Consider the following 72,089-nt stretch of genomic DNA (forward strand, 5'->3'; position numbering starts at 1 on the left):
TTGAATTGTCATCTAAATTATTCATCAGTCGTTACGACCAAGTGTTAAGTTAAATAGGTGGGGTGAGGCCCCAGGATACTTTAACATCGCAAAACGCTGCTTCTAAAAGTGAAACTATACGATTTTTTTAGAGCTATTGCTGCTCTCGTGTGCTGAAGGCACCAAGTGATTGCAGCACTATAAATGGATAACGCGAACCTTCATGGTCACCTCTGGAAAAGAAACCCTAACTGAAAACTAATTGTACAGGCAAAAATTATCAAAATAATGAATGAATGGCCGTAACGACACGCTAACTAATTCAGTCCTGAAAAAGAGCGGATTAATAACAGTGTAACGCATAATACCTCATCTTACAGTGAAACTGGCGGCAAAGACGAAGATCTCCCTCGATTCCGTCCGCTCAGTTCAGCCGCTACCCCAAGACTGACTCTTATCATGACGGCTCCCAACGGCCGTTCTCCTTACATGGAGGGGAGGGGGACCTGTTACCAACCCAGAACTACCCCCTGGCTAACAGGTGCATCATCGCTGTTTTTACTTAGGCTTAGGTTGGCACTAAACCGACGTACAGGGTGACCACATCTCTGCCTTGGCACTACCAGCTGACGAATTGACGAACTCTTAATACAAACCCCAAAGTTAATTAACCGAAGGCAACGTAGAGGGATTTAAAAAAGGAAGTGCATTTATATAATTATGAATTAAATAAACAGGTAGTCAACTTCATCACTCGAGTTAACTTAAAAAAAATGTTGAAAGTATATTCAATATAATGCAACAAAGAAACTAATTGCAAAGATATGGAACAAACTGTTCCCTCTTATCACGTCCTCCTCATAGTGAAAAAATGGACTAAATGGGTCCTTTTTCTTATTATGTTTCAGATTGTGTTTAACCCCTTTAACCTCTAGAGTTATTAGATAAACCTACCTTTGGAACAAAAAGAATTGAATATATTCATCTGCTGACAATAGGGTCACATCAAGAAGTTAAAACTATCATCCAAACTCTTATGTCAGTTGCATCTGTCTCGTAGAAATTATAAAAAGAATGTGCATAAAAACAATTGTTGTTGTTGTTGTGGTCTTCAGTCCTGAGACTGGTTTTATGCAGCTCTCCATGCTACTCTATCCTGTGCAAGCTTTTTCATCTCCCAGTACCTACTGCAACCTACATCCTTCTGAATCTGCTTAGTGTATTCATCTCTTGGTCTCCCTCTTTGATTTTTACCCTCCACGCTGCCCTCCAGTACTAAATTGGTGATCCCTTCATGCCTCAGAACATGTCCTACCAACCGATCCCTTCTTCTGGTCAAGTTGTGCCACAAACTTCTCTTCTCCCCAATCCTATTCAATACTTCCTCATTCGTTATGTGATCTACCCATCTAATCTTCAGCATTCTTCTGTAGCACCACATTTCGAAAGCTTCTATTCTCTTCTTGTCCAAACTATTTATCGTCCATGTTTCACTTCCATACATGGCTACACTCCATACGAATACTTTCAGAAATGACTTCCTGACACTTAAATCAATACTGGATGTTAACAAATTTCTCTTCTTCAGAAATGCCTTCCTTGCCATTGCCAGCCTACATTTTATATCCTCTCTACTTCGACCATCATCAGTTATTTTGCTCCCCAAATAGCAAAACTCCTTTACTACTTTAAGTGCCTCATTTCCTAATCTAATTCCCTCAGCATCACCCGACTTAATTAGACTACATTCCATTATCCTTGTTTTGCTTTTGTTGATGTTCATCTTATATCCTCCTTTCAAGACACTGTCCATTCCATTCAACTGCTCTTCCAAGTCCTTTGCTGTCTCTGACAGAATTACAATGTCATCGGCGAACCTCAAAGTTTTTATTTCTTCTCCATGAATTTTAATACCTACTCCGAATTTTTCTTTTGTTTCCTTTACTGCTTGCTCAATATACAGATTGAACAACATCGGGGAGAGGCTACAACCCTGTCTTACTCCCTTCCCAAGAACTGCTTCCCTTTCATGTCCCTCGACTCTTATAACTGCCATCTGGTTTCTGTACAAATTGTAAACAGCCTTTCGCTCCCTGTATTTTACCCCTGCCACCTTTAGAATTTGAAAGAGAGTATTCCAGTCAACATTGTCAAAAGCTTTCTCTGAGTCTACAAATGCTAGAAACGTAGGTTTGCCTTTCCTTAATCTTTCTTCTAAGATAAGTCGTAAGGTCAGTATTGCCTCACGTGTTCCAGTGTTTCTACGGAATCCAAACTGATCTTCCCCGAGGTTGGCTTCTACTAGTTTTTCCATTCGTCTGTAAAGAATTCGTGTTAGTATTTTGCAGCTGTGGCTTATTAAGCTGATAGTTCGGTAATTTTCACATCTGTCAACACCTGCTTTCTTTGGGATTGGAATTATTATATTCTTCTTGAAGTCTGAGGGTATTTCGCCTGTTTCATACATCTTGCTCACCAGATGGTAGAGTTTTGTCAGGACTGGCTCTCCCACGGCCGTCAGTAGTTCCAATGGAATATTGTCTACTCCGGGGGCCTTGTTTCGACTCAGGTCTTTCAGTGCTCTGTCAAACTCTTCACGCAGTATCGTATCTCCCATTTCATCTTCATCTACATCCTCTTCCATTTCCATAATATTGCCCTCAAGTACATCGCCCTTGTATAGACCCTCTATATACTCCTTCCACCTTTCTGCTTACCCTTCTTTGCTTAGAACTGGGTTTCCATCTGAGCTCTTGATATTCATACAAGTGTTTCTCCTTTCTCCAAAGGTCTCTTTAATTTTCCTGTAGGCGGTATCTATCTTACCCCTAGTGAGATAGGCCTCTACATCCTTACATTTGTCCTCTAGCCATCCCTGCTTAGCCATTTTGCACTTCCTGTCGATCTCATTTTTGAGACGTTTGTATTCCTTTTTGCCTGTTTCACTTACTGCATTTTTATATTTTCTCCTTGCATCAATTAAATTCAATATTTCTTCTGTTACCCAAGGATTTCTACTAGCCCTCGTCTTTTTACCTACTTGATCCTCTGCTGCCTTCACTACTTCATCCCTCAAAGCTACCCATTCTTCTTCTACTGTATTTATTTCCCCCATTCCTGTCAATTGCTCCCTTATGCTCTCCCTGAATCTCTGTACAACCTCTGGTTCTTTTAGTTTATCCAGGTCCCATCTCCTTAAATTCCCACCTTTTTGCAGTTTCTTCAGTTTTAATCTACAGGTCATAACCAATAGATTGTGGTCAGAGTCCGCATCTGCCCCTGGAAATGTCTTACAATTTAAAACCTGGTTCCTAAATCTCTGTCTTACCATTATATAATCTATCTGATACCTTTTAGTATCTCCAGGGTTCTTCCATGTATACAACCTTCTTTCATGATTCTTAAACCATTAACCCATTGTATTGAGTATACTTAAACAACAGAAATAAGTCCTATGGTACAATAAAACATCACCAAAGATAAACATAACTACTGTGGACAGTATCTCCATGTTGGTTACTATAATTCGTCCAATACAACCCAACTACTATCTAATAGTATCAAGAATATTTTTTAATCATTTATCTTTCATAATCTCTAGCACTGTTAAGTTACATACAACAGATATCATTGATCATCCTTTAGAGTAAGCAATTAAAAAAACACATAATATAATGTTCAAATAAAAATAATCACAAATGACCTGGTTAATCGTTCATGAAAGTTCACAAGGGACCACTTTGCACTACTGTACTCGCAACGTAACGACATCACGCCATAAAATACATCATTGCTATGCAACACTCATGACTTTACGACCAATCATTCTACTTAACTCTTTCCTTCATCTTGAGCTGTACTATAACTGATAACAAGAAAACTTTCGTATCCATCAAGTTTTACTTGCACACTGCAAATTGACTCCTCATGACATCCGAGGAAAATAAATCTTAAGCAATCACTCTTTTAGTTACAACACGTCCCATGACAATTATTTGTTTCAAAAAACAGACAAAACACAACACTCATAATGCTAGTGCAAACGGTATTTAACCAAGGATGTACAGATCATAAATCACTCCCTTTATAACCTAAACTCTTGCAATTTGACAGAGGAACAACCAAGTTATTACAAAAATTCTAAAATCTATCAATGCACCAACTCATCAACCAGAAGCATTTACTTTGGCACATCATTGACAAAACGCCTTCACTGGCACACAGGGCAAGAGGAGGACGTTCCTCCAAAGATACTTAGAGGATCGACTATTAGGGACCACAGGCATTGCACAATTTCGTTGCAGTGACAAGGAGCTCAGTTATGTACATACACTGAGTTCCCGAACATTAGTCATTAGCCCCTCACTTCTGCCATCAATATCAACTCTCGCCCAAGATTTGATTAACACCTACTTATTGTATCTTATAACATGTCCTTTTATTAATCCCGAGCTGTCCTCTGCTCACTACTACACGAATCCGTTAGCTATTATTTGTAGTAGACACGTTTCTTACCACCTTTAATGTCCCCCTTGATTCACAGCACTACTTATCCAACTGTCTGTTAGGCTCCTCGCCTACTACCATCCTACCCAGAGTTCTCTCCTCATTACTTGCACTCTCTCATTAAACCACGTGTCCTATCCTTGTCACTGTCTCTTAACTCAGTCTATTAATTCTTTAAGTTCTAGAGAAGCACCAGCTTCATGTTGCAGGACATTTGGCCTAGCTATCGAACAATATAAACAGTCACTGTCCTGTTACGAGGTCAGAATCTCCATCACTTCCTCATCTACTAGTCTTATCATACCACAGTTCCAGAAATCATCATTCACCTACTAACCTGAGCAATGTCCCGATTTCTGCAACCCGTGACTAACGTTCAACCATCGTGCCAACCTACTAATAAGCTTCGAGACTGCTGTCGGACGGTCAGTGTCGTGACTTCCGATGTCGGCCACGACGGACAATCTTCCCTGGCGCACTGCTAGGGTGTTGACGTTCGTGACGTGAGCACCACTCCTCCGAGCGCGCTGTCAGATCCTTTGACCTGCACGGCGCATGACATGCCCCCTGGAACGCGGTGTGTCCTAGCGTTTGGCTGGGTCAGGGACACTGACCGTGAGGTACCGCCACCAGTTGGTAGAGGAGGAGCGCTGCACCCCCACTCTGCTCTCCCCACTCAGACAGACGCAGGGCGCAACGCAGCTGGTGACCACGTTCACTCGTCGGCCGCTTTCACAGCGCCGATACTCATACGATCATCGTCTGGCTGGCACCTGACGCAACTCCTCCTTCCTTGCTCCAACACGTGCGCATCTTAACAACAGTTACAAACAGAGAGAACTGGTATAACATCTAGGCAACAGTTCCTTTTTTTTCTTACAAGATTTTCTGGTTAATTTACAAATAAGATACCTGACTTACATGGTCTTTCTAACACTTTTGAGCATTTTTCATCAAGTCATACATATATCCCTAACATTATATTCTCTTAAGAGTGTATGAGGAGGTATTGAATAGGATTGGGGAGAAGAGGAGTTTGTGGCACAACTTGACTAGAAGAAGGGATCGGTTGGTAGGACATGTTTTGAGGCATCAAGGGATCACAAATTTAGCATTGGAGGGCAGCGTGGAGAGTAAAAATCGTAGAGGGAGACCAAGAGATGAATACACTAAGCAGATTCAGAAGGATGTAGGTTGCAGTAGGTACTGGGAGATGAAGAAGCTTGCACAGGATAGAGTAGCATGGAGAGCTGCATCAAACCAGTCTCAGGACTGAAGACCACAACAACAACAAGAGTGTATAATATATTATACATTAAGTGACTGCTGTAATTGTTCCAGGTAAACATTTAAAAGCAACTACCTCGAACATAGTTAGTAAAAATTAAGACTTGCACTAATTACAAATCATAAATTCAGCGGCTCCATGTCTGCTTTTACATCGAGGAGTCGTATTTACAACTGTCACACTAAAACTAACAGACCAATCCACCAAAAACATTTAAACACCCTCCGAATAACACATCCTGAAAATCATACGTAGGAGGTACATGACCCTTCTTGGTGTATTTTCTATCTAATTTCCTATCGATTAAGAACAAATGGGATACATCCACAACAAATTACAAGAGCATATTTACTTCTAATTTCATTAACACATATTCTTATAGCTGCAGAGAGATGATGCACAACACATTGGAAAAGGGAAAAATATGTTGTTGACATCCTCCCACAGGTTACATCATGCATTAGATTCAGGTAAAGGGAAGATTTGGAGTTGGTTCTTTATCGAAAACAAACCCCCTTTAACTCACCGTCATCACATCTCTTTTTTTACAACCCATTAGACATTTTCTCTCGACATGAACTAATCGCCACATACTGGGTTATAACGTCCACTAAGGACTCCCCTTAATCACACATTAAAATGCACACAAACAGAGTAATCTGCAAAATTTAATCTTAACAATGATTAACTTCATTAGAACAATTCGTTACCATAATTTCCCACCTTTACTCACACACTGAGACTACTTACTGCGAATATTCTTCTCGGGATACTGATTATCATTCAAATAGATTACATAACTTTATATTCTGGTCACTTCACTAGCAGTTATTTTCATCCTGTTATATCTGAGTCATCTCCAACTTGCCATCGCGTCCACCACCTGTTATTAAAAATCTACGAGAACCTGACAACAAGGAGTGCACTCATAAATTCGCACACCACATACAAATAATCAAGAACACATTAGCATATCTGACATAAATCTTACTTTCAGGGCATTAGAAATTAATTTTATACGTTACCAGTTCAGGTTACCTGACCACTTTGGCATTACGCTAGGATCTTACCATTCCTTTTATCGTGTTTTATCATCCGTTCAGTATTACTTCTCTCTTGTGATTCCTCTCTCGTCCATGTCTTTACAGCATCTGACACACACTCTTACTTTCTCTGGAACATATTACAAAGCATACTCTATTCCTGGAACTCCCTAACAATCACACAAAACCCTTTCATCTCTTCTCCACTAAGTGCTCTGGGATCGTTGACCCATTAATCCGCCCTCCTATCGAGGCAATCATCATCCTCTCTACCTCTCTGCTACCTGAGCAGTAACCAAGGAAAAAAAACAAAAAAATAACCTTGCCTCGAACTTTCGGCTCTACTAACATAAATCCTTTATTCACATATTTCATATATCCTCAAAATCTGTCCATCTTCCATATCAACAGTACTCAAAATTTAACCACGAACTCTCAATTTCTCTTTCTACACCCACTGAACACTCAAAATTAAGCGTTCGATAATCCTTGACATCATACAAGTCACCAGAAATTGCCCAATAAAAAATGTTCTTTTATTCTCGAAATAACTTTATATTAGAAATATGGTGCAGACCCGCGAATAGTTTCGATTTCGACGGAGTTCTCGTGAGCCGCTCTCCTCTCATGGAAAGGCCCCACATACACATTAAAAAACTTGCTAGCAGGGAACCTGTGTTTCTTAGATAAACGATGACCTTTAATTAATACTTTGTCTCCAGTTTTCAATATTAAACAGCTTATCTTTTCCTTTTGTCTCTTTTGTCGACTTAGATCCTCTTTATGAATCGCTTTAATTGCTAAGTTGACAATTTCACTATGCCTTTGCTTCCCTCTTGGAGGAAAATCCACCAACCCCCTAACTCTGTCAGGTGGTGCTCGATTCTGCAGCACCATGATGGGACATAGGCCAGTACTTCCATGTGGCAAACTCATTAACGACGTTCTGGAAGTCACCCAAACACGCATCCCAGGTTCTGTGATGTCGATTGCAGTAAATTCGACAGAGTTTACCCAATTCCTTAACAACCCTCCCAGTCGGGTTCGAGGCCGGGTCAAATTTGGATATAAAAATCGTCATAATACGTCTCCTCTTCAGTGTGGAATGCCACAGTTTTGACCTGTATTGTGGTCCATTACTCGCAATCACTTTCTATACGTGTCCCACTTCTTTCAGGAATTGTTTAACAAAAGCGGCGGGTACTGTCCTCGCCGTAGCTTCCCTTAAAGGCTCAAAGATCACGTACTTGGACACTAGTTCTACCGTCACAAATACGTATTTATATCCGTTTATTGTTCGCGGCAAAGGCCCAAACAGATTCGTGGCCGCAAATTCCCTTAACCTGTCCGGTACAATCGGAAAGATTGGAGCCTTACACGAGACAGTAGAGGATTTAGCTTTCTGACACACTGCACACGTATGTAGTACCTTTTCTACTCTCCGCTCCATACTAATAAAGTACACCGATTCCCCAAATTTCCTACTGCACTTTCGAACCCCAAAGTGATCATAGCTCAGGTGGTAGTACCAAATCAATTTGTTTACGATTTCATCAGGTATACATACCAACCAGTTTCCTTTATCTCGATGTTTTCTATAGAACAGGATACCATCCTTTATCATATAGTATTTTTGGAGCCTCCTCTCCCCTTAGTCATTTAGCCTTTCTTTAATTATTCGCCAATTGGGATCTTTGTCCTGTTCACCTCCTATCTTAATCAGGGCATTCTCTATGAAAGTTTCGAAGGCCACACCGCGCATATACAGCAGTTCATAAATATTCTCATTGGGTTCAGCATCACCACTCTGTGTGACACCAACAGGACCTCTGGATAGTGCGTCTGCCACCACATTTTGGGGGCAGGCACATAGATAATCTGAAATTTAAATTCCTGAAGGAACATGGCCCACCTCATTAATCTATTGTGGGTCAACTTAGCTGTCATAAGAAATTGCAATGCATTGTAGTCCGTATATATTTTTGTGAATCTTCCAAACAGATAGTACCGGAATTTATCGAAGCCCCATACGATTGCTAATGCTTCCAATTCAGTGACAGTATAATTTTGTTTGGCTTTGTTAAGCACCCTACTTGCAAAAGCGATCGGTCGAGGTATTATTTCACCATTTTCTTCCCATTCTTGGAACAACGCCACTCCCAGACCGCTCCGTGAACTGTCTGAAGTCATGCAAAATGGCTTACTAAGATCTGGGTGCACAAGTAGAGGCGCAGACAATAATTCCTCCTTCAAACTTTCAAACTCTCTTTGTGCAACCTCGTCCCATTTCCACAAACACTCCTTTCCGGTCAGGGCACACAACTGTAGGGTGGAAATCTCCTTAATCTTAATGAACATCTTGTAAAAGTTAGCCGGCCGGAGTGACCGTGCGGCTCTAGGCGCTGCAGTGGAACCGAGCGACTGCTACGGTCGCGGGTTCGAATCCTGCCTCGGGCATGGATGTGTGTGATGTCCTTAGGTTAGTTAGTTTTAATTAGTTCTAAGTTCTAGGTGACTGATGACCTTAGAAGTTAAGTCGCATAGTGCTCACAGCCATTTTTTTGTAAAAGTTAATAAACCCCAAATAGGCTCGCAGCCGTTTCTACGGCTTTGGCACAGGATATTCTCTAATTGCACTTAATTTCTCAGATTCGGGGTGTATACCTTCCGGTGTCACTATATGCTCAAGAAATTTTATCTCTCCTCTGCCGAGTTCGGACTTTTGGAGATTGATTGTAACACCATGTCTACCAAACGCTTGTAGTACCTGATCCAGGAAGAGGATAACACTTTACGTTGCTGGCGAAGTATTATACTTAGTAGGGGATGTGTGATAGAATTGCTTTGAACGGCAGGCCTATAAAGTATGTGTTGGGGTGTAAAGTTACTGTGGTTGGTGTTCCGAGATGTGTAAAGAAAAGGGTTTTGTCCGGTCATAAGCGAGGTACGGATCTGAAGTGGAAAATTGCCATTTCAGCGTATCGGTAGCTGCAGGGGGCTGAAAGATTTTACGTGGAAAATTATGTCTGCTCATAAGAGGGCTGTAGATATTGATATTTCCAGAGCCACAGTCGTCAGGAGGAGGTATTTCTGAACCTTCATTTATTGTCGAATGTCGCCATATTGGCGCTACGATCGTAAGATTTAATTGTAGCTACAATGGCTGGTTTCCTTACACAATTCTGCCTTGCGTGCCGGTGTGTGGATTAGAAAGTCAGTGGCTGGAACGAATTGACGTTTCTGGGTTAAGGTACGAGCCGCCGCTGAGCCGCGCAAAAACGTGCAGGTGACGTAAACCATGTCGTCCACTAGGTGGCTGTATAGCGAGCTCATACTCAGCCTGCGAGTTGTGAGTATTCTCCATGGAAGTTTGACAAGATTCAATATGGGCGAGTGTTTACACTGGACGGTTATTCCCTCCCACGTGAACTGTCCGGTCGACAGCTTGTACTGCCATTCTACATGTTTCCCGCCTATGCGCATGTAGATAGCGAAAAACATGTGGAAGAGTCGTTTGCTGGATCTCTAGACATGAAAAGCAGACACGATTATAAGTTTTAAAACCTTAGTTGACTTTACAAAGTGCAAGGATGATCTGGAATCTGTTATGACTGACATAGGTATTCGTTAAAAAATAATAGTGAAACTGCCAGTTTTGTCTATTTTTTTCGAATTTTCATCTAAAGATCTTCTCGGACGACTTACGTTTCTGGTTAGTCAGTTGTATACAGCCTGTCCCACATAATGACCTTACTAAAGTTTCAGGTTTCTAGAGATATCTGTACCTTCGGTATTATACTGTGCAAGAGAAGAGATCGGTAGCATACTAACATACTGCTAAATGTTAGATATCAAGAATGATCGCCGAAATGGTATGATATTGTGGCAAGCCGTGTGAAAAAATACTTGGAATGCCGGATATGTTCATATGCTACTCGATGACTTCAGCATAAAAGTTTCATAATTACGTCATTCTTTGGCATGCAAAATCGGATATTGCAGCTCATATCGGTTTCGAGATCGGTATATTAATTCACGACTGACGAAGAGTTTCTCATCTACAGTGGTCAGAAAGTAAGTGTTCTTGTAATCCTAGAGTCTAGAGATGATCGCAACTCGTTTCACAAACTATGGCAAGAGGCAGGTGAGATCGGAAATAGTAGTGTTAGCGGATGCGTTTGTGCCAGGGGAACCAACCCAACCTTTGGACACCAATTCGGAGAGTGACCGCCGTCCGCGGTATGCGTGGGCGTTAGCTGTACAGAAGTGATGATTTTGTATGGCGCAGGGTGCCAATTGTGTTTACTACAGCGATATGGTGTGGTGGTACAATCGTTTGTGGTGATATAGCCTGATTGGAGATCGGTTTCACGCCGAAAAATTCAAGCTTTCCTCGATAGTAGCAGAGCAGGGTAACTGAGGAAGTGTCTTTGGCGACAGTTTCCATATTTCATGATCTTAGACCACTTTTGCACGGTTTAATTGTCAGTGCAATGTGACTGCTGTATGTTTTTTTTCCGATATGTACCGCTGAAATTCTCGTAATTTGTTCGTCGGCATAAAGTAATGGACAGTACTTCCGCACCGGTAGTAGTAATTCGGCGTGTAAATTCAGTAAGAACCAATTAGAATGCTCCATTCACAGGATGTTCCACGATGTCAGAGAGTCACAAAACATCCTTTCTTCGGGGTGTAGGAGTCACTACAGACAGGTTCGAGCAAGCTGGGGACAAGGTATCTACAGAAAGTCCTGTGACATCTGAGAGTCACGTAGTGTCTTCTCTGTTCGAGTGGTCAGAGACAAGTCGAAGTAGAGCAGTCTCCTGTGTCTGGGACAGGTGGGATACTGTCGTCCCAACCGCCGTTGTGGCTTTAGATTATCTACAGACCAGCAGTTGTAGGACATCGAAAATTTGCGGGGATTCCAGCCATTTTTCTCGTCTGTAGGACAGTGCTTCGAAGTCTGTTTGTCTGTTTTTTTTTCACGATCTGCTGTTGGTTTCGAAATCGGCCATGAACTATTAGATATATAATTGTTACGATTTTCCTGTCTGTGCTTGGATACCAGTGTACTGCGAAAAAATGAGAAACTAAAAAATAAGATCCTTAACATCCCTGACTCCAGCAGCAAATATAAACTAAGTCCACTCAGCGTTTCAAAAAGTGACGAACACCGCAGCAGCTGTAGGGCTTAGAAATCTCTCTGTCTCTTTGGCAGTGCCTCCAAAGAAGCAATTAAAACTCGAAATGTGGTGGGCGTCCATCTAGAGCTAGAGAGATAATTATTTCGACTTCCTAGTATAGTCGTTTTGGCATGTAAAATCGGATATTGCGTCTGATATCGATTTAGAGATCTATTTCGCACTAAAGCGTACGAAGTGTCTCGGGGAGGGAGCTGGATGAAGACTGGGAGGCTACACAAGTGTGCTAGAAACTGACGTGACCTTGGAGTCTGTGTTCAGTGTGGCAGTACTGCTATGAACTAAAACTGTAATCACATCGCCAACTACTGTGCAGCGATCTTTATGGACAATGTTTCGACACCCGTCGTCGGATTCTCCTCTACGTGATAAAGGACCTCCTCTTCGAAATCGAGAGGGCGGCCCGTCTGTGGAGCACCACAGGGAATCCTCGTAGCTGCGAACTTACCAGTTTATGGCAACCGTTGTTGTATTGCAACGAAATTGGTGTATGATGTCATGATTTGAACATGGACTGACGACGACGCTGTCCAAGATTGCTGTGAACAGCATTTGTCTCTATCGAGGATACCCCATTCACAAAGGAAGCAACAGTATTCACAGTAGTGTCTCACATGTTTTACTCTTCTTAGGATGTTTTTCACATTAGAGTATGTTTTTTTCTACGTACTCCACAGAAATAGAAAGAAACAGCAAACTGCGTCAAAATACTACTTTGAGATCGGAGAGATGTCAGTAACTACCGATCTGTTTCACTGCTGGCATTTTCCAAAATTTCTGAGAAGGTGATGTACTTTAGAATAGTATCTCACCTGAGCAATGATAATATTCTCAGCATATCACAGTTTGGATTTCAGAAGAGTTGCTCAACAGAATGCCACTTACATGATCACTAACCAAATTTTACATCTGCATGGTTACTTGGCAATTCACACTTAAGTGGCTGGCAGAGGATTCATCGAACCATTTTCATACCGCTTGGGAAAAAGGAACACCTAAATCTTTCCGTTCGAGCTCTGATTTATGATGATCATTTCTCTCTACGTAGGTGGGTGTCAACAAAGTATTTACGCATTCGGAAGAGAAAGTTGCTGATTGAAATTTCGTAAATAGATCTCGCCGCAAAGAAAACCGCCTTTGTTTCAGTGACTGCCACCCCAACTCGCGTATCATATCAGTGACACTCTCACCCCTATTGCGCCATAACACGAAACGAACTGCCCTTCTTTGCACTTTTTCGATGTCCTCCGTCAATCCTACCTTGTAATGATCCCATACTGCGCAGCAATATTCCAACAGAGGACGGCCAAGTGTAATGTAGGCTGTCTCTTTAATGGGTTTGTGGCATCTTCTAAGTGTTCTGCCAACAAAGCGCAGTCTTTGTTTCGCCTTCTCCACAATATTATGTATGTGGTCTTTCCAATTTAAGTTGCTCGTAATTGTAATTCCTAGGTATTTAGTCGAATTGACAGCCCTTAAATTTGTGCGATTTAACGTATACCCAAAATTTATCGGATTTCTTTTAGTACCCATGTGGATGACCTCGCACTTTTCTTTGTTTAGTGCTAATTGCCACTTTTCGCACCATACAGAAATTCTCTCTAGATCATTTTGTAATTGGAATTGATCGTCTGATTATTTTACTAGACGGTAAATTACAGCGTCATCTGCAAACAATCTAAGGTATCTGCTCAGATTATCACCTAGATCATTTATATAAATCAGGAACAACAGAGGGCCTATGACACTACCTTGCGGAACGCCAGATATCACTTCCGTTCTACTCGATGGTTTACTGCTTATCACTACGAACTGTGACCTCTCTGAGAGGAAATCACGAATCCAGTCACACAACTGAGACGATACTCCATATGCACGCGATTTGATTAATAGTCGCTTGTGAAGAACGGTATCAAAAGCCTTCTGGAAATCTAGGAATATGGAATCGATCTGAGATCCCTTGTCGACAGCACTCATTACTTCATGGGAATAAAGACACAAGAACGATTTTTCTGAATCCGTGTCTGTTATGTATCAGAAGTCATTTTCTTCAAGGTGATTCATAATGTTCGAGTACAGTATATGGTCCAAAATCCTACTGCAAATTGAGGTCAGTGATATGGGTCTGTAATTCAATGGGTTACTCCTATTTCCCTTCTTGAATATTGGTGTGACCTGTGCTACTTTCCAGTCTTTAGGAACAAACATTTCGTCAAGTGAGCGGTTGTATATGATTGCTAAGTAAGGCGCTATTGTGTCTGCGTAGTCTGAGAGGAACCTGTTTGGTATACCATCTGGACCGGAAGACTTGCCTTTCTTAAGTGATTTGAGATGTTTTGCAACACCTAAGGTATCTACTTTTATGTCACTCATGCTAACAGCTGTCCTGGTTTCAAATTCTGGAATATTTACTTTGTCTTCTTTCGTGAAGGAATTACGGAAAACTATTTAGTAACTCCGCTTTAGTGGCACCATCATCGGTAACATTTCCATCGCTATCGCGCAGTGACGGTATTGACTGTTTTTTGCCACTGGTGTACTTTACATACGACCAGAATCTATTTGGGTTTTCTGCCATATTTTGAGAGAATATTTCATTGTGGAAACTATTAAAAGCATCTCGCATGGATGTCCACACTAAATTTCGAGCTTCCGTGAAACTTAGCCAGTCTTGGGGATTTTGTGTTTTTCTGCATTTGGCATTCTTTTTTCGTTGCTTCTGCAACAGTGTTCTGACGTGTTTTTGTGTACCACGGTGGATCAGTCCCGTCTCTTATTAACTTATGCGGTATGAATCTATCTATTGCTGTCGATACTGTATTTTTGAATTTGAGCAATATCGAGTCTACACTTACATAATTAGGTTGGAAGGAATGGAAGGCATCAGGCATTAAATAATACACTGAGGTGAAGAGCCATGGTATAGCGATATGCAGTAGTATCGCATTCACAACATCGAGCTGTGATTTGTACTCAGCTGGAGACGTCATTATGGCTGCACCACTGGAATTAACTAACTTTGAACGCGGAACGTCAGTTGGGGACCCTCCACTTCGGAAACCATTAGGGAATACAGTATTCAGAGATCCACATTGTCAAGAGTGTGTCGAGAATACTAAATTTCAAACATTACCTCTCACCACGGACAATACATTGGCCGACGGCCTTAATTTAACGACCGACAGCAGCGGCGTTTTTGTAGAGTTGTCAGTGCTAACAGGTGAGCAACACCGCGTGAAATCACCGTGGGATCTAGAGGGAACGTATCCGTTACGACAGTGCTGTAAAATTTGCCGTTAATGAACTGTGGCAACAGACGACCGACACTTCTAGGGCTGTGTTTGAACACGACTCGAACTGTTCGAACCGTTTACGTCACAGTTCGGGAAATTTCGGGTTCTGTTCGAGCTTTTGATCTGCCATCTAGTGACTTTTGTTGGTACTATCACAACAAGTTGTCTTAGGCGTTTTAAAGCTCTACGGATTTTAATAACAAAATAATTGTGAAACACCGGCTAAAATATCTTCTATGGCGCAGGCCATGTGTAACAACTGTAACTAAAAATAAAGAAAAAAGTCCAGTCATGATTCTGCCCAATTCTCGAGGTTTTGTTCGTCCCACGATCTAGTGGCGTCAGATGGTACTATCTCAAAGACGGGTCTTGCAGCTGTAATTCATTCTCGCGATAAAAACTACAGTAACTTTTTTAAGATCTATTTTTTTGTCGGTATTTAACTGCTGATTGTCTTGATTGTTTCATCTGAATCTTGCTGTCTTGTTTCCAAACTGATTAAAATCTAGTAACGTTTACATCTGTTATTGTAATATGTGAACAGGGATTCAACTGCTCATTTGCAACTTACTCGGTAAATCACTACAGTCTCTCAGAAATAATATATTATACTTGGTTCAGTCAAGTAAAATCGTTTTGGAGGGCAATATTTCCGCCTTTGTCTGTTGCCCTTACTTTGAAATCGACATAAATGTTCATATATCTACACATACCTGTACTGTATGAGAAATCGTATTGCAAATTTGTTTGAACACGTTAGGTGTTTATGCAGTGGTCGGATTTAATACTATTTCCTCCAGCGTTTTTCAAAACGTCAAATTTTAAGAAGTGCCGTAGTTTGTTGTTGTGCCTACTTCGTAGTTTCTTAGTGAAATGTCACGTGATTATTCGAACACGCTCGATACCGTGTCGAACGCTGCGGCGTATCGGGAAATCTCAGGCCCGTTCGAAGGAGAGGATCGTTAGCCCAGCCCAGGACACGAGTGCATTTGCTAACAACACTACATCGGCTGCAGCCCCTCTCCTAAGCTTGTGACCATATCGTTTGGATCCTAGGGGGCTGGAAAACTGTGGGCTGGTGAGATGAGTCTCGATTTCAGTTGGTAACAGCTGATGTTACGCAGATCCCACGAAACCGTGGACTCAAGTTGTCAACAAGGCACTGTGCAAGCTGTTGGGGGCTCCATAATGGTGAGGACTGCGCTTCCGTGGAATCGACTGGTCCTCTGGTCCAACTGAGCAGATCAGTGACTGGAAGTGGTTATGTTCGGCATCTTGGAGACCATCTGCAGCCATTCGTGGACATCATGTACTCAAACGACGATGGAATTCTTATGGATGACAATGCACCGTACCACCAGGCCATCATTGATCGCGATTGGTTTGAAGAGCACTCCGGACAATTCGAGCAAATTATTTGGCCACTCAGATCGCTCAATATGAATACCATCGAACATTTATGGAACATAATAGAGAGGTCAGTTGGTGCACAAAATTCTGCATCCGGAAACACTTTCGCAATTATGGACGGTTATAAAAGCAGCGTGGCTCAGTATTTCTGCAGGAGACTTCCAATGAGTTGTTGAGTCTATGACACGTCGAGTTGAACCCACTTTAGTTGAAAAGGAACTGTGTCGTACGTAATTACAATACTAAAAGGAAAGATGACATTCATTATTCCACATTAAGGCTGTCTTTTGCACAAAATGAAGTACACAATGGTACAACTAAAATTCGTGATGAGGTACCCGGTAATACAAAATGTGTGACAGACATCAAAATAAAATTTGAAAACAAACTGAAAAAGTTTCTTTTTGCCAACTCCTTCTATTCTGTAGATGAATTTCTATCATTGTAACGTGTAAAAGTTATGGGCAACATGTAGCCATATCTGCAAATTAATTTGAGATATAAATACGAGTATAAAATGACTCGTTCCACACCATTGCGATTCATCATGCAAATGGTTCATGGAACATGAAACTAACGAACTAACTACGAAGTGTCAAGGAACAATCGTCATTAATCACTACTATACACCACATTCAGTGTATTCGTTAGAGCATTAACATCTTTGCAGTCCTTCCCTTTCCTTTTTCCTTTGTACAATTTTGACATGTTTCAATGTTCTTTCTCCGCGATTTTGCATTCTTCGTCCCACAAGTCTGATAGCTTCTATTAATTCGGAATAAGGAATTTATGTCTGCTTCCTCAGCTTGTGGATTAAGCTTCTGTTTCCCACTTCTGACTCGTTGTGTAAGGGTGCTTTAGCTTTTACATTTCTTTTGCTTCACGTATTTTTCAGAATACCTCTTATGATGACGGGTGAATGGTGTGAACCGAGTATATATTTCATCACCTCCCACATAAGGATTGTAATGACGATGGACACAAAATGCACAGGAGTGCTGTGCTTCTACTTTAGACCTGTCAGCAGATTCGCATCGTTGAGTACTACGTAGCTACGTCTGGTAAAGATGTCTGTACTCACCCTTCTAGTTCAATCATCTTCATCCTGTTCCCATACAGTATGGTTAATTTAAAGTCCTCAAAGATTAATTTGTGGTAAATGGCTGCATAACTGATAGTATGCAAGTGTTATTTCGATATATTATTATTTTACACTCGGTATACAGACGTTATATAAACGTTCCCTGTCTGTGAGAGGATGTAGACCCCTACGCATTGGAATTCTATATTAATAACCGCTAAATCTGAAGCTGTATATGGAACCTCGTGTTTAAATAAAAACACTATTTATAAAAAAAAAAAACAATCTCGGTCGTCGTTGTTATGACCATGAAGTGCAATGCCTGCAAGCTCGACTTCCCTCCAGAAACGGAAGTTAGGGGGCAGCCTAGCTGCCAGGCGGAGCGAGTCCGTCAGCAAATTCGAGCCGCCTACGTCACATTAAATAAATTTGCAATTGGAATATGGACAACCATCAGCTGTAGAATGGAATGACGAAAATGTATGCATGCATGTCCAAAGGAAATTTACATCGTAATCAGCATAATACAGGTACTGCAATATCGTATTTATTTGCCGATACCGGGCAAGTGACATCTGAGTACAACGTATAAAAATTTGTAAATTTGTAGTAAGATCTTAAGGGACCAAACTGCTTAGGTCATCGGTCCCTAAGCTTACACACTACTTAATCTAACTTAAACTAACTTACGTTATGGACAACACACACACCGCTGCCCGAGGGAGGACTCGAACCTCCGACGGGGGGAGCCGCGCAGACCGTGACAAGAACAACGTATGACCTGTATGGGAATATACATAACGGATGCACGAGTACAGGTCGTTGACGCACGGTTGACGACATACGGAAGTTTGGGTCTGGCCGTTAGCCATGCACAGATAGCCAAAGGGTAAGGCGACCGCTCGCGATAAGTGTGAAATACGAGTTCGAGTCCCAGTCCGGCTTAAATTTTCATTGGCTCTCATTCCATTCTACAGATGATGGTTGTCCTTATTCAATTGTGAATTAATTTAATGTATTTCATAACGTCTGTAGTCGCCGTATGTATGCATGTCCAGAGCAACTTTGCATCCGAATCAGAATAGCACAGATTCTGCAAAACCATATCGCCTACTACACAGATCTTCAGCGGAGTGGGAACTATGTTTCTCGCCAAAAGTCAAGTGAAAAAATAGTGCGGAGCTTAGTATCACTGTGCGCGTTCCGTGGCAGTGTTGCAACGAGAATCAGTCGGAGTTCCTGTTCCATTCCCAGATCCTACTGCAGTCACAGTAGCAGTCGCGGTTACGGCTCGTGTTCTTCACTTGTCCGAAGAACGATCCTCCACTCGTCGACGGCGCGTGACACGTCTACAGCAGCGTGAATGCGGAATAGAAGGTAGTGGCGTTGTCAGAGCAGGAGTGGCACAGGCTAGGACTGTTTTACAACGATATCCTAAAGTTGCGTTTTTGTGTTATTGAATAAATGAGTGTTCTGAAATTTGTAGTCACTTCAATAGGTCTGTGTCCCTGATATTGTCAGTTGAGAGCAGCGCCACTGTTTGCTCTCATATGTCGGTGGCACTTAGGAAAAAAGGAAGGAGGAATGTGAGTTTATCGTCCAGTCGACATCGAAGTCATTAGAGACGTAGCGCAAGTTCGGATTGTATCAAAGATTGGGAAGGAAGTCGGCCGTGCCCCTATAACACTACCGGCTACCAGTAAATTAGAAACACACCGGTAACGTCACTCCTGAGAAAGGACTTTAATTTGACCGTGAACGTGCTTATAACGGTTAAGGTATCGGGCCATTCGTTTCTCTAAAGACTTCTATTGAAAGGAAGCAATGGCAGAATATACAGGAATCGACCAAGATTCTGTTAGTAATCAGGTAAAATGTAATTACGTAACAGGAAACTGTCGCCGTCCCAATTAGGCAAAGTTGTAACAAGTACCAGCACGGGTGATAAAGGAAGTTAACTAATGGCACTGCCTTTACTTGATGCAGAAATTATGTTTTACAAATAAGGTACCAAGCAACAGCGCAATTCGTCAAGCAAAGTAACAGTGTTTGGCATGAACAACATAGAAGGAATATTAACTGTTTTTTTCAAGAACTGTCTCTCAGTGACACTTACTATCTGTATATTGATGCAGAAAGCTACTGATCATTATAGGTAAATAATTACTAACAGTGGAGCACTACTAACTTGGACATGGGGTTCTTTTGTCAGTTTAGTTATTGGGAGTTACTACAATTGAAATAGTTTTCAAGTAATTATATGTTTTGTACTGATTATTATTTGTATTCTCAAGGAGCATTCACATACTTATACTATTTGGCTCAACTGGAACATGTGATGCCTAGACCTAGTATAGTCAGAATAGTTGTAGGTAGTTGCTTATTATTGCACAAAAATGTTAGATAGCTGACAAGTGCACTTCATTAATGCTGTAATCGTAACATGAAATTTATATCTGACTCGACAGTTAGCATGGGGACACTGAAACTGATCTATCAGTAATATTTTAGCCACGACACAGTATACGGAAACCTATTAAATATATAGACATGACGTTATAAAAACTGTTACTTCCACACCAGCACAATAATTAATTCTTATGCTGGTCCCCCAAAGTCTGCTAGCCAGAACTGTTCTGGATCATTGCCGTTTTTGCGTGTAACTGTAATACTGTACAGAGGTTTCAATAAGAGCAATCTTTAAGCTGAACTTTGGTGAAACATTAGTTATCTTTTTATGAAAAATACGTGGAGTACCTCAAAACTTACAATCACTGATTAAAAAAGAGATTTACTACTCGTCACAGTTTATTAACTGTAGTGAAAGGTTACTGAAATGACTCTTCAACTAAATAAAATAGGATACTCTTGTGGCCAAGATAGACACAAAGCCCACGCCTACTACAGTAGTACAAGTTTATATGCCAACTAGCTCTGCAGATGACGAAGAAATTAAAGAAATGTATGATGAAATAAAAGAAATTATTCAGATAGTGAAGAGAGACGAAAATTTAATAGTCATGGGTGACTGGAATTCGGTAGCAGGAAAAGAGAGAGAAGGAAACGTAGTAGGTGAATATGGATTGGGGCTAAGAAATGAACGAGGAAGCCGCCTGATAGAATTTTCCACAGAGCACAACTTAATCATAGCTAACACTTGGTACAAGAATCATAAAAGAAGGTTGTATACATGGAAGAAGCCTGGAGATACTGACAGGTTTCAGATAGATTATATAATGGTAAGACAGAGATTTAGGAACCAGGTTTTAAATTGTAAGACATTTCCAGGGGCAGATGTCGACTCTGACCACAACCTGTTGGTTATGAACTGTAGATTAAAACTGAAGAAACTGCAAAAAGGTGGGAATTTAAAGAGATGGGACCTGGATAAACTGACCAAACCAGGGGTTGTACAGAGTTTCAGGGAGAGCATAAGGGAACAATTGACAGGAATGGGGGAAAGAAATACAGTAGAAGAAGAATGGGTAGCTTTGAGAGATGAAGTAGTGTAGGGAGCAGAGGATCAAGTATGTAAAAAGACGAGGGCTAGTGGAAATCTTTGGGTAAGAGAAGAAGTATTGAATTTAATTGATGAAAGGAGAAAATATAAAAATGTAGTAAATGAAGCAGGCAAAAGGACTACAAACGTCTCAAAAATGAGATCGACAGGAAGTGCAAAATGGCTAAGCAGGGATGGCTAGAGGACAACTGTAAAGATGCAGAGGCTTATCTCACTAGGGGTAAGATAGATACTGCCTACAGGAAAATTAAAGAGACCTTTGGAGAAAAGAGAACCACTTGTATGAATATCAAGAGCTCAGATGGAAACCCAGTTCTAAGCAAAGAAGGGAAAGCAGAAAGGTGGAAGGAGTATATAGAGGGTCTATACAAGGGCGACGTACTTGAGGACAATATTATGGAAATGGAAGAGAATGTAGATGAAGATGAAATGGGAGATACGATACTGCGTGAAGAGTTTGACAGAGCACTGAAAGACCTGAGGCGAAACAAGGCCCTGGGAGTAGACAACATTCCATTAGAACTACTGACAGCCTTGGGAGAGCCAGTCCTGACAAAACTCTACCATCTGGTGAGCAAGATGTATGAGACAGGCGAAATACCCTCAGACTTAAAGACGAATATAATAATTCCAATCCCAAAGAAAGCAGGTGTTGACAGATGTGAAAATTACCGAACAATCAGTTTAATAAATCACGGATGCAAAATACTTACGCGAATTTTTTACAGACGAATGGAAAAACTGGTAGAAGCCGACCTTGGGGAAGATCAGTTTGGATTCCGTAGAAATATTGGAACACGTGAGGCAATACTGAACCTACGACTTATCTTAGAAGCTAGATTAAGGAAAGGCAAACCACTGCTATCGCGCAGTGAAAGTACTGATTGCGTCTTGCCACTGGGGTATTTTACATGCGAGCAGAATCTCTTTGAGTTTGATGCCATGTTTAGAGACTGGGTATGGTTGTGGATACTATTAGAAGCATCTCACATTGCCAACTTCATGCCAAATTTCGAGCTTCTCCAAAACTCTGCCAATCTTGGGGGTATGCGGTTCTTTTAAATTTGGCGTGCTTTTTTCGTTGCTTCTGTAACAGAATTCAGACCTATTTTGTGCACCATGGGGAATGAATACCATCTCTTAATAATTTATTGGTATATACAGAATGATATACTGGGTGATCAAAAAGTCAGTATAAATTTGAAAACTTAATAAACCACGGAATAATGCAGATAGAGAGGTAAAAATTGACACACATGCTTCGAATGACATGAGGTTTTATTAGAACCAAAAAAAAACAACCCCATATTGCTAGACGCGTGAAAGATCTCTTACGCGCGTCGTTTGGCGATGATCGCGTGCTCAGCCGCCACTTTTGTCATGCTTGGCCTCCCAGGTCCCCAGACCTCAGTCCGTGCGATTATTGGCTTTGGGGTTACGTAAAGTCGCAAGTGTATTGTGATCGACCGACATCTCTAGGGATGCTGAAAGGCAACATCCGACGCCAATGCCTCACCATAACTCCGGACATGCTTTACAGTGCTGTTCACAACATTATTCCTCGACTACAGCTATTGTTGAAGAATGATGGTGGACATATTGAGTATTTTCTGTAAAGAACATCATCTTTGCTTTGTCTTACTTTGTTATGTTAATTATTGCTATTCTGATCAGATGAAGCGCCATCTGTCGGACATTTTTTGAACGTTTCTATTTTTTTGGTTCTAATAAAACCCCATGTCATTCCAAGCATGTGTGTCAATTTGTACCTCTCTATCTATATTATTCCGTGATTTATTCAGTTTTCAAATTTATACAGACTTTTTGATCACCCGGTATATTGTAAGGTAGGAGACGAAGTACTGGCAGAATAGAAGCTGTGTGGACGGGTCGTGAGTCGTGCTTGGGGAGCTCAGATGGTGCCGGCACGGTAGCTCAGCGTGTTCGGTCAGAGGGTTGGCTGCCCTCTGTAATAAAAAAACTGAGTTAATGGATCAACAACGAACTGAAACGGGTGTCTTGCGACGTCCGTTCCGAACAAATAGAACGATCAATAACTAAGAAAATGAGATAAAAAAAAGATGGTAGAGCACTTGCTCTCGAAAGGCAAAGGTCCCGAGTTCGAGTCCCGGTCCGGCACACAGTTTTAATCTGCCAGGAAGTTTCATGTTTGGTATATATCTCTCAAATGCCGTCGATACTATTTCTTTGAATTTAAACCACATCTGGTCTACGCTTACATATTCAGACTGGAAGGTATAGAGACTGTCTCTTAGGAAGGACTTAAGTGATTTTTATCTGCTTTTCTAAAGAGATGTATTTTGCGTTTATTTTGGGGGGATTTGGATATTACGGTATTCAGTCTCGCTACAACAACCTTGTGATTAACAATTGCTGTACCGTCATGACGCTCCCTGTTTACTCTGAATTATTTGTTATTAAGAGGTCAAGTATGTTTTCGCAACCATTTACACTTACTCAGTCTGTGTCGCCTGGCCACCAAGAGCTGTTTCATAACGATTTGATTCACGGATCTATTTATATGGCTCCTTCTGTGTATAGCGTTTTTACGACTATGACGCGTGGGGGCTGAAGATGGCATCAATGTAATGCCGAAACTGGTAGCTCATAAGCGGTTCATAAAATAAATTTCTACAATACATACGGCTGTTGGTAAATTATTGCATCAAGATTTACACTTCGAGTGGGCTCCTGAACTAATTGTTGAAAATAATTATCTGAGAACGCATTCAGAACGATTTTGGACGACGTTTTATGCTCACCTCCGACTTGAAATATGTATTTCCGCCAACTTACCGGGGGTAGAGTCACCACCAACCATAACTGTAGTACCTTTTTGAAATGAAAGTCGAGTTTTCTTTAAACCGTTCAGCAACTGTATCATCTGAGTCGGGGAGTCGATAAAAGGAACCAATTATTCATTTATTCTGGTTGTCAAGTACACACACTAACGGGTACTACCTACTTCGATTTCACTACAGGTTAAACTACTTCAGAAAGCAGTAAACACTCCACCACCAACTGCATTTAATCTATCCTTTACAAACACGGTTTGGTCCTTTTTAAAAGTTTCGGCTGAGCTTATTTCCGGCTTTAGCCAGCTTTCAGTACGTATAACGATTTGAGCTTCATCTACATCCACATCTACATGACTACTCTGCAATTCACATTTAAGTGCTTGGCAGAGGGTTCATCGAACCACATTCATACTATCTCTCTACCATTCCACTCCCGAACAGCGCGCGGGAAAAATGAACACTTAACCTTTCTGTTCGAGCTCTGATTATCTGAGAACGCATTCAGAACGATTTCGGACGACGTTTTATGCTTACCTCCGACTTGAAATATGTATTTCCACCGCTTTCTATTAGCGCTTCGAGCTCTGGTTCTTTTCCAGCACAGCTAGGACAATTTACATCTACAATACCGATTCAGGTCAAATGAATTCGCAATTGCGAATAAGGACTGCCTTCGGCTGTAGAACGGAAGGCCGACGGTGAAAATTTGTTCCGGACCGGTACTGGAACCCGCTTATCGGGAGCGGCGCCGGCTCTCCGTGTACGACTCAGGGCTAGACCCAAACCTCCATACGTCGTCAACCACGCGTCTACCACCTGTACTCCATGATCCATCCCGTACAGGTCAGACTTTGTTCTTGAAAGTCGCTTAGCCGGTATCGGCAGGTGCAATTCCGATTGTTTCTAGGTGTACTTCCCTATGTTTGTCCTACAACCTTTTCGAATGACGCCTTTTCTGTAGTTTCCGGAGACCCTCCCACCTGAAAAACATTTCTCGAATATTCGAAATGTTCATTATGATTCAATCATTGTTGAATCTATTAACTGTTGGATATTAGTGTAAAATGTTACTGTCATTTGACGTAGAGTTCTCCGTTAATTTATGGCTTTGTCCAGTATATCGTTTCCAGAAAAGTTATGTGTTTCCATCTGTGGACACCAATAATCTAGTAGTGGCAATCTGTCACACACAGTGTGCGATCTAATTCGAAATAACAAGTTATTAACAATTATATTTTAAGCAAAAAATTGACAGATATATACTTTTTATTCTAGAAAGATGTCAGAACTCCAAACTACACTTAAGGTGACATAACTAAAACAAAGGGTAGATCTTTGGAGGTGATGCTATTAATACCCAAAACACCATTTGATCCTGGGTTTATATCCATTCTCATTATACTGATACATGAGTATTTCTCAGTAATATTTCATTACTGCCAAACATGTTTTTGTCGATTTATGGAAACCTCGATACTTTTTGGCTGTGTCACTTTTGTAGCAAGGGTACGATATGAACGAGCGGTTAGTGGGTTGCGTTTCTGTAGTTTCAAGAAATTCAGTAGTTACGAGTCGGAAACTTGTGAAATTCAAGCGTATTGGTGGCCAGCACTTAGTAAATATATGGCAGTATAGTCGAGTGGACCTAAAAAGGTATAGGCGAGTTAACATGTGTGTGGACTCAGAATAACTCACACAAGGTGTAAAGGTTTGAACTCTGAAACATTTTGTGAGTTTGTGTCTGACACTAGAATTTGTCGAGCGTCGCGGCGATTAAATGATGGAACCCACCGCTCTTCATTGAATTTTCCGTACCTCTACTGTCAGTCATATCTGGTAAGGGTCCCGGATTGATGAATAATAATCGAGAATCGGTGGAACACGCTTATAAGCCACTTCCTTTCTGGATGAGTTGCTTTTCCTTAACATTCTTCCACTCAGTCTCAGTCTGGCATCTGCTTTTCCTACTATTTACTTTATGTGGTCATTCCATTTAAGGTCGCCCTGGATAGTTGATTCCTAGGTGCTTTACAATCGATACTCTTTCCAGCAATTTGTTGTCAATAGTGTATTCGTACAGTCGTGGATTTCTTTTCCTGTGTAAATGCAGTATGTTACATTTATTTACTTTCAGGGTCAACCGCCAGAGCCTGCACTATTCATCAAGCCTCCGTAGGTCATTTTGCAAATGGATACTGTGTTATTATTATTTATTATTTACACGTCAAGTTCCGCAGGACCAAATTCAGGAGCACATCTCCAAGGTCATGGAACGTGTCAATACATGAAATTACAACATAAAAGTAATAACAGATAAAAATAAAATGTTTATGAACCCTAAAAAAGTCAAGCCATAAGTTTAAGTAAACACAATCATCAATACAACAAGGATCAGCTTAATTTTTCAAGGAATTTCTCAACAGAATAGAAGGAGTGACCCATGAGGAAACTCTTCAGTTTTGATTTGAAAGTGCGTGGATTACTGCTAAGATTTTTGAATTCTAGTGGTAGCTTATTGAAAATGGATGCAGCAGTATAGTGCACACTTTTCTGCACAAGAGTTAAGGAAGTCTGGTCCAAATGCAGGTTTGATTTCTGCCGAGTATTAACTGAGTGAAAGCTGCTTGTTCTTGGGAATAAGCTAGTATTATGAACAAGAAATGAAAGTAAGGAATATATATATTGAAAGGCCAATGTCAAAATACCCAGACTCGTGAACAGGGGTCGACAGGAAGTTCGTGAACTTACACCACTTATAGCCCGAACCGCCCGTTTCTGAGCCAAAACTATCCTTATAGAATGGGAAGAGTTACCCCAAAATATAATTCCATACGACATAAGCGAATGAAAATAAGCAAAGTAGACTAATTTTCGTGTCGCACGATCACTCACTCCAGATACCGTTCGAATAGTAAAAAATGGCAGCATTAAGTCTTTGAACAAGATCATGAACGTGGGATTTCCACGACGGTTTACTATCTATCTGAACACCTAGAAATTTTAACTGTGCAGTTTCGCTAATCATATGCTCATTCTGTAAAACTGAAACGTCAGGTTTTGTTCAATTGTGTGTTAGAAAATGTAAAACCTGAGTCTTATTGTGATTTAGCATTAGTTTATTTTCTACAAGCCATGAATTTCTACAGGCCATGAACTTATGTCATGAACTGCACTATTCGAAACCGAGCCAATGTTGCACACAACTTCCTTTACTACCAAGCTAGTGTCATCAGCAAACAGAAATACTTTAGAGTTAGCCATAATACCAGAGGACATATCATGTATATAAATAAGGAACAGGAGTGGCCCCAACACTGATCCCTGGGGCACCCCCCACTTGACCATACCCTACTCAGACACCACATCACAGCCATTCTCAACACAATGAATAATGACATTTTGCTGTCTGTTGCTAAAGTAAGAGGTGAACAAATTGTGAGATTGTCCCTGTATTACGTAATGGTCCAACTTCCGGAGGAATAGTTTGCGATCAACACTATCAAACGCGTTAGTTAAATGAAAAAATATGCCTAGCGTTCGAAACCATTTGTTTACCCCGTCCAGCACCATACAGAGAAAAAAGAATATAGCATTTTCAGTTGTTAAACGACTTCTAAAGCCGAATTGTACGTTTGATAGCAAATCGTGTGATATAAAATGACCAATTACCCTTACATACACTGCCTTTTCAATAACTTTAGCAAACACTGATGTCACAGAAAAAGGTCTAAAGTTGTCTACATTATCCCTTTCTCCCTTTTTACCACTGAATACTTTAACCGTTCAGGAAACTGACCACTCCTAAAGGAAAAATTACAAATATTGTTAAATACAGGGCTAACAAGTGCAGCACAGTACTTTAATATTCTGCTAGGCACTCTATCATATCCATGAAAGTCCTTAATTTCAGTGATTTAATTATTGACTTATTGACTCAATCGCCCCCTTGTCTGTATCGCAGAGGAGTATTTCAGACATCAGTCTCGAAAAGGCATTTGCCAAGAAAGTTATACGATTCCCTGTAGAAACTAAATTTAATTCACCTTTTTCTTTCTTTCTTTTTTTTTAGCACATTTCGTTCCTTCTCCTGAGGGGAGAAGGCTTATCTGGCTTATCTGTTTGCCCTTTATCAGCCAGGGGCTACAATTTTTATCTTATTTATTTCCAATTTTTCATATATTTGATTATATGCAATTATTTTATATTGAATATCCTTAGTTTTACGTTACTTTTTAGCGAATTTAATAAAATGAAAAAAGATTGAAATAATGTAACAATATAATTGAACTAATTTAACAAAATAATTGAATTACCATGTGAAATGGTGATAACAAGGCAAGTGAAATGAGTGAATGATATAACAAGATATTTGCGGATGATTTCACAATGTAAATGGAAGTGACACGTTAACCTAATGGGAGATTCTTACAGTGTATACATTTATTTTTCCTATGCTATTACCCCAGGATAGAGGAAAAGAATGGAGGAAGGCGTTGGTGTTGTGGGTGGTATCTCCTAGCTTATAACTAATCTTAGAACTAGTGTACAGGTTCTAATTTCCTACTTCGCAGTACTTGGAGCTGGTTGTTACAATGTTCCTTTTTACCTTATATCTAGTTTTATGTATTCTCCTTTTCTCTTTTGTTCGTACATGGACCTGGGTTTTACAATGGGTCTTGAACTTATCTAAGATTTCCTTAAAGCTATTGTGTTCAGTGTTATGAGGTGTGTTGTGTGTTGAATGCGGGGGGCTGCCGTGGTGCACTAGGTCGTTCGTTTCTGTATTACCGTCTTTCGTCTAGTTGGGGCGGGGTAGTTTCTCTTCCTGTTAGTTGTGTTATCGTGGGTGCTAGGTCGGGGAACTCGTTTGATGTATTTGGCGCTACTGTGCGCGCTGGGTAAGTGTATTTAGTTTTCGAGCGTCTCCTTGTGTGTGGCTTGGTCGTCAGTATGTCATCCATGTTGGGTCCTTTATGAGTGAGCCGTATCTTGCCCTTAGTTTTGCCAGTCTTGTCTGTACGGGGGTTATTCCTGTTGACTCGTATACTTCGTCGCTAGGGGTGCGGTATGGCAGCTTAGCTATGCTGCGCAGTAATCGGCGTTCCGTCGAGTACAGTCTGTTTGCTACTGTCTTTGGCATTCCGCCCAACGGTTCAGCGGCGTATTCGTAGATTGGTCGTATGTACGTCTTGTATCGTCTTGTATGTGTGTATGGCTGTCCGTATGTACGTCTTGTATCGTCTTGTATGTGTGTATGGCTGTCCTAATGGAGCAGCCATACAGTCGCTTTTATACTTGTCGAATTAACTGTTGTCGTTTCCTTGTTTTGTTGAGTAGGTGTTGTAGGTGGGTTTGGTAGTTCAGGTGTTTGTCAAGGTAAACGCCGAGGCATCTCGCGGTGTCAGTCAGTTGTAGGAGCTCGTCCCATAGTCGGAGTGTTCTGCTGTCGTTTCCTCGTCAGGTTGCGGTGTTGGAATAATGCTAGTTATGTTTTTGTCGGGTTGGGTCGTATTCTCCATTTGGTCATCCAGGTCTCTAGTTTGATCAGGTATTTTGCAGCTTTTTTTTGTATTACGTCAGTTTTGAGTCCCGTGCACCAATAGACGGTGTCGTCTGTACATAGGGCGATTTTTTCGTGTTGGTCTGTTGGGGTCGGTATGTCGTGTGTGTATAGCACGTAGAGTAGCGGTGATGATATCGCACCTTGGGGGATTCCCGCCTCTGGGGTGGATGGTTTAATTCACCAGCAATGCTCAGAAAATGGTTGTTAAATACTGTACATTTATCTGATTTATCAGTAACAGAAATATTTTTACTACGAACTAAATTTATATCGTTGATCTTGTGCTGGTGACCAGACACTTCCTTCACAACTGACCATATGGTTTTAATTTTATCCTGTGAATTAGCTATTCTATTTGAATACCACATACTCTTTGCCTTCCTAATAACATTTTTAAGCACCTTACAGTACTATTCGTAATGGGCTACTGTAGCTTGATTGTGACCACTTGGTGTTGCTGCTTTCTTATAGACAACCGCACCATCTGCAACAGTGTTGAAGAGCTCCCGACGCTTTCTACTAGATCCTTTACATATACTGTAAGCAGTAACTGTCCTTTCTTTGGTTACCCCCGATATTACCTTTAGATATAACGATTTTGTTCCCGTTAGAGTGACGCTTTGAGTACTATCTGTAAGGAAGTCTTGACGCCAGTCGCAAAGCTGGTCCGATACTCGGCAATCTCGTATTTTATTTCGCTAAACGACAGTGCGGGACGTTGTCAAGAGCCTTCCTGTAATAAAGCAACACGGCGTCAACGTGGGCGCTATGGATCTCGTGGAGGAACAGCGCGAGCTGAGTTTCGCGAGATCCCTGTTTTCGGATTCTATGTCGATTTTTGTAGAGGAGATTTTAGTTCTCCAAAAACGTCATAAATGTTGAGAATAAAATACTCTCCGTAATTCTACAACATGTAGACGTCAACGACATAGTTCTTTCTTGGAAACGGGAATGATTTGCGCTTTTTTCGTCGGTATGTACGCTTCTTCGCACCAGAACTACGAAAAACTGCTACTAGAACGAGAGGAAGTTCTTTCGCATTATCTTTGTAGATTATTATAGATATCCCATCTGATCCTGATGCCTTTCCACTACTAAGTAATCGTAGTCGCTTTTCTGTTCCATGATCGGTTATCTCAGTATCTGCCGTTTCGACGTTCGTATGACGATTGAAAGGAGGGACCGTGTTACTATCTTCCGCCATGGAACGATTTCGGAAGACCGAATTCAGCATTTCGGCCTTCTCTTTGTCATCTTCCGTTTTGGTACTTGCACGAACGCTGAGCGATTGAATAGATGATTTAGAACCGCTTACTGATGTTACGTAAGACCGAACCCTCTAGGATTTTTAGCCTGATCGGTTGACAATATTTTATTTTCAAAGTCATTGAACGTCTCTCCCATTGCTCTCCGTACTACTCAACTTCTTCCATTATCATTTTTTTTAAATTTTTTTTCCACAGAGTTAAGTCGCGCTGACTCCATAACCGCTGGCGAAGAGGTAAGATGTCCGCCATGACGTGAAGTTCCTCCGATGGGTCATCTCGTGCATAGTGAAGTGCCATATTCTGCATACGTTCAACTCGACGGGTCTCGACCACAGCGAGCGAGGTGGCGCAGTTGTTAGGACACTGGACTCGCGGTCGGGAGGACGGCAGTTCAAACCCGGGTCTCACGGTTCAAAATTGGTTTCCCGCGATTTCTCCAACTCGCCCCAGGAAAATGCCTGATTGGTTCCCCTGAAAGGTCCTGGCCGATTTCCCTCCCACATCCTTAACACTATCCGCTGTCCGAGCTTTTGCTCCGTCTCTAATGACCTTTTTTTTGTGACTAACCACAGCTGAGTTGTCCTACACCACCGCCACGTGTTCAAGCAACGGCTTTATACAGATGAGACCTTGGTGGGCAGACATCTCGAGCACCGGACAGAGCATCCTGAGTCTGTCCCCTTGCAAGTAGTCTGTTTATGTGTTTGTATGTTGTCAGCGCTCTGCATTAATAACTGTGACAGCGCTGTGTGCACTCTGTAGGAGATTCTGTGGCTGGTCGGACTGGCAGATGGAGGTGAACAGCCAGCAGAGACGGAAGATGGGAGTGAGTAGTCAGCAGTGATGGAGGTTAGGGGTTAATAATTAGCAGTGCTAGAGGTTTGCAGTATTAGCGCGAACGGGAGGTCTGGATGTGTATCCGTCATGGACATTTATTATGATGATTATATAATTTTTTTGAACTGGTTGTCACTTGATTAAGGTAAAATCTGCTAAATACATTGCTTGCTCTGCGACAAAATCTTTCCTTTGCTAACCGCATCCCTATTAGTAGTTAGAGGCTTCAGTAGTTAGACTCTTTCTTTTAGCTGGCTTTATTGGTGTTTGTTGCATTGCTGTAGTTGGTGTAATGAAGATTTTCTGTGAGGTAAGTGACTTATGAAATGTATAGGTTATTGTTAGGATTCCTTCTTATTCAGGACCATTCTTTCGTATTAATTATTTAAAGTCAGGTTATCATTTTTGAGCAGTCAAATTGCGTTGCGCTAGGATATTATGGGTCAGTGTTGAAATTATAAGAATAAGTAAAGAGAAAGTAGGCACAGTACGTTCAGTTTCACTCAGCAGTTTCAGAATCAAATAATGTAGAAATTTCACTCTTCCAGTTATTTCAATTTAAATAAAAATTATTTTATTAAGAAGTTTCGCCCTGAAGCCTTCGCTGTGTTGGGGTGACGTTAGACGTCGGGTTACCGTGACGCCGAGGTATTTGATGCTGTCACTCCACGGTAGAGGTCGTCCCCGCATCGAGACAAGTGGAGAAATGTGCCTCTTTGCTACAATTATTGCCCGGCTGTTGTCTGTGTTGTAGGACGGGTGACATGCAGTTAACTCGTCTGCTGCGTCTCCCGTTTGTCATCTGCCAGATCCCACCAGCCGACCTTAAATAACGTCGCTCCAGGACGACCACCGGATCTTTTCATCTACCTCTACATCTGAATCTACATGGTTACTCTGCAAGTCACACTTAGGTGTCTGACAGAGGGCTTATAGAACCACCTTCACACTAATTCTATGTTATTCCACTCTCGAACAGCGCACCGAAGAAACGAACGCATTTATCTTTCCGTGCTATCTCTGATTTCCATTATTTCATTATGACGGTAGTTCCTCCCTACATAGGTCGGCGTGAACAAAATATTTTCGCATTCGGAGGAGAAAGTTTGTGATTGAAATTTCGTAAGAACATCCCGCCGCAAGGAGATACGTCTTTGTTTTAATGCTGTCCACCCGAAATCCCGTATCACGTTCGTGACATCTCTCTCCTATTTCTCGATAATACGAATCGTACTGCCTTTCTTTGAACTTTCTCGATGTACTTCGTTAATCCTATCTGGTAAGGATCCGACATTGCGCAGCAGTACTCCAAAAGAGGACGGACAAACGTATTATAGGCAGTATCTTTAGCAGATCTGTTGCATCTTCTAAGTGTTCTACCAATAAAACGTTGTGTTTGGTTCTCTTCCCTGCAACATTTTCTATGTGTTCCTTCCGATTTAAATTGTTCGTAACTGTAATTCCTAGGTATTTGGTTCAGTTTACTGCCCTTAGATTTGATTGATTTATCATGTAACCGAAGTTCAACCAAGCCCTTTTAGTGCTCATATGAATGAACTTTTCATTATTTAGGGTCAATTTCCAATTTTCACACCATACAGATATCTAAATCGTTTCGCAATTGGATTTTGTCTTCTGATAAATTTACTAAACACTAAACGACGGCATCATCAGCAGATAATCTAAGACGAATACTCAGATTGTCAACTAAATTGTTTACATAGATAAACAGCAGAGGATCTATAACACTACCTTAGGGAACGCCAGAAATCCCTTATGTCTTTCTCAATGACTTTCCTTTAATTACTACCAACAGTGACCTCTCTGGCATGAAATCTCGAATCCAGTCGCATAACTGAGACCATATTCCATAAGCATGCCATTTCATTACAAATCGCTTGTGGGGTACGGTATCAAAAACCTGGAAATCTAGAAATGCGGAATCAGTTTGAAAGTCCTTGTCGATAGCAGTCAACACTTCGTGTGAGTAAAGAATTACTAGTGTTTCACAAGAACAATGTTTTCTAGTTCCGCGTTGAGTACGTGTCAATTGACCAATCTCTTCGACGAAATTCATAACGTTCGAGCACAATATACAGGGCGACAATTATTGAACTGTCTGAAAAAAAGTAAATTAGTTACAAACTACGGCGTGTACACTCTTCATTCAACATGTAAACGTCACTACAGATATTCAGATTCAGGTTATGACATGTTCGACGTGCCTGCCATCATTGGCGATGGTGTGGCGCAGACGAATAGCGAAATTCTGCACGACCCGCTGAAGTGTTGGAACATCGATGTTGTCGATGACCTCCTGAATAGCTGTTTTCAGCTCAGAAATCGTTTTGGGGTTATTGCTGTACACCTTGTCTTTGACATCGCCCCACAAAAAGGAGTCGCATGTGTTCAGATACGGAGAATATGGCCCATGCCTGTGGCCTCTGGGTACCCCACAGCCAGAATGCCGTCCCCAAAGTGCTCCGCCACGGCATAAAACTCTCTCCTGCTTCGATGGGGTCGAACCACATATTGTGGAAATCAGGGTCACTTTGGATAATGGGGATGACATCCTCTTCCAAAACCTTCGGGTACCGTTCGGTAGTCACCGTGCCATCGAGGAAAATCACACAGATTATTCCGTGACTGGACATTGCACACCAAACATTCACCCATTGAGGGTGAGGAGACATCTCGATCGTGAAATGCGGATTCTCCACCAAATGCGCTAATTTTGCTTGTTGACGAACCCATCCAGATGAAAGTGGCCTTCGTCGCTAAATCAAACAACAATGGGCATACTAATTCCCATCATGCCCCGCGACCAACTGTGTAGTTTGAACATCCTAAAGCAAACCATTCACAAGCTATGACGATTTTGTTTCATACATTTCAATAACTGTCAAAATGTATGTTCGAAAATCGTGCTGCATATAGACGTTAATAATTTGGGCTAATAATTTAGTGGATTACTCCTATGCCCTTTCTTGAATACTTGTGTGACCTGTGCAGCTTTCCAGGCCTTGGGTACTGATCTTTCGTCGAGCGAGCGGTTGTATGTGATTCTTAAGTATGGAGCTACTGCATCGGCATACTCTGAAAGGAATCTAATTGGTACACAGTCTAGACCGGAAGACTTGCTTTTATTAAGTGATTTAACTTGCTTCACTGCTTCGACGATATCTACTTCTAAGTTAATCATGTTGGCAGCTACTCTTGATTCGAATTCTGGAATATTTACTTCGTCTTATTTTGTGAAGGAATTTCGGAAGACTTTGTTAAACAACTCTGCTTTAGCAGCATTGTCTTCAATGGTATTTCCATAGCTATCACGCAGAGAAGGCATTGATTGTGTATTACTGCTAGCATACGTTACATACGACCAGAATCTCTTTGGATTTTCTGCCAGGTTTCGAGAAAAATTTTCGTTGTGGAAACTATTGCAAACACCTTGCATCGAAGTCCGTACTAAATTTCGAGCTTCTGTAAAATATCGCCAGCGTTGGGGATTTTGCGTTCGTTTAAATTTGGCATACTTTTTTGTTGTTTATGCAACAGTGTTCTGACCTGTTTTGTGTACCATAGCGGATCAGCTCCGTCGTTTGCAAATTTATTTCCTATAAATGTCTCAATTTCTGTCGATACTGTTCCCTGGAGTTCAAGCCACACCTCGTCTACCCTTAATATGAAATCATCTACAATATTTTTAAAAATCTTCAGTATAGTTTAAAATCTAATTTTTTGTCGTCTGAGAATTTCTGTAAAAATAATAAATATTATCTACCATTGTGTTTTGAAAAAATCGTCACTTATTGTAATCTGTTTTTATGTATTTAAAACCAGCTTTTTAATTTGTGTAACCTTTGGCTGCAGAGTGGTTTTATCCACTGCCAGTCCGACAGCTTTGTGGAAGGAAGGAAGAAAGTTTGGTTTAGCGTCCTGTCGGAATCGAGATCATTAGAGACGGAGCACAAGTTTGGATGCTGGCGATGATGGTGAAGAAAACCGGCCATGCCCTTTCAAGGGAACCATTCCGGCATTTGCCTTGAGAAATTTAGGAAACTCACGGAAAACCTAAATCTAGATGGCCAGACGCGGGTTTGAACGTGTCGTTGTCCCGAAAGCGGCCCCCTTTATGGGGAAATGAAATTAGAATAAAAGGAAAGAAAGACAGCCATCTCTACGAATACAGGTGTTAGTTCGTCGCCACCGGTATCTTATTTACGACTTTGGCAGTGTTTCTTCTGGACACTTTATCGGCCGTCTGTTCGTTTCGCTTTGTACTACGACTTGGCAAAGTATAGTATTAGTTAGCTACGCTGCATAATTTTGTTTGTGTGTTGAGTAATAAAACAATTAATTGCTGAGCGCGGAAACTTCCTCACTCGCCTCTAATGATACGCACTAGTGACGCACATCTTGTTTGCGGCAGTCGACATCGGACGATGGTTTAAATCTTTTTTTTTTCGTTTTAGTGGTACGGCGATCAGCAAGTAACGTAGTGGAAGAGATTAGACAACTTGGAAAAACCAATTTAATTCTGATGTCGCTTCTATTTTCGCACCAGCAAAGGCTGCAAAAAGAAATTGCCACTGGAAGAGATTGCAACCAACACATATACTACATTAATTTTGTTGTGATTGGCAGCAGTCCTACTAATATAAGAAATCACATGCGCATTTAACTGTATCGTACTGCTTGTGCAAAGACTGTTAAAGCATGATCTTCTCTGAATCGTCTGTCTCTTGACATATCAACCGCACTCACTTTTACAGCACTAATGTTTTGCACTGGGATAAGGATATTATTCACGGCATCTATTACACGTCTTCTTCTCTGGGAACTGAACTGTGTCACTTAAGCAGGACGGAGTACTGCAACTGCAGAAACTACTTTAAGGATTTATTATCCAGATTTTCCTAAAACAATAGTAGAGACTGACGCTCTGTCATACTACGAAATCGATCGCATTTTGTGAATCCGTATTGACGTTAGCTGATTGTGATAGATGAAAATTTGTGCTTGACGGACCATTTCAGATATCCGAACAGACCTGAAACTTCCGTACATCACGGATTCTACACCCATTACGCTCGCATACTTAGTGATTTATGGAAGTCTGAGTGGGTCCTGCAGGTGTGCTCGGGTAGCCAAAGTGGTTAAGGCGACTGCTCGTGATCAGGCTCGATTCCTACTCAGGCACAAATTTACAATTAACTGACATCAATCCGGATTCGCTAAATGCGAATCAATTTCGTAATATTTACCACGATTTAGATCATCAGAATAGTATCCGTTCCTTCAGACACACGCGCATGTAATGTGAAGATACAGACACTGTATAAACACAGACACTGTAAACATAATGATGAATCTTTGATTTACGCTGCTGTGGATGGTTCTCCTCTCCTTGCTTATTGGTCTCCATTACTGTCGATCTGATATCAGCCGCCATATAACCGCCATCCCGGGCTAAAAGAGAGAATGCAAGATTAATGCGATGCCCCTGTGGCTACGATCTGATTAGTACATGACAGTATGTACTATGGCGCTACTCGGTCTTCACAGTGCACCACATGTGTAGACCTTGTCTACATTACAGTTCAGTTTCTTAAGTATAAGGAACTAATATACACTGCTCGCTATTAAAAGTGAAATCCACAGATCGCATATGAATGTTGTTTGTTTGCGAGAATATCCCGTTACGACTCGTGTAAGAGGGAGAAACGTCTAGCAACACGTGCCGGAATTCGTCAGCAGCAAGATGCGTGGCCTATAAAGACACTGATTTATCGTCCCGGCTAACGCTGCTCGCGATGGACGGGATCTAACGACTGTTATACGAACATGCAATCTACGACTTGAGGAAGGACATACTCGACTCCGTGCAAGATCTCAACCGTCTCAAGCGACTAGCGCCCGAGAGGAAAGATATATGGTTTGCTGGACTGTGTAGGATCGTTCATCCACCTCACGTACTTTGAGTCAGGAAATGGGCTTGTTTGCAGCAAGAAAAGTATTCATATGGGCGGTGCGCCGGCGTCTGGAGCACCACGGACTGTCAGCACAGCGACTGTTGTTGCGGTTTCCCTTGACGTGGCAGCAGAGAGAGATGCGCCGACAGTAGCGCGACCAACAATAACACTAGTGACACGAATGGCACCACGTTGTCCTTTGGGAAGAGTTGTGGTTCTGTGGACAACATCACGATGGGCTTACCCGTGTGTGGCGGCTCCGAGGTATACTAACGTTGCCAGACTGCATATGTCAGCGTCATATCGGCCCAACATCTCGCATCGCTTCTAGTTCGTGTAGCCAATAATTTGGACAACTGTCGTTACATTTCTGATATGTTAAGACCGGTGTCTGTGTGATGTCTTCAGTGTCTTTGTGACGTTATTTTTCTACAAGATAATGGTAGACTGTGCTATTTTGAGCTACCTCGATATTCTGCTGAGTGTAGATTACCGTTTAGTACAGGGATATGTAATCTCTATGAAATAATTCGCCGGTCGGGAAAGGGTGCCTGAAACATTGTCACAGAGAATGTTGCAGTAAAGTCCCATAACCCATAACACTCTGTCACCTTTCAGCAATGGTTACAGAGTGTTCTCTCCGCGATGACACATCAGTGTTAATCATCCCAAGAAGCAGAACACTTAAGCATCACTGAATTACTACTTATCACTCATCAACACGAATACCGTTTCGAAACTACCGAGAAAGTTCTAACGCTTTCCGTCAGTTCAATGTCGTTAGCACGAATGCAAACTCTGTTCATCTGCTTTGGTACCCCGCATGTTGAAGAGATCACTGAACTGTTATATGTAAACAGGTGTCTGGTTTAAAACCTCTTGGTCCATTAATGGTTCAAATGGCTCTGAGCACTATGGGACTTAACTTCTGAGATCATCAGTCCCCTAGAACTTAGAACTACTTAAACCTAACTAACCTAAGGACATCACACACATCCGTGCCCGAGGCAAGATTCGAACCTGCGACCGCAGCGGTAGCGCGGTTCCAGGCTGCAGCGCCTAGAACTGTCCGGCCACTCCGGCCGGCTCGGTCCATTAAAACCGTGTGTTGCACAGAGACACGAAACAGAACCTCCCTTTTCGAATAGACGGCTCTTGCCTACTGAGCTGTGGCTGAGCTATTTCCCCGCATTATCCTTTCTTCCAAAAGTGCTGATAGTGGGAGACGGCACGCCACTCTTTCATTTTAACAACATTGTCAGTCAGATTAATATTCATATTTTATATCACGCTTTGTGCTTCCACCGCAATGTATGCTTTGCCAATCAAACACCGTCCCTTTTCTGATTTGTGTTTGTCATCTTTTGTGTAACATTCATCAGCTCGTTGTTGTTATAAAAGAATTAATAAAACTGTCATTTTTTTGTAAACTGAAATACGTAACTGTTCTCATACATAATCCCTCAGCTATTCACTGTTTTTAATTTTTGTGGTGGTACGTGGGTACACCAGCTATTTAAGGTTCACTCTTATTAGATTAATTAATTTCATTATTAACTGTGCTGCGCTAGTATTAGTCTTAGTCGTAGGAAAGAGGAAATTTTATTAAACGTCAACGAAGGCGCGGTTGGACGACGGAATGTGGAGCCGCTGGCAGAGCGTCGAAACAGACAGCTCGGAGGCCAGGAAAGGCTAACACGGCTCTCGCGAGCGCGCTGCCGCGACGGCGCTATTGCAGCAACAACGAGGCAGCAAACCGCAGTTGCTCGAGGTTATTGCGCTTTGAGGCGAGGAACTAGGTCAGAGCCAAGTGAAGAGTTGTAGATGGCTGACGTTTTGAATTTATCTCTGCCATAGTTTCTGTCTCTCTCTGATACTACGTCAGAGGCGAGGGGAAAGGTAGTTTAAATAGTGAGGTACTTTTACCCCGGGACAGTGTGCTAGGCCAGTCGAGTGTCGGGACAGACCTGTGCCGATCCACGCTTATAAGGGCCAGTCTGGCAGCAATCTTGTAAATATTCTATGTAAATCTTACTTTATTTCTAAGTGCTTGTTCGGGCAGTATTCCGCCTCCGGGGACGCAACACCGGGCCGAGGCGGAACGGCAGCCGGGCACTCGGAGATCGCCCGAAGAATGGCAGTGGCAGCGGTCTGCAGCATCCAGGACGGCCCACCTGGCGGAATCCGGCGAGCACCGCTAGCGGCACAGTGCACAGAAGGGCGTGGGTTCGAATCCGGTCCTGTCCGGGGAGCAGCCGCGGCCGAGGGCCGCCTTCCACCTCCGTCCCACGGTCGGGCAGAGCAGGCCAAACGGGGCGGAGGGCGGCGGGGACCGGGACTGTAGCAGTCCGGAATAGCGGGAGCCGGCACGCCTCGGCAGGCGAGTTCCAGCAGAGCGGGCGCCCGCCGACACTATGCTGCACTCATCGAAGCACTGGCAATTGTGAGAATCACGTAATGCCACCAAATACCGCTGTATCACTCTGCACTGCCCCTTGACGCTCGGCCTCCTGACGAAAGACAGCAGTGGGTCCCGGCTTCAGCTCGGCCATCTGGAGTCCCGGTTTCGACCGTCCCCACACCCCGCAGCAATTGAGTTCTGAAAGTGACCGCGAACATAGGCAGCGAAAGTGTCACGAGTTAATTCACCAATTTCGTATACAAAAAATTAAATGTGTAGCTCACGATTTGAAGGTTATTGAGAACCTAATATTTTTCTTTATGTAAAGATAATGACGGTCAGCACGAGTCAGACATATATGTATGTATGATTAAAGCATGTGACGGCTTGCAATACTTCAAAGTATACACGAGAGCATCAATGCAGTTTGCAAAGTGGGACAGAGGTATTGACGAAAGTAAAACAATGAGAGTGGGTCGGGCGTCATTTCTCAGTAGGTACGAACATTGCTCAGGATGGTTCGAGTCCCACAGTTTTAATCTGCTAGGAAGTTTCAGAATAACTTCACTCGGCTGCAATGTGAAGGATTATTTCAGGAACGTGGTTTATTTGGACAACGAGCTGTTGCGTTTTTGCGCATCATTTAGCCTCGACACACCACTGTAATCGATGTTCACCTCTGATGACAGTGGCATGTGGAGCTGTGCTATTCACAATGGTAGTACAGCTCCGTGTGCGGCGAACTGTACGCGTCACATCTGGGAAGGCGATTGGTGTAACGTGAAGAAACATCTTTTTCTAAGGACGTATAACTCCGTAATGATTCACACATAGTTTCATTGTTTAAGGTAAACTATTATTTCATTTTTTTATTTGTCATAAATAAGCAAAAATAGTTTAATTGTGTATGGCACATTGTGAAACATATGTCCACATGAAGGCGAACTTCACGTGTGTTACACTCAAGACAGGTTTCCCCGCGATGCCCTCGATCTTAACAGACTTTACACCTTATAAGAGGAGCAGTTTTCTTCAGAGTCCGTGTTATTTTCGCTAGCTTCTGCCTCGAAGCCTTAGTGGATTTTCTGATTGCTCGTTTGTCCCTTACAAGCGTAGATAGGGAGAGTTACATTCTTCGAGACCTGCTCTGCCACAATGAGCCAGAACATTGTTGACATCACCCACTTGGGTGCTGTGTTCAGTGTGTGATATATTATGTTGCATTTAGCATTGCCGTGTCCAGGAGATAGAAGTATATCTTCTTATGCCCCTTGACATATCTTATTATAATTTCGCAGCACACTTAGCTTTCGCATCTGCACACATTTCTGGCGCCATCACGCTATTGTTACGTACTCCAAGTTTCCATGTCGTCGAAAAGATGCTGTCTTCCACATTTGGTGATGTATCCCTTACAGTGTCATAGGCTACACTATTGTTCGAACTACAAAAATCACTTTCTCCCAAAAAACGCTGAATTTCGGTGGCTTCTGCCTTGTTGTCACTCACCGAGCACAAGAAACACAGATTACACGGATGCGAGCTTGAATTAATCCTTCAGTATTACAAACGTACAACTAACGGTATGGCTGCAAAACTATTACAGAAAGAAGCGAGCTACAGAAGAGGTTCAAATGGCTCTGAGCACTATGGGACTTAACATCTATGGTCATCAGTCCCCTAGAACTTAGAACTACTTAAACCTAACTAACCTAAGGACAGCACACAACACCCAGTCATCACGAGGCAGAGAAAATCCCTGTCCCCGCCGGAAATCGAACCCGGGAACCCGGGCGTGGGAAGCGAGAACGCTACCGCACGACCACGAGCTGCAGCTATAGAAGAGTCGAAGGTTGCGTCTACATTGCTGTGACGGGTACGGGCGTCATTGTACCGCATCAAACGGAGCTGCTGTGAAGGCTGTACGTGAATGGTTTAAATTGCCTCCACTGAAGATACAGACGTGCTCGAAAGTCAAGACGATCCCAGTCATGCAGAAATATCTGGTGACATAATTTAGACACAGAAAATAGTTTACGATCTGAAGAGGATAGCTGCAAAAGATGTATGTGAGATACCGTTAACACTAATATATAATCCACTGGAAGGAGAATACATGCACAAAATAACAATTACGATTCGAGAACTTGATTATATACATCACATTCCAATGGATCTTTCTTTGTTGAACGATAAGAAAACTTCATCTTATCAGAAAGGCTATTCAGCAGTTGTTGATAAATATGGTAACCTGTGACTCGAATTATCTCTATCAACAATGTTTTCAGACTTTGAGAAAAGTATTATGAAAGCTGGAACTGTAAAGTGTGGACTAATGTTAGAATGCAAGGTTGTAAATTTCGTTTAACACGGAGATGGTGGAGAAGGATATAAACATTAGGACTTGTACATGACTACTATTCCAAAAATTAAATTGTAAAGTTCTTGGCTTATATATATATGGTTTGCCAATGCTAGGTCTTGATATGGTTCGTAACTTTTTTTTTGGGGACTTAATGTCAGAAATGCCTATCTTTGTGAAACTAAAAAGTTTTTTGACTACTTAATGGATACTTATATAGATGAAAACGCACTCATTCCACCATCGATGTGGGCAATTTCTACAGCAAGAACAATAGTCAGTTCTACTCACGCAGCGCAGATATATATAGATTTATTGAGGTACAGAAACAAATTACTCGAAACCAAAATTGCAATGCATTCCTCAGAAAACAAGAGAAAGGAAAGTTCTTACTTGACTTTAAAATTCCTTCATGGTCGAGCAAGTGACGAATTTAAAACCTGGAAATATTACAAGAATGCACTGCATGTAGTTAGCTTCCTACAAAGTAAAACCTGGAAGTAACCTGGAAGTTTTAACTAAAACGAAAAATGTTGTGAGTTATAAACATGGGCGTACATAGCAAGCTAGTACGATTGTAAATTTGTAATTACACTGAATTATAAATTTATACTTTTGAGGCTTGTATCAGGTCGCTTCCTTCCTGGGTAACGCCAAACTGGTACAAAAGCATTAGATGTTTATTGTTATTTGATCTCGGCAGGAAGGATAACCAGAGCCGTTTTTCCTTGTTAATTACGGCAGAAGCGAAAAGTGCTGTACAGCTGTGACTAGAAGTAGCCAACTGCTGTGAACGGGAGCACTAGGTCGACCATGAGAGGTGTGTGTCCTGCACTCCAAGCGTACCCAGGAAACAGTGGCTGGCCCTATCTTTCTGATGGCAGGAGGTGTGGGTCTTACGCCCACAATGTTGGTGCAGTCACGTTTTACGATTAGGTAGTAGAGTTACGAGGGGCCTACTTTCCGATCAGAGTGAAGTTCTGCATGCGGCCTGATTCCAAAGGCGGCACCCAAGGAATCAGATTTGAATCGTATAACGATGGTCATGAAAATGACTCGTTGACAACAGAGTTAGAACTCGGTGCAGAATTAGAATAAGATTGAAAAAGCAGCATTAGGTGAGAGACAAACACTGGCTTCAGGAAAGAAAGCTTCAGAAAAGAATGCTCGTAAGAGTAAGCACTGGACTGGAATGAAATCGAGCTAAGACTAAAATAGGACTCAGAACAACATGGAGTAGACCGAAGTCGTCACGGTATTGGATCAGCACCAAGCGCAGGTGCAGACCGAGTGCTGACTACATGGTCTTGAGGTGAAGACCCCAAACAAAGTCATTAAAAAGAATCGTTACGAAGTGTCATTCACCACTGTCTTCTCCGAAGAAGTCCACCGAATATCATCAAATCTCATCACTCTACCGCAAAGGTCCCTCCACTATCTATCACTTCAGTTACTGATTCAGCCACTACCCTTCCTGTGCTTCCAGACCGCAGAAATTTTGTCGTGACATTTTATCGTTGGGTGACTATATGTCAGTACCAGAGAATAGACGATTCCTTCTGGGCAGTTCTCTTCCTTTTGATTCCTCGTTCCGCGGTGCCTTCTTTTCGCTGGACACTGGCCAGACTTTCACATAACTCGTCCAGCAAGCATTCCGACGGTTTTCCCCTGACGCCTCACCGAGAGTCTCAAACAATCTTATCCCCTCGAGGAGTCTTCAGGTGGCTTCAGGGTGGTCGCACACCAATACAATGGTTAGCTTCTTTGCTTTGTTTCCCACGGAGGCGCAGGTTTAGCGAAAGAATTTGTTTTCCTAGCGCAGACAGCCGGATGGCGACGAATCGCCTCTGTCAGCCACAAGTCTTTCACAGTAAGGTCTTTCCAATGGGAAACAGAGCTCTTCTAGACATGTTCCATCACATGCATTTTCAGGAAGGAGTCCCACAGACCACTTAGTGCTTCAGTTTGTGTGTAAGGCTGGTGCATCTGTCATACGCTCTTGTTCTACTAAGGTACTCACCGCATAATCGTATTACTGTGGAGGTCATGGGGGTAGAGATTTTAATTCCATCATGTGACCAAAATTCGAAGACTCTTAATTCGATGGAAATGCGGTATTTTGTTCAGTGAAAACTATGTTAATTAATAAGTGCTAAGATTTACCTAATGATTTGTGTGTGTGTGTGTGTGTGTGTGTGTGTGTGTGTGTGTGTGTGTGTGTGTGTGTGGAGAGAGAGTGTGTGTAGGTAACATATATTGCAGAGGTTCCTCAGAATTCGCTTGTAAAAGTGTCCTGGTTTTTGTAGGAACAGTGCGCCGTTATCTTGTTGGGATAAAATCTTTAAATATGGTCAATGAGGAATACTCACTACCCCGTTTGTTCGTTTTGGGGCCGTGTAGTGAGTGTCCATCACAATGAATGGACCTCGTGGTAGGCACCATTTTGGTGAGAATCTAGTAGTGAGAGGCCACACGCTCAGGGGAGCAATAAGAGACCCTAACATAAATCGAGAGGTTTACCGTTAGCGAACCATCCTATTGATGTGCAGTATGCAGCTACATTAGGAGATGCTACCGCCTCCAGGATAGGTACCACGTTGTCATGTTTCACTGTCGGTTCTCGTTGCTCGCATTTGTACACCTCGCACAGGTAGTCTAATTAATACCTTGAACTTTTCCGTATATTATTTCCCTGTATTATTCAAATACATTTCAATGTGGCCTACGTGCCAAGTAAGATTGTCCCCCCACAAAAAGTTGCTTGTTTCCCTGAATCGCTGATGGTTAAAATGCTCTTATGTACTCGCTGTGAACAGTTTTTACGGAACGTTCTGTGTTTAGAACTGGTCAAAACTCTCTAACACCACTTTACTTATGACGTGTTTTGTTCCTAACTCCTTCGCGGACTTTAGTCCTAAATGATCAAGTCCCATTTATAACGTGAACATCTCTGAGTCCCGCTAAAATTGACTGGCGGACTTTCAAGCCAACTTTGGCTCGCCGAACTGTACCAAGTGTAAGGAATAAACTTCCTTTTGGTCCATGAAAAAGTACATCAAGTGTTTTAGCGTCTTCTAAAGACGCCCGGACCTGAGTACTCCAAACAGGCTGAATCTGCACCTGAACATCTGGTAAAAAAAAAAAAAAGCGTCTTTCCTTTCAGGTCTAATGATGAGGTATCCGACATTTGACTGTGGTATAGCGCTGTTCATTGACTTACATCGCCATTACATGGATAATCAAGATTATCCACGTACAACTGACTGCTCGATTCAATCCCGTATGTAGTATCGGGTACGATGCTATTGAGGCTGCACGGAACCAAATTTCTTTTTTTGCTTTCAACTTGTTACAGGAACTGGTAGGCAATTTATGTGTATCGCCACGATTTTACAGCATTTTAATAGCCAGTCTTGGTTCCCATAAACAGACAAAATGGTTTTTTGAACTCATCGGATGAAATGTGGTTGATCTGATTTCTGACTCCTTTCGAAACTCTTTTTTATTTTCCTCGTTCTTGATGGGATATTAAATTACAGGAAAAAGAACTATCAATTGCTGGAGAACTTGTTCCTGTTAGTCAGATTATTCGTCTTCGCCTTTTAGGATTTCTTCCTCAAGACGGCGAGATCTTTTCTGCTCTTTACTTTGTCAGGAAATTATCAGCAGTTTACGGTTTTTCGATCCAAAACTGGGCTACGTCACTAGCACGTTTACTTACTCCTTATACATTTATCAAGGGTATACTGGAATGGAGAAGGAGGACGCTTCAAAAAACCGAAAGGACATGAGCAAGTCTTTCATTGATGTTAATGCTAGTAGGCTCATCCTCTTGTAGCAGATACCTGCTAGGAGCTGTAACATGGGAGTCAGCCCTGAGTTTAGTTGTTGAGGTACACCGAATGTGTAGTCTGCGGCATACATGACATGTCTTTTGTCAAAGTTCTGCTCCAGTTTCTCGCTGTATTCGTGAGCTTCTCGTTGAATTGGTGGATCAGAAGTGCCAGCTCCTTTGTACGGCTTGCCCATGGGTGTGGCTTTCATGCAACCAGATATTATGACATGTTTGCGTTAAGGATGGCACTTACTTTCTTCGTGTTGGTATCTGCATCTACATGTACATAGACACTCCGCAAGCTACAATATGGTGAGTGGCGGAGGTTACCCTGTATCACTGCTTGTCATTTCCCCTACTGTTCCACTCGCAAATAGAGCCAGGGAGAAACGACTGTCTGAACACCTCCGTATGAGCCCTAATCTCTAGTATCTTATCTTCGTGATCCTTACGTGCGATATATGTTGGCGGCAGTGGAATCGTTCGACAGTCAGCTTCAAATTCCGGTTTCCTAAATTTTCTCAATAGTGTTTCTCGAAAAGAACGTCGCCTTCTCTACACATATTGCCATTTGAGATCTTGAAGCATCTCCGTAACACGTGTTGTTCGAAGCTATCGGTAACAAATCTAGCAGCCCGCCTCTGAATTGCTTCGATGTCTTCCTTCAATCTGAACTGGTACGGATTCCAAACACTCCAGCAGTACTCAAGAATAGGTCGCACCAACGACCTATACGCGATCTCCTTTACAGGTGAACCATTCTTTCCTAAAATTCTCCCAATAAACCGAAGTCGACCATTTGCTTTCCCTACCACAGTTTTCAAATGCTCGTTCCACCTCATTTCTCTTTGCAACGTAACGCACAGATATTGAAACGCCTTGACTGTGTCAAACAGGTCACTAGTAATACTGTATCCGAAAACTACAGGTTTGGTCTTCTTACTCGTCCGCATTAACTTACAATTTTCCACATTTAGGGCTAGCTGCCATTCATCAGACCAACTGGAAATTTTGTTTAAGTCGTCTTATATCTTCCTACTGTCACTAAACTTCGACACCTTACAGTACACCACAGCATCATCAGGAAAAAGCCGCAGATTGCTGCCCACCTTATCTACCAAATCATTTATGTATATAGAGAAGAGCAGCGGTCCTAAAGATGCCCTCGTCTCTGATGAACACTCGCCGTAGAGGACAACATACTGGGTTCTATTATTTAAGAAGTCTTCGAGCCACTCACATATTTGAGAACTTGTTCCACATGCTGGTGCCTTCATTAACAGCCTGCAGTGGGGCACCGTGTCAACTGCTTCTCCGAAATCTGGGAATACGGAATCTACCTATTGCTCTTTAGTTCGCAGTATATCATGTGAGAAAGGGAAAGCTGAGTTTAGAAAGAGCGTTGCTTTCTAAAACCATGCTGATTCGTGGACATAAGCTTCTTAGTCTTAAGGAAGTTTATTATATTCGAATTGAGAATATATTCAAGGATTCTGCAGCAAAAAGAAGTTAGAGATATTGGTCTGTAATTTTGTGGGTCCGTTTTTTATCTTTCTTATATACTGGAGCCACCTGCGATTTTTTCTAGTCGCATTGGACTTTGTGTCGGGCGGCAGATTCACGATAAATGCAAGCTAGGTAGGGCGCCAGTGCCGTAGAATACGATTTTTAAAATCGAACTGGGATTCATCCGGATCTAGTGATATGTTTTCAAATCTGTCAGTTGTTTCTCTACCCCAGGTATGTTTATTTCTATGTCGTCCACACGGGAGTCTGTCCGATGGTCAAATGACGGTATGTTTGAGATGTTCCAGACTGGGAAAACATATCCAGCTACAGAGAAAGACAAGCCGTTGTCTGTCACGTAGAGAACAAATTTCCTTAGGATATTGTTTCTTATTGCAGCTTTGATGGCTATGTGTAGACAATGGGTCATGTTGGTGAGAGATTTATGTAACATAACGCCAATATACCTGGCCAGATACGGATGCTTAACATCCATTGCCATATTTTTTCTTGTGCTGATCTTGAGCGCGATAGAAGGTAAACACTTCAGTATGTGAAGGAAATGTCAGTGTATTATCGCTGTAATACACTGTAAGACAAAAATACCGACGCACCACGAAGGAATGATAGGAATAGGATGGAGAACTGTAGAAAAAAAAATGGATGATTTATTCAAGAGAAAGAGCTTCACAAATGCGGTAATGCACTGGTGCTGGTATCGTATCCCGAAAGGCAGTGCGAAGGATGCTGTAGACTGGCAAGGACTCCGTACCTGAACCACTGCACTCGCAGAGCGACTGTTCGAGTAGGCAGCTTGCAGGTCACCAGCTGTAAGAAACCTTTTTTGCCAATTCGGGCGAGCAGGGATACGAAACTCGAAATAAATCTCAAGAAACTCATGTTGTTGTTGTGGTCTTCAGTCCTGAGACTGGTTTGATGCAGCTCTCCATGCTAATCTATCCTGTGCAAGCTCCTTCATCTCCCAGTACCTACTGCAACCTACATCCTTCTGAATCTACTTAGTGTATTCATCTCTTGGTCTCCCTCTACGGTTTTTACCCTCTACGCTGCCCTCCAATGCTAAATTTGTGATCCCTTGATGCCTCAGGACATGTCCTGCCAACCGATCCCTTCTTCTAGTCAAGTTGTGCCACAAACTTCTCTTCTCCCCAATCCTATTCAATACCTCCTCATTAGTTACGTGATCTACCAACCTAATCTTCAACATTCTTCTGTAGCACCACATTTCGAAAGCTTCTATTCTCTTCTTGTCCAAACTACTTATTGTCCATGTTTCACTTCCATACATGGCTACACTCCATACAAATACTTTCAGAAACGACTTCCTGACACTTAAATCTATACTCGATGTTAACAAATTTCTCTTCTTCAGAAACGCTTTCCTTGCCATTGCCAGTCTACATTTGATATCCTCTCTACTTCGACCAACATCAGCTCGATTATAAGCTCGCAAACCGACGTCGACCATCACAGCGGTGGCGTCCCCTGTGTGTGTGTGTGTTTTGTCCGGGGCGGCGCCCCTTTTTATAACGCTTACCATCACTCTGGACGCTTCCACATGACGTACACGCCTCGCATGTGCATGACATTACCAAGGATCACGAGGGACAGACGTCACGATCACTTGTCCAGGCGCCGCTCTGGCGCGCAGTGAGCAAATAATTGCGCAATAGCGTCTGCTGCCTGTTTCCTACATCTCTAAGCTAAAACATGAATTCAGTGTTCTGCCTCACCCAGTAATACTAAAGTTTGCGACACTGGTCGAGCTCTGGCCCTTATGCAAGCAGTTATTCGTCTCGGCATTGGCTGACAGATTTGTTGGATGTCATCCTGAACGATATCGTGCCAAATTCTGTCAAACTGCCACGTTAGATCGCCAAAACCCCGAGCTAGCTGGGGGGCCCTGCCCACGAGGACAAGCAGTAGCAACTCTCGCAGTGCGGACGGGCATTGTCTTGCTGAAATGCAAGCCCAGGACGGCTTTCTATGAAGACCAACGAAACGGGGCGTAGAATATCATCGACGTTCCTTTGTGCTGTAAGACTGCAGTGGATGACAAAGGCATCCTGCTATGAGACGAAATGGCACCCCAGACCCTGACTCCTGGTTGTCGGGTCGTATGGCGGGCGACAGTCACGTCGATATCCCAGCGCTGTCTGAGGCGTCAGTTCGAGGCAGACAGTGCTGCTCCAGTCAATGAAATTCGAGTCCGGGACAGTGGCGAGATATCAACCTGACTGTCGTCTGCCATTTCATTTCATAGCAGAACCCCTTCAGTAGTCATCCGCGGCGATCTTACAGCACAGCGGTGCGTAGACAATATTCTACGCCCGTTTTGTTTCCCTACATAGAAAACCATCTTGGGCTTACATTTCAGCAAGGTAATGCCCTTCCTCACACGGCAAGAGTATCTATCGCATGTGAGAACGTTTGGAGCGTTATGGGCAGGGCCCTCCAAGCAGCTCTAATGCTCACATCGTACGGAATTTGGCACGATATCCCTCAGTAGGACATCCGACAACTCCGTCAGTCAGAGTCAATATGAGTTTCTGCTTGCATAAGGGCCAGAGATGAACCAACGCGTTACTTACTTGTTCAGTTTGTGAAGCTCTTTGCCTCGATTAAATCATCCATTTTTTAATAAAATCGTAGTCATTTGTTTGTCTGTGCAGGGAAATCCATATCTGCAGATTTCTGTCCTATTCGAATTCCTTCGTGGTGTATCCTTTTTTTAAGCTGTTTATGACTTTATATTTAATCTGTTTACAGTTTCGGTCTAGTGGGTGAGGCCGAGAATAAACAAATAAAGAAAATATCAAATATGCTGGAGAATTCCTGATCATATGTATACGAGAGCAACAGTGTTGGTGATACCACATTGCCGTGTAGGAAGCCATTCGTCTTGTTCCTTCATTTCCTTTTTTCTTCCAGTTCCTACTTTTCAACCCATTTCCTCTGCCATGTTTCGATCACTGAGAGTATCGGTACTTCTCCAAATTCGATAGTCTCTGCATTAAAAGGGTTGTTTTCCTGCATTTTGCAATATCTTTCCATAACTTGATCGTGCAATTTGTCATTCTGGACGGTGAAGGCAGCCTCTGGGAACGTGTTTATGCGACAATTTTCTCACGCTCTCAATAAACGTGTCGTAATTTCGGTGCGTGACAGCCAGACGTTCTAAGGCCCGATAACGCAAGCTCGCTTCAGGCGTGTCAGTTTAATATAGCGAATAGGATTCCGATGGTGCGCTGTCCTGCCAGTCTCGGCTGGCGTCAGCTGCCGCTCGCTCAATTATCGCATCGCCCTGTCGCTGCATCGAACGAGCAGTAACTAATGGCTCAGAGGCATATGGCGTCGTCCTCATCTCTCCGTCACGGGGAACACGTCGCAGGTGCTCGTAGCGGAGTAATACAGGGAGCGTTCCAGCCGTGCTCTGATAATGCCAATATGCGAGGTATCAGTTACATCCTGACACTAAGAGACAGCTTCTGATACTGATGAATGAGAATACGCCACTGACTGATCCAAAGGGATAACGAATGTGAGTACAAGTAAACAATTACAATCAACATTGGTTCTTTAATCGTTTCCTGCTCCAGCTAAGATATTTCGCCATTTCTCGGTCTCATTTAATTTGCCTACATCTGCATATACCGTGCGTGGTGGCGGGTACTTTGGGTACCAGTACTATGTCCCTTCTTTACTCTTTCAATCCCTAAATGCGCGAGGGAAGAGCAGCTTCAGATAAGACTCAGTATCAGCTTTCATATCTGATTTTCTCATCACGGTCAATGGTCAAGATGTATGTGGGAGAAAGAAACATGTTGCGTGAAACTTCTTGGAATGTACGTTTTCAAAATTTTTACAATATTTAGAGAAATATTGATACTCAACGACAAAATTTTAGGATCTGCCACTGACGTTTGATGAGCATCTCCATGACACTGTTGTTGAGTGAATCCGTGACGAAATGTGCTACTATTCTTTGGATCTCCTCTATTTCCTTCATTAACCCTAACTGGAATGGATCATAGAGTATTGGTTGGTACTCAAGAATCGAACGAACGATTGTTTGGTAATCACTTTCTTTGTGGTTCTGACAAAAAGTCGCACCCAATCTTCTACTATTCTTAAAGCTACTTTTCTGTTGTCGTTCTACCTAAAGTAGCTCTGAACATTTAGTGCTACATATTTTACTGCTGCGAGTGTTTCTAGTGATTTGCCTCTAGTAGTGTACTCGAACAGTAATGGATCTATCCGTCAATTTATTCACAGTCAGTTACATTTGTTCCTGTTAATGGTTAACTGCTAGTCCCCGCAACAATCGTCATTCCTTGCAGGTTTTTCTGCACCTTGCTCCAGTCTACTGTTGTTGCAACATCCGTGCACTCGCTCGCCGAGCCTCCGAGGTTATCAACCAGATAATCTGAATACATCGTGAACAGTAAATACCATACAGCACTTCGTTGTAGTACTGCTGAAGTTATGTTTGCTTCTGACGATTTCGCCAGTTAAGAATGATTTGTTGAGTTCTGTCTACTAGGAAGTTCTGAATCCGGTCACAGTGCTGATCCCATATTTAGTAAGCTCGTATTTTACTCACTAAGAGACAGAACAGAAAAAATAAAATTCATTACAGGAGTTAAAGAGCGAGGCTTCAACGTGGACTGTCCTCTGCATCTCATGGATTAACATATTCTTACAAGATACCTTTTTTGCTAATTCTCCAAAAAGGGGATAAAACAAGTTTCATAGGTCTACAAGAGCGCCCTCTGCATTTGAAATTACGATACGCGAGAGGCGGTGATGCGGGGGTTGGACAAAAATACGGAAACACTGCGAGAAAAGCAGATGCTACCCTGGCCTGCAGATTGCGTTGTTGTATGGACGGCACCGACGCAGTGTCCTCAGTGTGTTACCAGCGTCAGTGATGGTCACAACACTGTTATGTATAGTAGGGCAGCTAAGTGAACTGGAACGTAGGCAAATTGTTGGGGTGGGTGCTTCCTTAACCGAGATAACCCAAGTGTTTGGTGTTTCGAGAGGCACCATATCGAAGATTTATACCGCATACGGGGGAAGCGGAAAAACATCGTGGAAAAAAGTGTATGTTGTGTGATCGTGATAGACGGTCATTGAAGAGGATTATGAAAAAAACTAAGAGGAGATTAGTAGTGGGATAAAGTGAGAAAGAAGATACTTTTGATTTCAATAGATATCAGATTATCTATTAAACTGATCAATTAAATACCCCACAACCCGATTAAGTCATGAGTATTCCCTAACCGGAAAGTGGGTCCCTCCCCCACCCCTCACTACGGAAAAATCGCGGGAAATCAAAAAAATTGTGGGAGGTTCAAAATTTTGTGGTAAATTCGAATCCTGGCGGTAAATTCAAATGATGATTACATTGTATTGCAGTGGAGATAATAACAATGTATCCTTTACTTATAAAAATTCAATTTGCATATCATCTTTGGAATACTGACACAGTCTAATTATGACACCACAATCCAACATGGCCGCGCCAGAATACCCCTCTCCTTCAATTGGTGGCAAAAACCTGATAAAGTCGATTGCAGTGTATGGAATATTCATCAAACAATTTCTGGGATACTGTTATTTATTTGTTTAAAGAATTTTCAAAAGCCGAGGTAGTGTAGAATAATGTTTATTTAAACAATTTGAGTTGCATAGGGGTAGCTGCCATTGATTGAGCACTAGACAGTAGCCCCACCCATTTCATCAGTAACTGCTGGATGTGGGGAGGTTATTTCCACTATTAGTCTAGCACCAGAGAGTTGCTCGAGCCAGTCCAGTCTATAGCTCTACGAGGAAAGGATGGCTAACAATAATAGGACAGCAAGCTATCACTGAAGTACAGTGGAACAGCATCCTACCGGTCTACAAGTGAACAGCTGCTGGGAGAACAGCGACCCACTGTCTCAGGGTGGCTACGTTTTTTCTTTATTGTAATTTCATGCCTCTCCCCCATGTGGGCAGAGGAGGGCTGATATTGGCACATTTTGCTGATCTTCAGTCGAGTGGCTTTACAGAAATATATGAAAGGAGGAACTCATACATAAAAAGGAAAAAAAGAGGCACACACAAGACAGAAAATGGAGATAATGAAAGTTAAAATATACACTTTATGGGGACAGCTGGCAATTCGTGGGGCACTTAAAATACATTGGAGTCAAACACAAGTTAAAAGTCGGCCATAGTATAAAAAGACACACAGAGTGAGACACTTAAAATGCCACTGGAAATGAAGGAGCGCTCACGAAGGATAAAAACCACTGCTTGGGACCTGCCGAGGGGTGGGAGGCCAGAGATGAAAAAAAAAAAAAGATGGGAGGAAGGTGTGGAGACGGGGCTGGGGGCGGAAGGAAGAGGAAAAAGGGGGCAGGGGGTGCACCAAGAGGCAGGAGACGGGCGGGGCAGGAGAAGAAGAAGAGGGAACACGAGGCAGGAGGGAGCACAGAGACACAGAAGGGGGGAATGGGAAAGGGAGGGAGTGCAGGAAGGAGGAAAACCGCTCAGGGTAAGGGAAGGGGAGGGCAGGGGGAGCCCTAAGGAGTAGGGCGGAGGAAAGTGGGGTTAGAGTTGGTAGGCGGGGCAAGGTGGCTATATATATATATATATATATTTCCTTGTTGAATTTCGACCTCCCCCCTCCCCCCAGAGGGGTAGAAGATGCGGGAATCGGCGTAGCATGCCCCTCTGCAGCCTACAGGAAAGCTAAAAAAACATAATTAGGAGACATCACAACAATAAAAACAGGCGATAAAACGGTGACTGTTTAAAACTGGAACATGACGAAAAGTTGCGAAGAAAATATAAAAACAAAGGCTCGATGAGGCTGATGACAACACGTAGTAGGTAGACAGGCAAACATGGAGACAGTCTGGTTTCTTTTCACAAGAGTCAAAAGAAATGTAGCGACAGAATGGTGTCTATTCACAACACTTAAAATGGGGGACGCACAACACTGAACACTCACAGAAACACTGCACTGTAGAGTACAAAGGCATATGGAGGGGGGAAGACCTGGACAGAGAAGGGAAAAAAAGGGGGGAGGTGACGAAAAGCAAAAAAGGGGGAAGCCAATGGAGGGAGATGACACAAAAAAAGGGGGAAGGGCAGACACGAGAAGGAGTGGAGAAGGCAGTGGAGGGGAAAGCGAAAGGACTCAAGGGAGAGAATGGAGTCAAAGAGAGGGTAGGTGGGGAAAAACAGGATTGTAGGGGGGAGAGAGGGAGCCCGGAAAAAGGACACATAGAGGGAGGGGGAGATGAGGATCAGAGTTGATAGGAGAGATAAATCGAGGGAGAGAGGGCATCATCAGAAAGGGGGAATTGATGGAAGCCACCTTGGGAAAGGAGATGAAGAGTGTAGAGGTGGAGGGTAGGGGGAACACAACAGTGAAGGTGTGACAGTGGGCAGGGATTGGAGAGAAGAGGAACAACCAGGGAATGAGGGGGATCAAGTCGGCGGGAGGTGTAGATGATATGGGTATGTTCGAGGAAAAGGAGCAGAAGGTGGAAAGGAATCGGGTCATAGAGAATCCACGTAGGAGATAGGAGGTGTATGTGGAGGCGAGGTGGTTGCATGGCACTTGAGGATCTGAAGGGACTTATAGAATTTGGGGGAGGGGTCGGATATCCAGGTGGGACTGGCAAAACAGAGGATGGGATGGATTAAAGGTTTGTAGGTGTGGAGGATGGTAAAGGGGCTCAACCCCCACGTCTGGCCAGAGAGGAGTTTAACGAGACGGAGGCAGTTGTGGGCTTTGGATTGGATAGAGTGGAGATGAGGGATCCAGGTGAGGTGACGGTCAATGGTGAGTCCAAGGTAGATGAGGGTGGGGGAGGGGGGGGGGACAGGATGGGTGCAGATGTATGGGAAAAATCAAGGTGCCGGAAGGAGCGAGTGGTATGACCTACGATGATTGCCTGGGCAAAAATGTCAAGGAGATTCAGGAGAAGGCATTGGGACCATTGAAGGGTAGGAGCAGGGCAAGGAAGGCAGTGTTACAAAGTTGTTAAGGCTTTCGTGGCCACTTGTTGACAAACTGCCTATTGGCTTCTGTCTCGGGTTCTTTGGCCGACGTTCATCTAAAGATTTTTCTGACGTTTCGTCAGCACGAGAGGTTGGCATTGTCAAAGCTTCACCCTCCATTGCCGGTGGTGAACTGGAGCCGAGCTCGCGGCCGCAGACTATATGTACCTGGCGCGCCAACGTCCGAGAGCTTCTCCGCGGTCATTTCTGGTGCGGTTCTCCTCTTGCTACCTGCGACGGACGTTCGCTGCAGTACGGGAAGCCAGGATCCGTTGACCTTAAGGCTTTCCTCTTTCTTGTTCAAACTGTTGGCGTGTTTTTGTATTTCTACAGCTTCTCTGAACAAGCTCGTGTGTTAGTGCTTCTCTACAGCCAGAACTTCCTTGTCGGCGAATTTTATTAGGTGGTCGGTCTCATTCAGTGCGTGCTCTGCCACGGCCGATTTCTCCACCTGCCCCAACCTGCAATGTCACTTATGCTCTTTGATCCTGGTGTTAATGGATCGTCCAGTCATTCCGACATAAACGTTTCCGCATGTGCGTGGTATACGGTATATTCCCGACATTGCAAGTGGGTCTCTTTTCTCCTTCGCCGATCTAAGACACTCTTTGATCTTCCTTGTCGGTTTGAAAATCGTCTTTACGCCATGTTTGCGCAATATACGGCCGATTCTGTCCGTCACTCTGGGACTGTATGGCAGAAAGGCCGTACCCGACATTTCTTTCTCTGGTTCCTTACTTCGCCGAGTGTTTGACTCTGTTACACTTCTAATATAATTTGTGGAGTACCCATTGCTCCTCAGGACAGTTTCCAGGTGTTGCATTTTCTTTTGAGGTGTTGCGGCTCACATATTCGTCCTGCTCTCGTTACGAGCGTACTAATCATGCCTCTTTTCTGGATCGGGTGGTGGTTTGACAGTTTGTGCAGGTATCGGTCCGTGTGTGTCGGTTGTCGATACACGCTGTGTCCCAGGTTTTCGCCGTCCCTTGTGACCAGCACATCTAGAAATGGCAGTTTCTTGTCCTTTTCTACTTCCATGGTAAATGTTATGTTGGTCTGGAGGCTGTTCAAGTGTTTTAGGAAGTCACCGAGCTGTTCTTCACCATGGCTCCGAACCACGAAGGTATCATCGACGTACCTGTACCACACCTTAGGGTTGCAAGTCACCGAGTCCAGTGCCTGTGCATCGAATTGTTCCATGAAGAAGTTGGCGACCACTGGACTGAGAGGGCTACCCATGGCGACGCCTTCCAGCTGTTCGTAGAAATCGCCATTCCACGTGAAATAGCTCGTGGAGAGACATGCATGGAAGAGCTTTCTGATGTCTTGCGGGAAAATGGAACCGATGTGCTCCAGAGCATCACTGAGTGGCACTTTCGTAAATAACGAAACAACATCAAAGCTGACCAGGATGTCGTTTGGTGCAAGTTTCAGTTTCTTCAGCTTCTCAATGGAATGTCCAGAGTCCTTAATATATGTGTCGGTCTTCCCCACGTGTGGCTGGAGCAGAGAGGCCAAGTGTTTTGCCAGTTTATATGTCGGTGATCCAGGAGCGCTAACGATCGGTCTCAGTGGAACGTTGTTCTTATGGATCTTGGGTAATCCATACAGCCGAGGTGGTAGGACTTCTGTGTTGCGCAGGTTTCTCTGTATTAATCGATTCGTATTCCGTGTGATACGCTGCGTCGGATCTGCGCTTAGTTTTCGGTACTTCGTCGGATCTAATAGGTCTCGGATCTTTTGCTCATAATCTTCGGTCTTCATTACGATGGTCGCATTCCCCTTATCGGCAGGCAGTACCAATATACTCTTGTCGGCGTTCAGATTCTTAATGGCTTGTACCTCTTCTTTCTTCAGGTTGCAAGCTGGTGGTTTTGCTCGGCGCAGTATCCTGGCTGTTTCCGTGCGTATTTCCTCTGCCCTTTCACAAGGAAGGGTCCGAATGGCTGCTTCGGTGTTGGCAATGATATTCTCCATAGGTATAGTTCTCGGGATGATAGCGAAATTCCCTCCTTTTTGAAGAACAGACACTTCCTCTTCGGTCAATTGTCGTTCAGTGAGGTTGACCACTGTGTGTGACATGTCGGGAATCGCCTTGTCGGTCTGCTTCCGGCATCTTTCAAACTTTTTCTTCTGTCGCTCGGTGCAGCGCTCGAGTTCGTTCTGCATGCTCCTGTGAGTGATGCTGTCGATCTTGTCCCAGTCGTCTCGATGCATTCTGCTACTTAGTTGATAGAAAATGTCCAGAAGTTCCTGATCCGTTCTCGCCAAGTCTCTCCGTGTCGTATGTATTCGCTCACGAAGAAAAGCTCGTTCCATTCTGTCGCAGATACGATGTGCTTGGGCGGTGGTGAATAGGCGCTTACATCTCAAGAACTTCGGTGTAGCGCATTCATCTCGACACCGTGAGAGAAAGGCGAGAGAGGACATCAGTCGCGCTTTCTCCTTCCGTCGTTGGTCAAGGCGTCGGTACAATCTGCAAATCTCCTCCCCGTAGAGGCGTAATACGAAATTGTTAAGGCTTTCGTGGCCACTTGTTGACAAACTGCCTATTGGCTTCTGTCTCGGGTTCTTCGGCCGACGTTCATCTAATGATTTTTCTGACGTTTCGACAGCACGAGTGGCTGGCATTGTCAGAGCTTCACCCTTCATTGCCGGTGGTGAACTGGAGCCGAGCTCGCGGCCGCAGACTATATGTACCTGGCGCGCCAACGTCCGAGAGCTTCTCCGCGGTCATTTCCGGTGCGGTTCTCCTCTTGCTACCTGCGACGGACGTTCGCTGCAGTACGGGAAGCCAGGATCCGTTGACCTTAAGGCTTTCCTCTTTCTTGTTCAAACTGTTCAACAGAAACATGGGAAATATATTGTACGATATTTTTTTTACAATTGTAGTGCACAGTATCTTAATCGAACACAGTGTTTCAAGACAAAGGAAAGAAAGACTGACGAGGCACCTCCAGTCTAGTCCAGCGCCATCGACCCAGTGTATTGTGTACCTGAAGAGCCCACCAGCAAGGAAGCCGCCGCTTGTTACAGCCTTAGGCCGTGTCCTACATGAGCGACAGAAGCGAGCGACTTCTGGATACGTGACACTCCAGTGACAAGCAGCAGCATCGAGCGAAAACCTTGGGTGTCCTGCGTGGGAGCGACCATGTCGTGCTACAAGATGGCTGCTTAGAGCCAACCAGCCATTTCTATAAAATGGCGTCCTTAACCTGTATAATACTGTAGCTGGAGAGTAAGGCTACAGAATTAGGTTTACTTAACAAAATAAAGTGCAAAGGAATGCTGTGCATGAAATTTACAAAGGGAGGAAACTCCATGCAGAATTTCATAAATATCATCAACTACAAAGATCACCAGACAAATTCTTCGAATACATGTAAATGAGCAGAGGAGCATTCGACTATCTCATCAATAAATTTAATACTAACGTTTTTTAACATTATCCAGAACTTTTAACAGCCAATAAATGCGGAGGAATGACTATTACATGACTAACTACGCTAAATGCAAACATAAGCCATAGATTGACACAACAAAAGCTGGCTGTAGTGTGGGGGTAGCGTATACGTTTAGTAATTAGGTGTTGGGAAATTCCAGGTCGTTCTTATAATTTTAGTGACTCAGTTACGATTCTGTATACTAAGCTTTTGTATACTGTTTACACTGCCTTGCTAAGTATATTTTTAAGGTCTTGCCAAAGAACTTGATCTGTAAAATATCATGTCCATTGTAATTTATTAGGACTTAAATGTGTGTGATATACTGGGATAGGTGTGAAACCTATCCCAGTATATCACACACATTTAATTCCTAATAAATTACAATGGACATGATATTTTACATATATTTGATGTTGAAAACGTAATGCATCAGCAGTCAGTGTTAAGGCCAAGTGTTTCAATTACTCTAAATAGTCTGTAAAAGTAAAGCTTAGAAAATTTTTGAAAAGAAAGTCAAACGTTTTGTGTAATGATTTGTCTAAAAGTATGAAATAAAAAATATTAGTGAAACGTTTGGTGCGCCTCATTTTCTGTTCATGATTTCGAGCATCATTCAAAGGCACATAGAACTTTTCTCTGATCTACTTGTTTCTTTTACACAAATCATTTCATAAAATATTTGACTAATTTCTTTCATTTTTTAATTTCAAATTTTATTCAGAAAGCATGATCTTACTGACTCCTGGTTTGCCTTCGTAACGTACTTGATTCGAAGGAAGCCTTTTTGACATTTCAATACCACACCAATGTATCTTTTTATGTGCAAAATAGCTAGGTCTTGAACAGATGAAATTTTTGACACTTCATTTATAGCAGCTTTTCGTGAAATATTTCAATTTTTCCTCAGTTTATTAATCAAGTTTTCGTTCATTACCCTGATTACTTTCAAGCAGTTAAATATTTTCATGCCAAACTAGATCCCATGCTGGTCACTCTGATACCCCGCTTACCTGTTTCTCTCCCTTTTTTGGCTATGAAAATTTGGACAAAACCTCATGGTGTATGTTGTAAGGAGTCTTGTTTTCGCTCTGTTCACGCGTTTGCAAAAACGTATAGAGTGTTAATCATATGATAAAATAGTCCTTTCTGAGTGCTGTCATTTCAAAAATTCGTCGTTTCGATACCTTGAACCTTTTATGAGATTCGACGATTTTTACGACCACTTGATTCCCGAAGCGCAGAAAAGGTTCGGACGCGCCGCGAGCGACCCTTCCGCGGATATAACAACCAAGACCTCAAGAATGAAAAGAGATATCATTCCGGTCTCGACTTTAAATACAATTTAGATATGTTGGTTACATTTCATACCCAATAATGTATGGCCTCAAATGAACTATACTGAAAGTCCACACAATGTGATTTTACCTCTGCAAATTCTTAAATATTTCGTGCAGCCATGTACTCAATTTCGTGCAGCACAGTAACTATGACGAATAACGGAAATAAATTCTGAACTTTATCGTTTAAAGATGGCAAGCTATAGGTTATAGAAGAATCAAATTTTTTCACCGAATAGTTTTCTTAAAATCGGAAGTTAAGTAATTCATAGACGCCCTCGCGTCCGCTCCACTGCTTTGCCAAGAAGACACGTGGCCGTCGCTGTGTGTCGCGCGTGCTGCAGCGACAAGATTCAAACACATTTGAATTCAAACGTTGCCAGTTGCAGCGGGAGACAGGCAGCGCCACAAACGTCTCTCACGTAGGACACTTCCGTAACTACATCTGCGGTTGTGTTTTGTCGCCTGAAGCTGTCGCTCACGTAGGACACGGCCTTAAGGCGAGACTACCGTCGCCCATTCCTGCCGCTGCCTGTGGCACAATGTGGCGCGACTTGGACTAACTGCAGTTCATCCCTAAAATAGAAATCTCAGTTTAAAAAACCCACTTCACCCAATCTGAAATGGGGATGATGTTTTATCAATACGACCTCGAATTTATCACGCAAATTGCAGATTCCTCCTGTTTATACAAGTTATTTTCAAAGACAGCATAAACTGGATCGTATACACATTTTCACATGGCATTCGTATCGTTACTTGCTGTGAAAATCTTGTAAAACACCATGAGATAAGGAATATTTCCTCTAAGTATTTTCTCATCAGGTAAAAAAAAGTATGTTGTTTTATCAGCTTAATACCTGCTACATCAGTGGACTAAAATATGAAACTCATTTTTGGCTCACGACGGAGCGCTATGAGCATGCTCGGCCTCTGTCATAGAATGCCTCCTCACTTTTGAACTCTCTTACAGTAAATAAATGCCTCATTACACAGTCTCTCAAGGTAACAGCACAGAGAAGTTGTAAGTATCTGATATATGCTATGTATCACTTTATAAATTCGGTACTGTAGCTGATATTATTGCGATGCTCATTCCTGCCCAGTGGCAGGTCATTGCGATGTAATTGATAGACTAATTAATTAAATTGATCATCAAGATCCCTTTGCAGGGTGAATAATTTTTTCCTGCAGTCATATTACACTCGCCAGGTACCTCTTACGGATACTTCTGTTACGTCTCTGAAGGCTTCCCACAGGATAGGCAGTCACTTCCTTCGATATCAAAATGGGTGGAAACCGCCGCCAAGTACGTGAAGACATTCAGCGCTAATTGCGTTCTGTCTCTCGATTGTCTTGTCATACTGGTGGAAGTAAGGCACTTATCATTCGGGAACACTGCTCCCAAACTACTCCTGTCTATTGGGGCAGAAGGATGTTTCACTCTTCCCTCCACCTCCGCGACGCCTCCCCCCACCACATGGCAGCGTGTGAGCAGCTGCCACCGCCACAACCAGGTCCCAAACCTCCGCCCACATGTCAGGGCTGCACCGCTCCCTGCCCGCCGTGCTTGACAGCTGTTAATGATCACAGACCCGCAAAAGTTGTCCTATCCTATCCTACCCAGAAGAACTGGGCGCTGGAATAAATACCAGGATGTTGAACAATGTGCTTTTCCTCATCCCTCCTGCAAACCGAGCGTTCTGAGATGTGTTTTTTGAATATTCCGAATACACTGACGCAGTGAGCAATAACAAAATACCTATCTACTGACCACCTACAACCCAAATGTGTACGCGTATGCATACCTGGGTTTCCCTCAGAATACAGCCCTAAAGAAGCGTTCCTATTGCTTCCCGCCAAATTAGTGGGCACATGCTTCGAGAACTCAAATGGGAATCCCTGGAGGAAATGAGATGTTTAATTCATAAAACACTATTGAGAACTGAGGTTTGAAGCTGACTTCAGACGGATTCTACTGTCACCAACATAAATAAGACACCAGAAACTGGCGCTAATATTGAGACATATAGACAGTCTTTTCCTCCCTCAATCCATTTACGAGTGGAATAGGAAAGGAAATGACTAGTAGTGGTACAGGGTAGCCTCCGCCACGAACCGTACGACGGCTTACGAGGTATGCATATAGACGTAGATGTAAATTTAGTCTACCTATTAAGATGTCACTCCATCCATTTATAGGCACACAAAACTCACGGAAGAATGTTGCTTCTTGCTTATCGAGAAAGTAAAAGACGGATTTTTTGCTACTGCCTCTCTGTAGAAACATTCGTATTAGCTCCTAATTTTCTCATTGTCGTCACTTCCCGAGATATATGTGAGAGGTTGAAATAAGTTTGCTCACAGTTCTTACAAGAAACAGTATAGAGCTTATAATACTACTTGTGCAGCGCGCTACCTGTTTCCTAATAACACAACGTCTAGTCCTGTCACAAAAAAACCAAGTAAAACGCTACCGCGGGATGTTAAATGTGCCAAATATGAACTTACAATAAGCGTTACCCTCTGGGAGGAAATTCGAAACGTTCACCGTATTTTAACCTAACGGACAGAGAGAGTCAAACATGAATTTCTTAAGGGTGGCAATTAGCAAAAAGCAGAAAGACAATAATTTAGAAAATAATGAAAGTAGTGAAAGTTTACGAAAAATGTAACAAAATAAAAAAAAGAAGCGGCCTCCAGCCTAGTTAGGCATAATAATGTGCAGACATTATTCTCAATGGATTTCTATATACTCTTGTAAAAGAAACTTTCATAAATTGTTTCTTAGTAAAGTGCAATGAACACCTACAACAACCAGACGAACTACACAGTGGGTAGCAATAATTATCAACAGCACAAAAAATATTCCCAGAGACAACATGAAACTAAGTGGCACTTGACAAGAATTCAAGTTTGACTAACACACATATACATATCACAAATGCAATAATATAACACTGAATTAACACATTTCATATTCTTCCACAGTGGAAATGTTTCAGATTCACGAACAAAAACATCAGCTTCAAATTAACTTTCTCCTGCTAGCAAAAAATTAAAGTGGGGGCCCTTAAACTGTTCTTTCCCTTATCATCAACTATGCACACCTTAAAGAAACAATTTTCATTACAATAATACTGATTTCGAATCCCACTTGATATTGCGGGCTTTCCAAAACATTAAAATGGAATGGTGTGCTGGTGTGGAGGTCCTCAACTGCGTACCCTCTGACTCAACGTTGCAATATTAGAAGTTCTGACTGGCTTAGTTGTCTGGGGGTAGTTGCCGCATTACAAGCCAAATACTACTGAGTCTACAGTATACGATAAGAATACACACATGAATCGAATGCTCGAAGGTTTCTATCACTCGGCAATTGCGGATTTTGAACGTAACATATATATTAATAAATGAAAGATTGCAACTAAATAAAACCTGCAGGTACTATCTTAACAACTTTAAATGATGATTACGATAGTAGAAGTACTTTTGAGAATGTGGTTTATTTCTGAAAAACGCTTATTGGTGTTGATGGTCCAGCAATCAAATAAAATATAAGTTGAATAACAGGGAAACAATAGATTCCTACAGCACATAATCAGTTATGAACAACAACACAGCTCGCGAGATACTCACTTCTAAACGCACACTACGTCTTCACTGTAGAAGCCACGGAAATCTCACAAGTGCACAAGTCGGCACTCCAAAGTATTTCTATCTGCCGCGATCACACCCAAACTGCTCCACTCTCTCCAAGTATCTGGAGCGACCGTCCGTCGCTGCTTCCCTTCGGTTCATACTACTACATATAAACAAATTTCAAAGACCAGAATTAAATGATTAATACGTCAGGCCAATAGTGTTTAGGAGCGGCACGAATTTCGAAATAATCTTAAACTAACACAAATTATCAACGTAACGGCATATTAAATAAATACCTGCATTTCCTTATGCATAAACAAGCATGAATTTCGAAATAGACTTAAACTAATACAAATTATGAACGAAACGGCATATTAAATAAAGGCCTACATTGCAATATGTATAAATAATTTTTTGCACAAGAAATAAAATTTTTTAGAGGCACTTTATTTGCGATTTTGTAAGTACTTCTTGTGCCACTCATTCATGCACTAATTTTTTCCATCGCACACGGATTTTAGCGATTCCCTCCAGCGGAAAACGATACTTTGTGAACGAAGTCACAGGGCAAACGGCTGACTCACAGTAAGCTCAAATTCCCATAAGTTCTATTTAATTGACTTTAATCCATCCTTCCTACCTCCACGCACCAAAAAATTGCGTGCACATACAATTACAATTTTAATATCCTTCAAATTGATCACAAAATTATTTGCCGCACTTTTATACAAAGCATAAATCAATACATATTTTACCAAAATCCGCGAGGTGACTGACCTCCACACGCCCTCAGTGCATAAACTTCCCCCTATTGCACACGTACAATGCCACAACAAACTAACAAATTACTAATGAATCCCCAAGTAAGACATATAAATTATCCCTCCAAAATTACTACCACTAATTACAAATTAGAACAGCTTTTCATTTCTCCACTTTCTCCATATACTCTTGACTGCTTCTGTCACTTCCTTAAATCTGTTATTCATATCGACTCCCTCACTCCAACCCTCAGTAACTATGGTATGAGCAAGCTGATTTTCACCTGTTAAAAGTATTTTAAATTTTACTTGCCTTTTCTCATTCTGAAATTCAAAGTCTAGGCATTTCCCTACACAATTAAGAGAAGTATTGTATTTGCACAGGAAGTCAGTTCCTAAAATTACCTCGTTTACTAGACCACTCACTACAAAACATTCTATCTCAAATTTATTTTCACCACATTTAAATTCTAACAGTATTTGTTGTCTTATTAGCTTACTCATACCACCAACTTCCATTTTAACGTGAACGCCAGTGACAGGGAAGATTACTAGTTTCCTATTTTTGATCATGTTCATAAAACTTTCCGACACCGCTGACACATTACCACCTGAATCTAGAAGTGTATCTACCATTTCTTTGCCAACTTTAATTTCAATAATTGGCAGTACATTTACCATTTCCCTTCGTTATAATATTTCTCCTTTAATAAATCATTTTCTACGTCTCATCCCTTCTCCTCCAATTCTAGCGTACACATATCCTGTTCAATCCATCCCTCAATCTCAGCTTCATCTCGAAATAATTCATTAAATATTTCTTTCGCCCCAAATTCATTCCTTCACTTTCCTAACCTCTAGCAATTTTAAACTTCTCTCGTTTCCACATATGCGGCAGTAATGACCGTAACGTTCTATCGTACCAACGCTAATCAGTCACACTAAAATCACACTCCTCCTTCACATACCAATTCGTATGAACTTCATTACGCAAACCATTCCCATCCACACTGTTTACCTCAGCCCTCTCTAAATTTTCTGTTGGTTCTTCCACACATTTCACCGATTCACTTCCCTCAGCATGCACAACCTTACTGTTTTTCCCGTCCAAAACATCCACACTTGCAGCTTCAACAAAATTACACATCAATTCACTGTTAAACACTTTACCTTCCTGTAATAATACATCGATGCCTAAGCCAACATCACCATAAATATTCATCTCAGTAACCTTATCTGCTGATACACTATTTAAATCACTACAAAAATTCACATCAGAAACCTTACTTTCCTCCGTCGACAAATTAACTTTACGTGAATCGCAGACAACTTTATCCTCCGCCGCTACATTACACGAATTGCTGCTACGTTGTCGTACAGTTTTGGGACTTCCAGACTTGCTACATTCCGCTGTGATCGGACAAAAATCAGCACTCACTGCCATTTCTACACACTTTTCATCCAGATTAAGCCCCGATCCCAGTTTACAAACATTCTCACTTTCACACTATGACAAACGTTTTAGATTCACACATTCATCAATAAGTTTCGTTTCGCCTTCATTCGTGACTAGAAACGCGTAAATTCCTTCGTCCGAAGTATCTATACCAGTAGCTTTTACATCATTACATGAATTACCATCACTCTGTTCCTTTAAACAGAAAACATCTACCTCCGCAGATGCATGTTTTACTTCAGCTGCTGGCGAGACCAATGCTAAGCCTCCCTTAGTAACACTGACGCTTTCCGCCGAAACACCATCACCCTCACTCGCAGCTGGCGAGACCAAAGCTACGCCGCCTTCACTATCATCGACGCTTTATGCCGACTCACAAATGCCGGTACTTGTTACTACAACACCTTTCTTATTGCATTGCTACTATTTGCTAACACCTCTTTAGACCTCTCCATACGATTTACTTTCACAAAATTCATCTCCTCTTTAACTTCTTTTTGAACCACTGAATCTTTCCATTCATCCACATTCACACACTCATTCATTACACATTCATAACTTACATCATTCCCCGCAAATTTATTCCCATTACTTTTACTTAAATCTCTCACAAATCTATGCTTCCGCCGTTCACGCCTGATTTTGTTGAAAGAGCCACCTATACAGCTTTCCTCTTTAGCATACTCCATTTCACATATTTGTTGCCTTTCTCCAAACCTATCAACATTTCTACCATTACCTCCAGTCCTTTTCATCACCTGCTTAGATCGCCATCCCAGAACCTGAGATGTGGTGAACATCAGTTACCCGACTGGTTGTTACGCGATTGCACTTCACGCGAATTTCTCCTGTCAAATCTGCGTTCTTTACTCGGATCCCGGTCACGGAATTTATCAGTCCTGTTCGTTCTCCTACCATTCTGCTCATTCCAGCTACTATCTCTCTGAGAATTCCTTTGATTTCTCTCATGATTATTATTTTGGTGGTGATTATTTGGATTCCCATTTTGATAACTACCACCCGGTTCGCTCTGAGGTTTGAACTTCAAAGCCCTCTCTAATTTTTCTACAAATTCTAGAAATTTGTGCACAGAATCACATGGACTATGGACAAGATCCCACTGCAAATCTTTGGGTAGTGGCGTTTTCAATGTGGTGATTTCCGTTAAAACCCCCAACGGATTTTTCACATGCAAAAGTTTGCCAAGTTCGCGCTTTCAAAAATCTGTCATCGTCCCATTACCGTACTTGTAACTCGGCCTGTTTGTGAATTCATTTTGGGTCGGCGCCTGTCTTGCCTGGCTCCAAAATTTGTTCAAAAAACACTTTTTGAACTCTTCGTACAACTCGCACCAACTACATCTAACATTTGCCCAAGACTGTGGATCTCCCTCCAAATGCCGTTTAACGTATTTTATTTTCGCTTCGTCCGACATGCAGTGAACAAAAGAGTCCCAACATGCAGCCAAGAAATTTACTGGGTGGTATCTTCCGTCATCTGTGTAACATTTTACAGATCCGGTAATTGCCCAAGGGATATTTATAACTGCCGTGGACTTTCTATCTGTTGCATTTGTTTTTTAAATTCATTTTCACTAGAGGTACAGGACTCTATTTTAACTTTAATATGTATGAACTTCAAATGACACGACGAACGGTCTCGTTCTCATGTGGATTCAAACCCAGGTCATGAAGACTAAACAAAGGTTTCGTGGCTGACGGAAACTAGCAGTCATTCCTGACTAGACATACAGCGAGTGATATACCTCGATTTTAGACAGTATCAGTAAGCAAATTTCAAACTTAAATTACATATCGTAAGCATTTTTAACGGACGGGAAATACTACCCAGCATCTGTTGTCCCTGTCAGCGAACTACGAGAGATGTTAAATATTGCTTTTTCACAAGTACCTTACTTGAAATGCCGTGAGGTAAAGCTTTGTGTTGGACAGGGATTCGAGCCTGGAACCTAATAAGATTGATATCGAAGCTCAATCAACTGCCACATATCGGATTTTCTCGGCAGTAAGTAGATGTATTAACTGAAATGAAGAGACTAAACATTAATTTTTCCTTCGCGGGACTCTAACCCAGCACCTATCGCTATTATATTCTAGAGAAAAAGAACGTTAAATATGGCTTTGTTACACCAGCAGTGATATGTGAGCATGTTTCAACTAGAAATAATATGACGAAGTGTTCAGTGCTGACTGGGAATCGAACCCCACAGGTATCGTTGTTGACTACACACAAAGAGACGTGAGCTACCGAATTTTTCTCCATCAGCAGCTCGGAATAACATCCTTGAACTTACAGTGATCTCGCAAATAGTTCTGTGTCTCACTGGGAGTCAAAAACGTCAGATATCATTAGCGTTGACAACGAATGAAAATACATTTAAAATAAAAATTATTACCCACCAGCAGATAGGTGTTCTCATGCTAGAGCTTGATAATACGTAATGCAAACTTTAGTGCTGGGCCAGGATTCGAACCCATTCACGCGCAATATGTGGAGATGTTGAGGAATCTGCAGTTTTGAACAAACAACAAATTGTAGTCGAGCTGTATTGTCACGAAGGGATGAAATTCCGCGTCAAGGGTGGTCTGAGTTGCATTCCCACTTCATAACCAATTTTATCGACATACAGAAGCTCAAATAAAAGATAGAATAAGTGTCCTGTGACCCTACATAGCGTTTGTTTCGTCACTAGAAATAATGATTTCATTGTGGTTCAACCTAACGTCTACTTTGAACGAAATTAGAATTATATTAATACCGTCAGCTGCGCACGGGCGTTGATATAGATCAATGGGGACAGGTAAAAATGCGTGCCCTGAGCGGGACTCGAACCCGGAATCTCCTGCTTAAATCACAGAGGCTCTATCCAGCTGAGCCACGGAGAGCACAGATGACAACGTGCCTGCCGGGACTATGTCGCTCTTGCCTCTCGCGAGACATTCTCACCTTGTATGTCCACACACTACATTCGTAGTGTCCCACCCTAACACACTCATTACTCGTGGAAGACATTCTTCTAAGTCCCTTAAGAGTTTGGGGAATATGTGTGCATCCGCACAGAAGAAGAAGGTCATGGCCGATATCGCCAGAACTATATACTTATACGGATATGTTGTCTGTTCTTCCGGAACAGACACCATATCCATATAAGTATAACGTCTACTTGGTAGAGAAAGAATATCATGTTTAATGTGAATTTCAGACCACAATGCCATATACCTTCTTCACTTGGCGTAGCCAGAAGAGAATAGAATCTGTCTCTGCCTATCAAAAATCATTGGCAGATGTTGGAATCTAACCCAGGCCATAAGTATATGAACCTATCATCAATAATTTTTTTTAAATCTCATTTTGTTCGTTTTGGTTCGTTGTATCTGCTCGGGGCGGACGTCGTAAGACACCAACCAATTTTCTTCCGTCCTTGATCCATTAACACAGTTTTTTTATAACAGAGGGTAGGGAACCCCCTGACCGAACACGCTGAGCTACCGTGCGGGTAGACTATCAGACCATCTTCACTACGACTCATTTTTGTATCATAACGCCGTTGCGCCACAGTGGATGAGAATTCTGTCACACAGGCTACCTGTAGTGGTTTGCAGCATGTTCAGTACATTCATTTACTTGGTTGACTGAATCGCTATGAACTAGCTGCCTCGGCTACCCAGTACATTCGACTCAATTTTGTAATCACCGAAATAAAATCACGTAACTGCCACCTACACAAAACTGCCAACTGTGTAGGATGCAGAAATTTAAATAGGATGTGTTCCTCTCGACTTGAGGCACTCTATTGCGCTATCTGTCTGTTGAAAACATAGTGCAGTGCAAAAGAAAAGCTGTAACTGTTTGTCTCTCAGAGGTCCAGATCCAGCCATATGCATAATCTCGCAGCACTGTGGAATACGGAAGTTCTGGAGGAACTGTTGTTGACTTCTGGAGCAACTACAGGTGTGTGTCAAGAGGAGCACAATGGTTACAAGTGTCGCCCATTGTAGATAAGATGTCGCGAGTTTGAGTACATTCACTACTACATTTTTTAAAACGCAATTCTGCTGTCTGCTGAAGTTATCAATCTAATGGAACGTAAAACATAATTCCCTTCACTTCTCAACCCAAAATAGTCGCATGTGGAAAAAGGGCTAACTTCTGCGACAGTTTGTTCTTTTCAGGTTTAATAGACGGCCAGGCAGCAGATGCATCTCGAAACTTTTGTAGTATGTGCCAAAATACGTCAGAAGAGTATTTTCTACATTATCTGTCGTGTGGTAGTGGCATTTAGTTCATCTTCAAACCTCCTTTGGCAGCTTTAACTCAGAAAAAGCTTTCTACATGCATGTAATCGATAAACTGCATGTGCATTGTCAGACTGTTATAGATAACATCAGAGAATTCTCATAGATCGTTGACGAATAATTTCTCTCTCATGTTTACTATTCTTTTAACAACACTAAAAGAAACCTTACGAAAATTGTGCACTGTATTATAAGAAATGAAATAAAACTACCCACGATTACCTTACGACGAAAGTCTGTTTTAATAAAACTGAGTATCTGTATGGAAGTGTGCCTCTATCGGCACGAATTAGTAAAATACTACTCAGATTTCGATTGGGTCTGTGTTTAATTGGTATGCTGTGTCACATTCAAGAGGTATGTAAATGTGGCAATTCATAAATAAAGTTATCTATTCCCAGAAACCCAAAACTTGCTTGTCAGCAGTGGAAAGAGGCGCCACCTGCTGTGCAGCATTGTAAGTTTTTCACCATTGCACTATGAGCCGAAAGTATTTTCTTGCAATTTACTTATCGATGTTTGATCTGACTGATTGTAGCTCTATCACAGAAGGGATGAAAAACGTTAAAGTCAGCGAAACTGGAACCACGAACAATAACAGCCACTTTTTCATAGTTTAGCACGTTACCACAGATCTAGCGAACAGCTAGTTGCGGTCATATCCCCTACGAGGCCAATAGGGCCTAGATCTCGTAAACCGCTATTTAAAGTACGAGATTAGTCGCGATTTCCACGTGCAACGACTTTCCTGAGCTGAAAACCGTAAATTTACAATCTTTTGTTACACATCAAGCGATAATAACTCAGATTATTTAATGGAAATAACAGGAAAAATCAAGTGAACTTTGAGGCTTAATTTCGTGCGCACCAGGAAGTAACTCGTCGATCACAGAGTTGCCAAACATACCTTGCCTTGTAACCAAATCTCTGTTACAGTACCAGTAGGAATAAGACGAACAGATGTGTTCCTACAGCGGGCTTGGAAGTGACCATAGCTGGCGTGTCAAAGACGCGGCTGCCATGGCCTGGAATACGTAATGTGTCTGATTCGCATTTCTGTAACTAGGTTTAGGGACTGGAGCGTAGTTACTAATAATACCCAAGAACTGACTGCAAACTAAGCATCATAAATCAGTAACTCTCATAGTTGTTTTTATAT

Source organism: Schistocerca piceifrons, chromosome X, assembly GCF_021461385.2.
Source record: "Schistocerca piceifrons isolate TAMUIC-IGC-003096 chromosome X, iqSchPice1.1, whole genome shotgun sequence".
Classification (NCBI taxonomy): Eukaryota; Metazoa; Arthropoda; class Insecta; order Orthoptera; family Acrididae; genus Schistocerca; species Schistocerca piceifrons.